The sequence below is a fragment of the Myotis lucifugus genome, unplaced genomic scaffold (assembly GCF_000147115.1).
Source record: "Myotis lucifugus unplaced genomic scaffold, Myoluc2.0 scaffold_9, whole genome shotgun sequence".
NCBI classification, from domain to species: domain Eukaryota; kingdom Metazoa; phylum Chordata; class Mammalia; order Chiroptera; family Vespertilionidae; genus Myotis; species Myotis lucifugus.
Genome location: NW_005871057.1, coordinates 11,359,878 through 11,431,966, shown reverse-complemented (window position 1 = coordinate 11,431,966; position 72,089 = coordinate 11,359,878). Strand labels below are relative to the sequence as shown.

Here is a 72,089-nt window from a genome sequence, read left to right as displayed (position 1 = left end):
GATCCGCCCTGCTCTGTGCATGACAGGGGGCGGCGCCCCAACTCCCCAATTGGCCCTGCTCTGAGCCCGACCAGGGGCTGCACCTAGGGGATTGGGCCTGCCCTCTGCCACCCGGGAGCGGGCCTAAGCCAGCAGGTCGTTATCTCCCGAGGGGTCCCAGACTGCGAGAGGGCACAGGCCGGGCTGGGGGACCCCCCCACCCCAAGTGCACAAATTTTTGTGCACCGGGCCTCTAGTCCTATATAATAAAAGCCTAATATGCTAAGTGTCCAACTATTTGTTTGACTGTTCGACCAGTCGCTATGATGTGCACTAACCACCAGGGGGCAGATGCTCTGACTGGTAGGTTAGCTTGCTGCTGTGTTTTGACCCATCGGGACTGGGCAAGATGGGCTGGACATGCCCTGGATGAATCTCTGCACCAGGCCAGTTTCAGCCTGATCCCGGCAGGCCAGGTGGAAGGACCCCACTGGTGCATGAATCCGTGCACCAGGCCTCTAGTATCAACCTATGGTGCCTATTTATTGTTAAACAGTTTTCCCAAAGTATGATTACACCACAGGTTCTTTGTTGGTTTGTTTATTTATTTATTTTTAATCCACTCACCAGTTGTTGGGCATTTTAAATTGTTTCCAATTTTCAGCTGACATAAATACAAATATTTATGTGGACTTATGTTTCCATTTCTCTTAGATAAATATATAGGAATAAGATTGCTTTTTACAAAGTGACTATACTATTTTGCATTTCCACCACAAATCTATAGACATTCCAGTTGTTTCATATCCTTGCCAACATTTGGTATTGCTAGTCTTCTTAATTTTAGTCATTCTAGTGAATAAAATCAAGTAATATGAGTATTTCAATTTTGTTCGTTTCATGAAAAATCTTTTCATCAATGAAAGCCATTTCGTTGTGGTTTTAATTTTCCTGATAACTAATAATGTTGAATATTTTTTCTGTGCTTATTTGTCATTTACATGTCTCTCTTTGTGCTAAACCTTTATGCACTTTTATTAGACTTTTGTCTTCTGAGCTATACTGAGCTATTACTGAGCTATAATAGTTATTTATTATAATCTAGATACAAATGTCTTCCAGATACATATTTTGCATATATTTTCTCCTAGCCTTCCACTTACTTTATTATTTTTAACAATGTCTTTGAAAATGAAGTTTTAATGTTAATGAAATTCATTTTAACCATATTTTGATTTCATAGTTCATGCACTATGTGGCATATCTAGTTAACTCTGCTTAAATTAAGTTCACAAAGATTTTCTCCTTTACTTCCAGAATTTTTATGGTTTTAAATGCTATATTTAGGCCTACATTTCTTTTAGGAAAATTTGTGTATTCAAGGGCCAAAATTCCTTTTATTTGTACAGAAATATTCAATTATTACAACACTATTTGTTAAAAATTCTATCCTTTGCCCATTAAATTATTCTGGCTTTTTTGTTGAAATTCTTGCTTTCTGTTCTATTCCATTGATCAGTATGTTGATCCCAATGCTAGTACCACAGTGCTTTATGGTATGCCATGAAATCAGGTAGTGCCTTTCAATTTTGTTATTTTCATGAAAAATCATTTTTTTTTCAACAGGAATCATCTCTGCTATTCTAGGTACTTAGCATATCCATAAGGATTTAAGAATAACCTTGTCAAATTTTTTTTTAAAAAAAAAGCCTGGGATTTTACTTGAATATCTTTGATTAAATAGATAATATTGAAAAAAGTCTTAATACGATTAGCCCTTTTATAAAACTCAATATCTCTCATTTATTTAGACCTTTTAAAATTAATTTCAGCAATGTTACCTAGTTTTTAGTTTATATAATTTGAATGTATTTTGTTAAATATGTCCCTAAGCATTTTATATTTTTATTATAATTGGTATTGTTTTTTAAATGTCTTTTTTTTTTTTTTGCCCTGGCCAGTGGCTTCTTTGGTTGGAGTGTCATGCCATACACCAAAAGGTGGTGGGTGTGATTCCAGGTCAGGGCACACACCCAGGCTGTGGGCTTCAATCCCTGGTCAGGGCACATTCCAGAAGCCACTGATTGATGTTTCTCTCTCACATCAATATTTCTCTCTCTCTCTCTCTCTCTCTCTCTCTCTCTCTCTCTCTCTCTCTCTTTCTCAAGTCAATAATAGTCCAGTCAGCATGGTTCAGTGGTTGAGCATCGACCTATGAACCTGGAAGTCATAGGTTCAATTTCCCTTCAGGGCACATGCATGGGTTGTCAGCTCAATCCCCAGTGTGGGGCGTGCAGAAATCAGATAATCAATGGTTCCCTCTCATCACTGATGTTTCTATCTCTCTCTTCCTCTCCCTTCCTCTCTAAAAAAATCAATAAAAATATATTAAAATAAATAAAAATAAAATCAAATATATATATATAATTGATTCTATTATATATCCCTAGCCAGTGGGACTCAGTGGATAGAGCATCATAAATGTGGTGGTTTTGATTCCAGGTCAAGGGCACATACCTGGTTTGCAGGTTTGATCTCTGGCCCCAGTTGGGGCATGTGAGGGAGGCAACCTGGTTTGCAGGTTTGATCTCTGGCCCCAGTTGGAGCATGTGAGGGAGGCAACCAATTGATGTGTCTTTCTCACATCTCTCTCTCTCTCTCTCTCTCTCTCTCTCTCTCTCTCTTTCTCTCCTCACTCCTTTCCACTCTCTCTAAAAATGAAAGGAGGATAACAAAAAAAATTTTAGTTATATGAAAAGAAATATTTTTAAAAAGTCATTTTTCTGATTATGGCTTGCTAACATATAGAACTACAACTGTTTTTGTCTATTAACTTGAATATGCAATCTTGATAAATTTACTTATACATTTTTGTTGCTTTTATGCAGAATCCTTAGGATTTCCTACATAATCAAACATGCCTTCAGCAAATAAAGACAGTTTTATTCTTATTCTTCTAGCTTTCTTCTTCTTTTTTGCCTTATTCCAGTGGCTTGGTCTTCTGGTACAATATAGAAAAGAAGAGGAAAGAGGGGACATATTTGGCTCTTACACAATCTACAGAGAAAATATTTGGTGTTTAAATATTAAGTATGATGCAAGTAATAGGTTTCTCATAAATGTCCTTTGTTATATTGAGAAATTTCTAGTCTATTTTTTACACATAAGGAATATCAGGAATTAATGTTGAATTTTGTCAAATGATTTTTCTGTATTTATATAGATGACTATATAATTTTTCTTTATAACTTGTTAATAGGTGAATTACATTGAATTTTCAAATGTTGAGCCAAGATTACATTGCTGGGATAAATCCCACTTGATTGTGTATGTCCTCTTCATATACTGCTAGATTATGTTACATTTGCAAAACTTTAAAGGTTATAAGTATATTCATTTTATCCATTTCTCCTTGCCTATTGCTTGCATTATTCTGACAATGCTATCAGGTTTATTTTTGTTCTTCTGCATGTAACCTGTCTCTTGTTTTCCAGCTGCTTTTAAGGTTTTTATCTTAAGCACTGTTTTGAGATATTTGATTATTATGCACCTTGGTGAAATTTTTTTCATGTTTGTTGTGCTTTGGGTATGTTGAGCTACTTTGTACTATCCTATCTAATAATAGACAAACATGGTAATTGACCGTACCTTCGCTATGCCTCCCATAAGCTAATCAGCATGATATGCAAATTAACCACCAACAAAGATGGCGGCTAATTTGCATACTGAAGGCAGGGAGGGACAGCGCAAGCCGCCAGTGCACCGCCATCCAGGGAAGGCCAGCCCCAGAAGCCCCAGCAGCCAGCCTGCCTTGCCACCCGGGACCCGATCAGCAGGTCCCGGGCGTCAAGGCAGGCCAGCCCCAGAAACCCCAGAAGCCACCTGATATGGAAGTAACTCTATCAGTAAGCACTCTGAAAGTCAGTGGCATAAATGCACCAATTAAAAGACAGATTATGAGGGTGAATCAAAAACAAAACCCACTTTAAATATAAAGACACATATAGATTAAAAGTAAATGAATTAAGCTGCAGCCTGTTGTGCTCAGTGGATAGAGCATTAGCCCGTGTACTGAAGGGTCCCAGGTTCGATTCCAGTCAAGGTCATGTACCTCATTTGCTGGCTTGATCCCCAGTCCCTATGAAAGCATGTGCAGGAGGCAACCAATCAATGTGTCTCTCCCTTTTCCTTCACTCTCTCTAAAATTCAATGAAAAAATATCTTTGGGTGAAGATTAACAAAAACAAAGTAAATGGATTAAGTAACATTAAAGAGATTATAAGAAAAATATATTCCAAATTTTGTTAGCTGTATAATGGTTATGTTTAAATTATTAACACCTAAGAAATTGGGTGAAGGGTACATATAATATGCTGTAGTATTTTATAGTTTTTTTTACATGTATGAGATTATTTCAAATTAAAATATTAAAAAATTAAAAATTAATAAAATATTAATTGAAATGTATCTGCATTACATGAAAAATCTCCTAATTGCTTCTAGCCTAATTTATTAAATTGTGCTAAAGTTTACAAGGGTTCAATTAAAAAATATCTTAATTCTAAATGATATAATAGAAAATATATAATAGTGCAGTTATAAGCACTTATCTGAAAATAAAAATTTAAAGAAGTGAATTTAAAGAAGGGATTAGCCAAAGAAAATATATGCACAACCCATGGACACAGACAACAGTATGGTGATGGCCAGAGAGAAGTCAGGGGCAAGAGCTGGGTAGAGGGGGCAAAAGGGGGGAAATAGGGACATCCTATATAATAATAATAAAAGGCTAATATGCACATTGACTGAACGGCAGAATGACCGGTTGCTACCATGTGCACGGCCACCAGGGGGCAGACATTCAATGCAGGAGCTGCCCCCTGGTGGTCAGTGCACTTCCATATGGGGAGTGCCACTCAGCCAGAAGCTGGCTCATGGCTGGCCAGCGCAATGGTGGTGGCAGAAGCCTCTCCCACCTCCGTGGCAGCACTAAGAATGTCCAACTAACAGTTTAGACCTGATCCCTTGGGGGCCTAAGCCTTTAATCGGACATCCCCCAAGGGCTCCCTGGCTGCCAGAAGGATGTCTGACTGCAAGCTTAGACCTTATCCCCTGGGGAGTGGGCCTAAGTCGACAGGTGGACATCCCCCAGGGGTCCTGGACTGTGAATGGGTGCAGGCCGGGCAGAGGGACCCCCCCCCCCCAAGTGCACAAATTTTTGTGCACCGGGCCTCTAGTGGGTTTATAATTTCCATCAAATTAAAAAAAAATTGCCTATTATTGCCCTAACGGGTTTGGCTCAGTGGATAGAGTGTCAGTCTGTGGACTAAAGAGTCTGGGTTCGATTCCTGTCAGCACATGCCTGGATTGTGGGCTGGATCCCCAGTGTGGAGCATGCAGGAGGCAGCCAATCAATGATTCTCTCTCATCATTGATGTTTCTATCTCTCTCCCCCTCTCTCTTCCTCTCTGAAATCAATAAAAAATGTACATTAAAAACAATTTTGGCCATTGTTTTTTCAAATAATTTTTCTCTCCATCCTTCTCTCTCCTCTCCTTCAGGGACTTCAAATACAAGTAGATTAGGTTGTTTAAAGTCCCACAACTAATGATGCTTTGTTTATTGCTTTTGTATATAATACTCTCACAATAACCCTGAGAGGTAAATACTGTCATTCATTCTCTAAAGGAGAAAACCAAGACTTCAAAGGTTGACTTTCTTGAAGTTTTTTATTCTTCAAATATTTTTAAGCATCTATGATCATGCTGCACATTGAAGATACACAAATAAATATGACATAGACCCAGCTTCTGTTTTTTAACTTTTCATTATGAAGAATTACCAATATACACAGAGTCAGACAGAAGAGTATAATAAACTTCCTCATGTCCATCACTCTGAATTAATAATTATTAACTTCTGACCAGTCTTATTTCATCTGTTCTCATACAATCCTTTACCCAGCTATTATATATTACTTTTAAATTTTATTTTGAAATAATTATAGATTCACAGGAAATTACAAAGAGAGTATACAGAGGACCTATGTACCCCTTCACCCAGTTTTTCATAATAGTTACATCATCCATAACCATGGGTCAATATCAAAATCATTGACATTGGTACAACATATGTATAGTGTTTTATTTGTTTGTTGTAATCACATATTGGATTTATTTAACCACCACTAAAATCAAAGGACAGAACTATTTTATCCCACAAAGATTTCACTTGTATTACACATTTACCATCAAACTCACACCATCCCTAACACCTGGAAACCACTAATTTAACCACCATCTCTAGAATTACATTACTTCAAAAATATTATAGAAGTGGAATCATATAGTACGTGATTTTTTTTTATTGGCTTCAATCATTCTATATAAAAAAAAGGCTAATATGCAAATCGTCCAAACAGTGGAATGACCGGTCACTATGACATGTACTGACCACCAGGGGTCAGACGCTCAACGCAGGAGCTGCCCCTTGGTGGTCAGTGCTCTTCCACAGGGGGAGCATTGCTCAGCCAGAAGCCCTGAGCTGGGCTCACAGCTGGCGAGCACAGTGGCCTTAGCAGCAGCCTCTTCCACCTCCGCGGCAGCGCTAAGGATGTCTAACTGCTGGCTGCACACCCCTGAGGGCTCCCAGAATACGAGAGGGCACAGTTGGGCTGAGGCAAACCTGCACCCCCAAGTGCATGAATTTCGTGCACTGGGACTTTAGTCCAGTATAATGTTCTTAAACTCCATCCAAGTCATGCCATATATCAAGTGTTTATTTCTGTTTATTGTTGAGTAGTATTTCCATGGTATAAATGTACCACAGTTTGTTTTGCCATTTGTTAATTGTAGGACATGTTGGCTGTTTCCAGTGTTTGGCTATTGCCACTAAAGCTACTACTAACAATTGTGTAAAATTTTTTGTGTGAACATAAGCTTTAATTTTTCTGGGATTAAATGCTCAGCAGTATGATTGCTGAGCTGTATCATTAGGTTATGTTTAATTTTTTAAATGGAAACTGGCAAACCAAGTTTCAGAATGACTGTCTTATTTTGTATTACTAGCTGCAATGTGTGAGAGATTAGATTTTTCTGCATATGATATTCTCACTCCTTTTAATTTTAGCTGTTTGTTAAATATGTAGTGGTATCTCATTGTGTTCTTAATTTGCATTACTATGATTGCCAGTGATGTTGTACTTTTTTATGTGCTTACTTGCTATTTGTATATCCTCTTTGACAAAATGTTTCTTAATGTATTTAGTCACTTAAAAAATGTTATTATAGCTTTTAGAGATAGGAAGGGGGAGGGAAAGAGGGATAGAAACATCAATGATGAGAAAGAATCATTGACCAGCTGCTTTCTGCACACTCCCTGACCAGGAATGGAACCGCAACCTCCTGGTCATGGGTCAATGCTCAACCACTAAGCCACACTAGCTGATTGATGATGTCTAGCCTCCAGAACTATCTATAATAATAAAAGGGTAATATGCTAATTAGACCAGACGTCCTTCTGGATGTCATTCTGGATGTCCTCCCAGACGAAGCTGGAGCCAGAGGGAAGCCCAGGTCCTGGGTGCTTGCAGGCGGCCAGAGGGAAGCTAGCCCGGGCCCTGGCTGCTAGAGGAAAGCTGGTGCCAGCAGCCGAGGGAAGGAAGGCCTACTCTTGCACAACTTTTGTGCATCGGGCCTCTAGTTAGACAATAAATGTTTGTAGGTTAAGCCACTCAGTTTGTGATATGTACTTAGTATGCTAGTACATATACCCACTATGCTAGTTTTCTGAAAGTTTATTTTTGTTGGTGGTGTTTGTTTGTTTTTGTTGTTGTTTTAATGCACTGGTGTTGAATTTCACGGGAAGTTTTTTTTGGCATCAATTTATATAGTCATGTGAATTTTTCCCTTGAGCCTGTTGTCATAGTGAGTTACAGTGATTGATGTTTGAATGTTAAAGTAGCCCTGTATGTTCAAATAAATCCTATTGAAAATGGTGTATAATTTCTTCACAAATAGTTGGCTAACATTTTATTCAGAATTTTTAGTTTATAATTATGAGGAATATTGGTCTCTAGTTTCTTTTATTTTTACTATTTTTCTCTGATTTTTTTATCAGAATGATAGTGGCTTCATTAAATAAAATGGAAGTGTTTCCACTTTTTCTATTTTCTAGAACAGTGTGTAGAGTTGGTGTTATTTCTTCTTTAATGTTTGATACAATTCTCCATTAACGCATTTGAGCCTGGAGGTTTCTTTTTCAGGAGTTTTTAAGTGACAAATATAATTTACTTAACAGCTATATGTATATTCAAATGATCTAATTCATTTTGGAAGAATTGTGATAATTTGTGCTTTTTTGAGTGACATTTTCAAATATATGTGGGTTGAGTTGTCAGTAGGATTTCCTTATTATCCTTTTGGTGTCAACAGGGTTTGTAATAACTCTTATTTTATTCCTGATATTGGTAATTTGTGTCTTCTCTCTTTTTCTCTTTTTTAGTCTCGCTAGAGTTTTATCAATTTTATTGATCTTTTCAAAGAACCATCTATTTGTTTTATTGGTATATCCTATTGTTTATGTTTTCAATTTCATTGATTTTTGATGATGTTTATTATGTCCTTCCATCTGTTTCAATTTGGATTCATCTTGCTTTCATTTTATAGTTTCCTGAGATGGGAACTTAGAATGTTAATTTTCAATATTTAGTGCTATAAATTTCCCTCTTAGCATTTTTTTAATAGCATCCCACAAAATATAATATGTTATACTTTAATTTTCATTCAATGTAATGTATTTCTTATTTACCTATAGATTGCCTCTTTTACTCATTGATTATTTATAAGTACGCTGTTTAGTTTTCAAGTGGTTTGGACATGATGTTGCCAAGCATAGTCTGATATGGACAAACAATGATGGTTCTGTGAATAACATCACTTAGAGGAAAATTCTAGAAATAACTGTGAGATTGACCTTCTTTGCCTTTTTGGAATTCAGATATTTAAAATAGAATTTGGCATGCCCAGAATTAAGTAAATTTATTGGTATAAGTCTAATAAGAATTGTGTAAAAAATCAAGTTACAATTGGGTGAAGGTGATTAGAAGGTATAAACCTCTGGTTATAAAATAAATAAGTCATAGGGCTGTAATGTACAGCATGGTGACTATAGTTAATGAAATGTATATTGGAAAGTTGCTTAGAGAGTAGATCTTAAAAGTTCTTATCACAAGGGAAAAAATTTTAAACTGTGTGTGGTGATGGATGTTAATTAGACTCATTGCAATGATCATTTTGTAATGTATTCAAATATAAAAATCTTTATGTTGTACACCTGAAACTAATATAATGTTATATGTCAACTATGTCTCAATAAAAATTAAATTACAAAGTTCTGATTAAATATGGTTGATTGATTATAAACTCCTATAATCTCTCTTAAAACCATACTAAAATAATTATAAAAATATTTTAAAAATGGTAAAAAACAACAAGGACTATGTACATAGGACAAAAGTGATAACTAAGTTTTAGAAGCTGAGAGTCAAATGGACAAGTTATGACTGATTTAACAGAGCAGAGAAAGCTAAATCTTAGTCCAGAAGGGTGAGAACCTCTGAAACAAGCTAGTCACAATGCAGAAACACAGCAAAGCTTGGGAACAGGAAACACCAGTTACACTGAAGCAGGGTAGGGCACAGGTGAGTCTTGAAAGGAGATGACTACTCAAAAATCTATATAAATAGTAACTCAAACCCAAGATCTGCTCCCATGCTTCTCACAGTAGGAAAGTACCCCCTACACCCCAACAGAGGATTAGAGTTCATTTTCTAGAAAGGTTGAAAATGAGGCAAAACACCATATACTGATGAAGACAATGGCATCACATTAATATAGAGGAGCAAAGTAAAAGTCTTCTTATAAAAGTCTTCAGATAAAGTGAGTCAACAGTGGGCCCTGTTGACTCTCTTAGTTATGAATGGGTAGCCAGTCTCTTATTTTCTCCAGACAGGACATGTAGGATTCCTTTCTGGAAAATTGACTATTTTAAGACAAGGAATCTGCAGATGTTGACCATCTTCAATATTGGTTCTTCAGTGAAACTGCTCAGCAAGAACACACTCTGTGTTGAATCCCAGAAGTGGACAAGCCTACCTTCATATACTGAACATCCAATCAGCTTTTCAGTGTCCCTTAAAGATGAATGGGCAGCCAACAATAACCAAACATGAGAGGAAATCCTCTAGCAAGGAAGACAGAGATCAAAATAAACAACTAAAAATTTGAAACAGAGATAACGAAAGGAACAGAAGAAAACTTTTTTGTAAAAATTAATAGTTGAGAAATGAAATTGCATTACATGAGAATAGAAGGCAATAAGAAAGATTCAGGGGGTGGGAGAGGCTGGGGAGAGGTCAAGGGAGGGAAAAGGAGACATATGTAATACTTTAAACAAAAAATTAAAAAAACACACACACTTCAAATTTCCAATACAATCTGGTTTGTCTTCTCCCTCAAGAGGTGTAAAACTCTATTAAGGTGGTGTTCTCTTTTGTCATGGGGTAAGCGGTGAACTTTGTGTTATTAATAGGCTCTGTTGGTGATATTTGGGAGCCCTTGACAGAAGGTAATATAATATTGCTATGTATCCATTAAAAGCCCATAGAACTTACAGAAGAAAAAAAAATTCATAGAATGAAAGCTAGTCTTGAAAATTAAAATATGAAGAGGAGAAATTGGAAGATAAATTTGAAGAAAAACTCCTAGAAATATATAAAGAGCTAGGCTAAAGAAAGTAACAGATAAATCTGTTTTGTTTTGTTTTGTTTTGTTTTGTTTTGTTTTGTTTTTCATAAACTTATATAACTACTAGAAGCCCGGGCCATGAAATTTGTGCACAGGGTTGGGGAGGGTGGGATCCCTCAGCCTGGCCTGCACCCTCTCACAATCCAGGACCTTTCAGGGGATGTTCAACTGCCAGTTCAGGCCCGATCCTACAGGGATCCCTGCAGGACTGGGCCTAAACCTGCAGTTGGACATCCCTCTTACAATCTGGGACTGATAGCTTTTAGCCACTCACCTGCCTGCCTGCCTGATCACCCCTAACTGCTCTCCTGCCTGCTTCATCAACCCTAACCACTTTGCCTGCCTACCTGATAGCCCCTAACCCCTCTTCCTGCCTGATTGATCGCCCCTAACCACTTGCCTGCCTGCCTCATCACCCCTAACTACTCTGCCTGCCTGCCTGATTGCCCCTAACTGCTCACCTGCCTGCCTGATTGCCTTAACCACTCGCCTGCCTGCCTGATCACCCTAACCACTCACCTGCCTGCCTGATCACCCCTAACCTCCTCTGCTTGCCTAATCACCCCTAACTGCTTGCAGGGTGGAAGGGGGGCAGGGCCAGCCAGGGCAAGGGGCTGTGGTCGTTCTGGTCTCTGGTTGTTCTGGTTGTTCTGCCATTTCAGTCGCTGGGCTTTTATTATATAGGGTTTCACTTTTTAAATTATGTAAGTAGTTTTTTAAAGTTAATAGTATAAGAATCAGGCTGAAAATTTGGGAATTAACCAAAGCAGATATGCAACTTCTTAAGAAATTTGACTCCTTCCTGAAAATGAAAAAGGTGTGTAGCTTCAGGAGGGAGCTGATCAAGGAAGGAGCTATTTATTTGACCTACCTGCAGAGACAAAATTTTCTCTAGACTAATCTGGTGAGATTTGAAACTTTTGTTTGAGATGACATATTATCAGAAACAGGAGATATTGCAGAGAACAACAGGGCAGGAAATATGCAGTAATATTCTGAATTGTGGCTATAAAAATGCCAACACATGATAAGAGAATTGGCACACCTCTAAGATGGGCTAAGTGACCACAATTATAGAAGGTTTTCAACATCCATGATTAGTAATTATACATGGTCTCAAAGTTATCAGTGGATGCATTTTTATAGCAAAAGAATATTTATTAACAGGGATGAAAGCTGGTTAAAGATATCCCATATATGTACTAAAATTTAAGTAACTATTTTGGTGAGCCATGAGACAAGATGTTGTGGAGCACAGTTTAAGAAATTAGCCCTAAAAAGAAATTAGTCCTAATTAGAGATGGTTCCTGCCATAGCAATTTAAAAACAAAGCCTTATGGGACATCTTTAGTTGATATGTGAACTACATACATGTTGAATCCCTCTCCCACTAATTATACCCTCATTAATTCAATAAATATCGATGAAACTCCAACAGTTGTTAGACAGTCCTATGTAACAGAGCTGCAAATGAAATGATTGAATACAGTCTTTGTCTTCATGGAATTTATAATATAACTAGGGTCCCAGTGCATGAATTCGTGTACCTTGAAAGGAACTGTGGGCTGCAAGGCTACAGTAGGCACAGGGGTGGGTCTTGGCCCATCCTCTTCACCCCTGTCTGGCCCCTCCCGCTGTGGCCCCTGGTCCCCTTCTTCTGGCAGCTCCGCTCCTGCCGCTGCTCCCACGCGCTGGCAGCCCTGGCCCTACTCGCACCAGCTGACAGAGTGGAGCGATTGAGGCCAGTGCCAGCAGCAGGTGCAAGTGGTGGCTGTTGCCCCGATCACCCCTCTGGAGCAGGGGGAGGAGGAGAAGCCCTCAGGGGCAATAGGGCCAGCAGCCACCGCTCGCACCCGCTGATGGTGCTGAGTGATCAGGACCGCTGCCAGGCACTGGCAGCTGGTGCAAGAGGTGGCTCCAGCACCGGCTGTGGGTGCAAGTGGGGCTGGCACTGGCAGTGGGTGTGAGTGGCGGTTCGGGCGCCAGCAGCAGGTGCAAGCGCCAGGTGGGACCATGGAATGCTGGAGCAAAGAATTTTCAGTAACCACCAGAGGCTTGCCCCGAACACAGTGACTGGTGCCCCACCTTGGTCTGGCACCCCCGCTCACCTGCTCCACCATCCTGCTGCAGCCAGCGCCCACCATGTTCCACACACACCCGCTGGTGGTCAGCACACGTCATAGCGACCGGTTGTTCGATGTTTGGGTTGTTCCAGTTGTTCCGCTGTTCAGTCTATTTGCATATTAGCCTTTTATTATATAGGATAGAAAATTTTATAAAGGTTATAAGCAATCCTAAAAATGGTCAAGACCATTGGAAGGGGGTGGCAAAAGTGAGAGTGACTTAACCCCCTCTGACAACTTAGAGAAAACTTGAGAAAGTGAGATTCAAGCTGAGATCTAATGGGTGGGTAAGATTTCATTAAGGAAATACAGGAGTAGGTGTCAAAGTGTTTTATGCAGAAGGAACAGAATGTGCAAAGTCTGTGGAATAGGAAATAGCATGATGCCTTCAAAGATGTGAAAAGACATCTATATTGATTGCATGTGGTGATAAAGAGGAAAGGGCACCCACTGGAGACAAAATGGCAGGTCAAATTTGGGTTTTTCAGGACTAATAGGTGGACTAGGGCTTTATCCCAAAGGCAATAGGAAGATGTGGAAGCGTTTGAAACAGAATCTGATGTTTTGGATTCTTGAAATATTTCTCTGACTTCTTTGTGATGATCAGATTGGAGGAGAGAAAAAGTAGATTGAAGGATGCAAAATGGGAAATTTTGTTGCTGGCTAATTTTTTATTGAATTTTCTGTTCCTTATGTTTGATGCTTTATTTTCCTCATTAGGAAATTAGGCATAGGAAATTTCCTTGTTTATTTTTATTTTGTATTAATCTTTATTATTGATATTATTACAGATGTCCCTCTTTTTCCCCCCCATAGCTCCCCTCCACCTGGTCTCCATCCCATCCCAGGCCCTCACCACCCTATTGTCTGTTTCCATAGGTAATGCATACAGGCATATAAAATCTGTGCCTAATCTCTTCCCACACCCCCACACCCGCTTCCCTCTGAGAATCACTAGTCTGTTCCATTTCCATGGCCCTGATTCTATTCCATTCAGCAGTTTATTCTGTGTGAGGCTGGGACCCCTAGCTCCTCCAGGTGGCCTCTGCAGCGGTGATCTCCCTCCTGATTAAAACAACACACACCTGGGTGCTGGATCAGCCAGTTCTGTGCCTCTGTACCTCCACACTTCTGTATTTCCACACCTCCTACCAGTCTCAGTGTGCTTTCTTCTTTACTTCTCTAGTTGTATTATTTCCATTCAGCCAGCTTTTCGGTGGTTCTGGATGATAGTTTTCTGTATTTTATTTGTAATTTTGATGTGGTTGTGGGAGGCATCAAGTATAGGTGTTTACCTATGCCGTCATCTTGGTTTAGGAGTCTCCTTGATTGGTTTTTAAGGTTTAAATGGTGGTTTCATTAGTGGTCAAGGAACCCAAATCCCTGAAATCTAAAATTATACTTGATAACCAACAAGTAGTAGGTTAGGAATAGGCTGTGTGTGTGTGTGTGTGTGTGTGTGTGTGTGTGTGTGTGTGTAGTGAAGAGAGATCATGAAGTACAAGAAGCATGGAAGCTTTTCTCTAGAGTGTTCTTCTCTCTCTTGCTTTGTGTTCTCTCACCCTCAGTGATATCTTGCTGGAGGCACCTGGGCTTGTCAGGGAAGCCTCTTAGCTGTGATGTTTTGTGTAAAGCACTCAGCCAGTTACCTCAGAGCAGAATAATTAATTTCCTTCATGAACTATCAACCTACCTCTTGTGTAATTGTATTATTTTAAGCTTAAAAAATGAATATGTAAACGGGGGTCAAAAGGTCTATGTTTTGATATGAAATGGATTTGCAAAGTTAAGGGCATGCCCTCCTTTTCCCTGATACAAACCTTTGCCTAACTTTAACATCAATCAAATGAGCTGGGGAAGTAAAAAAGTTTCAAGTAAGATCTTAAATTCCTCTATCAGAAAATTCTTTTTTTTTTTACTTTTATTTGATCCTGAGTGTCTTAGAATGTATTGGATGAGGCTTATACATTTGTATAAGCAAAAAACTCAATCTACGTTGATTCTGTGTCATGGATTGTTCAATCACTGTTCATTCATTCATTTACACAAGTAGTTATGGGGTGACACTGAGACCCTTGCTCTCAACTAGTTTTCTTTCAGGTTGTGTGATATACAAATTATCAATGTTAACACAAATAGACAATTACAGTTATAGTGGGTAAATATTGTTCAGAAGCTAAAAAAGTACAAGTAAGGGCATTTAACCCAGACTTTGAAGTTATCTTAAAAGAGTATGAAGAGTGTCCAAGAAAGTTTTCTTCTGCATGCATAGAATTCTACCAGGCACAGTGGTGGAGGAAAGTACTCCACAGATAGAGAGAGCATGGCCCACTGGGGGATTATGGAAAAATCCAGATGTATACTTAAGGCTTCAAACCCATCTGGATCCAGGAACTTAAAAAAATAATCAGGACTCAGTTTTTATCTGCTTTCCAGAGTGATGGCCTCATTTTTCTGACCTCCAACAACACTGTGCTTACATCATTCTCACAATCAGCAATTCAGCAGAAAGAACATAATTCTTTCTTAATGGCTTCAATATAAGTCCCAGAAAAGAATCTCCTTAGCTCTATTTGACCTAATTTAAGTCATGTGGCCAGATGGAAGGAATGAAAATGTCCACTGCAGCGATGTAACCCACACTTTTATAAAATGAACATGGGAAAAAAGGCCAGGAAGGTGATAGGAAATTAGAGTGCTAGGAAACCAACAGAGGAATATATTCAAGAGGGAGGAAGTGATCAGTTAATGATGGTCCTAAGTGAACTGAGAAATGAATGTAAAATATTCACTTGATTTAGCAACAAAATGATGATTTATGACCTCAGCAAAGAAGTTCATGTGATGGGTCAGAAGAGAGAAGGAAGTGCCACAAATGAAAAGTTAGTAAAGTGGTGGAGACTGGGAGGACAGATAACTCTTTTGACTATTAAGAAGACTGAGCACCAGGATGGTGGTTAAGTTCACAATTGCTGTTGCATTATTCTGAGGGCAAGTAAACTTGAATATTGATGGAGTCCAAATAAATAGTGCTGGACTGCCATCTCCACCTTCTGTCCCTCCTGGCATTGCCTCCACATTCTTGCAGTATAAGCCTGGTGTCTTATTATGAGTTAGAAGAGACTGACACTCACCATTCCTAATGATATCAAAAACAGAAGATGAAGTCAAGACCAAAACAATTGTCATATTAATTTCTAAGGCAAAAGGGAAGAGGAATATGAGACAATTTAAAATTATGAAATAATGAGAAGAATATATGACAAAGTAATGATTTACAAAGATTTTTAATGAGGCATATTCATTTCTAATTTGATGATAATCCATCATTACATTTTTATAAATGGGTCTAATGCCCTTGTGTGTGTAAGGATAGTATAGAAATTAATTAAATGGGTTTGGGGATTAAAGAGGTTAAAAACTGGCTTTAATACTTTCTACGTGTGGTTGTTGGAAAAATTATCAAAGTTCTTTATGCCTCATTTTCTCATTGGTAGAGTAGTAATAATAATAATAGCCACACATAAACATGCTCTGAAGATTACGTTGCCTAGTGTAAGTAAGTCACCTATAAAGTATTACATCAATGCTTACTACTACTGCTATTATTATTTTTTAAACAATTTAACCCTGCCTCTTTGTACATTAACTAGCATATTTAGAAATTTAAAAACAGTAAGTTTTTTCAACAAAAATGATAATGGGCTATCCTATATAATAAAGAGGTAATATGCAAATTGACGGTCACACCCTCACACAAGATGGCCACCCCCATGTGGTCACAAGATGGCCACCACAAGATGGCTGGAAAGGGAGGGCAGCTGTGGGTGACCAGGTCTGAAGGGGAGGGCAGTTAGGAGTGACCAGGCCTGCAGGGGAGAGCAGGAGAACAGTTAAGCATCAATCAAGCTGGTAGGGGAGTGGTTAGGGGGTGATCAGGCTGGCAGGCAGAAATGGTTAGGGGCAATCAGGCAGGCAGGCAGGCAGGCAGGCAGGCGAGTGGTTGGGATCCAGCAGTCCCTGTTGGATTGGGCCTAAACTGGCAGTCGGACATCCCCGGAGGGGGTCCCAGATTGGAGAGGGTGCAGGCTGGGCTGAGGGACAACCCCCCCACCCCCAGTGCAGGAATTTTGTGTACCGGGCCTCTAGTGTTAAATAAAATGTTAGTATTTTTTTTCTCAATTTGTGGCATGCAAACTACTTTATACTTGTGTTTCAATATATCATTTAGTCATTGTAAATTAAAATAGCAAAATACAAAAGAAAAGAAGAGAAGAGAAAAGAAGATGCTTATTTATTTTGTTCATATTAGATTGTGTATATTAATTTAAAACGTAATTTCTACAAGTAGCCATAACATGTATTAAGGGTTCACTCAATTTTACCACTTTTACTACACATACATCCATGGCATCCTTGATTAAGGTCCCAGTGAATTCTAGATTTGCACTGGAGCCTGGTCTCACTTTAGTAAATGCCTTCGAGAAAAGCAATTGATCTTTCTTTCTTTCCTTGCCCTCTGTGCATGCATAATTGAATTTATTTAAATTACATTAACATACCATGTTACTTCATTGTAATATTTATCAGATGACATCAGTATACTAGATCTTTTACCATCTATGAATAATCTTTTCACAAACATATATGAGATTTAAACTTAATATTACTATGAAGTTTTTTAATCGATTAAAACAAACAAACAAACCCCAAATAATTTGACAGAGCTATTGCCCACATTACATTAGGAGCATAACAATGACAAATTATGGGGTCAAAATACCCAGACTAGTTATTTGCTGGGCCCTCCCAATATAGCTGTGATGAACAACAAGAATCTGGAACGTCTACCTCTTTCTGATATGGGGGTAGAAGAGCAGGTGTTCCAAAACTTTATGACCACATGACTACACTGATTGGTGCTACATACCCCAAAATTAAATTTTCTTATTCTATGAGTAGACACACAACACAGCTTCAGAAGATAACCTAACATAAATTTTACCAACACAGCTTCAGAAGATAATCTAACATAAATTTGACATAGTAAACCAGTAAAAAAAATTTCAGCTTGAAAAACTTTTACTTAATCTATAAAGCTATGCCACAGATTAATAAATGGTGTTTTGGCCTCTATAGATCAATAATTAAAATTGAAAAGTGAGCATTTTTATTTCCTTGCTGAGGATGGACACATTCTATAATCATACATGGATAAACTCACTTATTTTGATGTAAATAAAATAAAAATGAAATGTGTATTTGAGGCAAAATACATTTTTCTCCCTAGGTTTATACTGATTTTTGTTATCTTTATTGGTCCACTATTAATTTTTTGCTATTATTTCAAATATTTAACTCACAGTTGCAAAAATTTGCTTGAAAAATATGTGTAGACTAAGAATTTTTTTAAAAGGCTGGAGAGAAGGAAGGGAGGAAGAGAGGGAGAAAGATTCAATTAAAGTACACTATTTAACTCATGAAAGTTGTTAAACTGGTAGTCTATTAGTAAACTCATATGGTTAAATTTTTAAAATATTTTTTTTATTTTTCAATTTTAGTTGACATACAATATTATGTTAGTTTCCAATATATAATATAGAGATTAGACATTTATATAACTTACTAAGTGATTACCCCAATAAATCTAGTACCCATCTGACATTATACATAGTATTACAATATTATTGACTATATTCCCTAGGCTGTACTTTATATCTCTGTGATGGTTTTTACAACTGACAATTTGCACATCTCAATCCCTTCCCCTTTTTCACTCATCCCCCCAAACCCTCTTCCATCTGGCAACCATCAAAATGTTCTCTGTATCTATGAGCATGTTTCAAGGGTAGTTTTTTGTTTTGTTCATTTATTTGTTTTTTAGACTCCACATATAAGTGAAACCATATGGCATTTGTCTTTCTTTGTCTGACTTATTTCGCTTAGCATGATACCCTCTAGGTCTGTCCACACTTGTTGCAGATGGCAGATTTCATTCTTTTGTATGGCTAAGTAATAGTCCATTGTATATATGCACCATCTTTTCTATATTCATTTATCTATTAATGGACACTAAGGTTGTTTCCATTAAGTCTAAAAAAATAACAAGCACTCAATTTTGTCTGTGTGTGTGTTTAGAAAGTTTGACGCTTACTGAACAGAGTAATTATCTGACAACCTCAAAGTTGAGTTTATTTTACTTTATAAAATATACTCCTGCCTTACAGTGATAGCTGGAGTGTAAGAAGTCAGTCAGTGTTATTTGTAGTTTAGGTAAGTTTTAAATGGCAAGTACCTGGATTACCCATGCATTTCTAATTTTGATATTAAGGCTGAATTATGATGAATACAGTTTTAACATTTTGTATAGAAAGCATTAAAGTCTTTCTACATAAATAGATGATACAATAATCCTACTCCCACCCAGCCAGTGTTGCTCAGTTGTTGAGTGTCAACCTATGAACCAAGAGGTTCTATTCCAAGTCAGGGCATGTGCCTGGGTGGCAGGCTCGAACTCCAGGTTGTGGCATGCAAGAGTCAGTCAATCAATGATTCTCTGTCATCATTGATGTTTCTAAATCTCTCTCCCTCTCCCTTCCTCTCTGAAATCAATAATATATACATATATTTTAAAAAAGAATCCTACCCCCAAGGCTCTCAAAGTAGTTTTAGAATATACCATCACTTAATACAGAAGAGCATACTCTCTGGACCATCCCACCCACCCCCAAAAGGAAGGAAACAAGGGATGAAGAAAGGAAGAAAGTGAGAAAGGGAGGAAGGAATAAATTTAGGAATAGCTTTAAGAAGTAGTCATCCCTAAAAACTTTATTGAAAATTCTGAAAACTGAATTAAGTGCATTCTGTATAATGTCAATGACAGTTATACCTCTTACCTACCTTCAAATAAAACTATAATCAAACGAGAAATAACTAAATATTTATTAGAATATTAATTTATTTAATGACTACTTATAATATGTTTTCTCATTTGATTTTTACATTTTAAATTGAGTTCATATTACTTTAACCACCTCCACCCCAATTATATAGATTAAACTTTCAGAAAGTTAAGTAACTTAGCAAAGTCTATAGAAGTTTGAGGAGTGTGTTTGAGGAGGGTCTCTGATAACAAAGCTGTATCACTTTGAGACCTTGTTATTTTTAAAAGTAAATCATCACTTGGATTGGTTTCAGAGAAGTCTCTGGAAGTCTAGATTCCATATTAATATGACAATTTTTTAAAGCGAGAGTTGGATATGGGGAGGATAGGAGAGAAGATGAGGTTCTTGAAGAGCTTCCTGTGTATTCCATCCCTTCTCGTGTCTGCCACAACAGAAGGAAACAGCAAAGGTAACAAAGAGGAGAAACTATTTATTACTGGACCCTGATTGTAAGCCCTATACAATTTGGAAAGAGAAAATGTGTTCTCCCTTTCCCCACTTCTTTCCTAGTCCTTCCTCTCATCTTCCACTAATGTCTTCCCATAGGAGGAGGAGTGAGAGAAAGGGAGGAGGAGGAGGAAGAAGAAAAGAAGGAGGGAGATGAGAGAAGCTAATCATTAGTGAGAGTAGAAAAAGGATCAAAGGGCTCATTTGGCTTTTTTTTTAATTTTATTGGGGTGACATTAGTCTACATGCACCGATAGGTTACACGTGCGCATTACTAATTTACAAAATCTGTATATAGGACCATGTGCCCACCACCCAAAGTCACTTGGCTTTTGAGGATCGGCCTACCCTCAGGCCTTCCTCATTCTGTTTCTGTTCATCAGGTCAGAGCTTCTTGCACTACAAAGGCCAGCAGGGATCTTCCCATGGTCAGTTGGGTCATAGTGATGCTCTGAAAGTCTATAGGTGGTTTCTAGGTTTAGATTTGAGACATGAAGTAGCAGAGGCTCATTTTAACCCACCAGTTTGTATTGTGCTTCCCAGTCTACATTATAGGGCTGCTCTTTTATCTGTGGTTTCTGGCTCAGAATTCAGAAAGAGGGTTGATTAGACATTTCTAGAATCTCAAAATACTCATTTTATTGTTATTGCTACTTAAAAAAGCAGAATATTTGGTGCCTCCAAAAGAATATATTAATAAGGTTTGTTCCCCATGAAAGATTCTACTATAATTTTAAGAAGGAAAAAATATGCTATGTTCTCAATTTTTTCCAGTGACTGCAATAACTAAAATGGGAAGATTTCCAAACCTTGCTTTTGAGGACATATAAATCAAAGGCAGTAATAAAAAAAAATTGGATAATTTTGTAAGTTCTGCAACATGACAGTATTGCTTTGAAAATTGCAAATCTTTGACACTTTATGATTTAAGAATATGCTTTCACATGTCTAATTGCTGATAGAAAGGCATGAATCTGCTTTGAATCCAAAGTTTCCATCTGTCTAGCTGATTGCTTCAGTGTGAGTTTGCTAATAACAAATTTTATTTTTTAAAATGAAAATCTAAAATTAAGATGTGAAAATGTGCTTTTCCTTTTCCCTGAAGGTGGTAATGTAGTTATATCTGCAAATCACCTAATCCCAGACTCCTCAGCCTTGATCAGTTCCTCTGGTCTGGCACTCTCACAGCATCCTCTGCCTTTCCTTTACAGCGGTATTACAGTAGCAATTAGGAAGTTATTGGTACACTTATGGTTGATAAACTGTATCCCTCAGTAGACTGTAAGTTCCATGAATGGAAATATTATATTTGCTTTATTCATCATCATGTTTCTTTCTGCTGTTCATCATAGAGCCAGATATACGACAAGTGGATAAACTTCAACTAAAAACAATATATCACATTTATAATGCAGATATTAGAATCAGCTATATCTAAGCTAGATATTAAAGAAAATTGCAAGACTGAAAGATTTAATCCATTCACATTTAAAGTAATTATGGACCCTTAAGGATTTACTATTGCCATTTTGTTAATTGTTTACTGACTATTATAGATCCTTTGTTCTTTGCTTCCTTTCATGCTGTCGTCCCTTGAGATTTAATGACTTTCTGTGAGGATATGCTTTGATTTCTTTACTAGAGGCCTGGTGCCCAAAACTCGTGCATTTGGGAGGGGGTCCCCTCAGCCCAGCCTGCACCCTTTCCAATCCAAGACCCCTTGAGGGATGTCCAGGGGATTGGGCCTAAGCCAGCAGTCGGACATCCCTCTCACAATCCTGGACCGCTGGCTCCTAATTGCTCACCTGCCTGCCTGCTTGGTCACCCCTAACTGCCCCCCCCCTGCCAGCCTGATCACCCCTCACTTCCTCTGCATGCCGGCCTGATTTCCCCTAACTGCCCCTCTGCCGGCCTGGTTACCTCCAACTGCCCCCACCTCCCTGCGCTGGTCACCCCCAACTGCACCCCACCCACTGGCCTGGTTGCCCCACACAGCCTGCTTGTTCAGTTGTTTGGTCATCCCTCACTAACCCCCCTGCCAACCTGGTCATAGGCAGCCAACTTGTGAGGGCATGAGGGTTAATTTGATTTGCATATTACCTCTTTATTATATAGGATTATAACCTTTTGTGTATCTACTACAGGTTTTCTTTTGTGGTAAGGTTGGCATATGGCATTTTTTGGGTTTGACCTATTTGGGATCCTTTGAACCTCATGAATCTGGATATCAATTTCTCTCCCCAAATTTGGGAAGTTTTCATCCATTATTTCTTTAAATAGGTTTTCTGTCTCTTTCTCTTTTCTTGACAGGACCTCCATAATGCATACATTGTTTCTTTTAATATGCTATTCTTTTTTGGTTTTGCTCCTCTAAATGGGTAATTTCAAATGATCTGTCTTTGAATTCACTGATTTTCTCCTGGGTGGTACTATAGGCTAGATTCTAAGGCTACTCAGTATCATTTTTCAGGCTCCCTGGTTATCTGGAGCCAGAGCTTATGCTCAACAGGTGGGCAGGGTTGCTGGCTTGGCTCCTTGCCCAAGTGGGCCATAGGATGGTCTCCATGGTTAATATCTGTGGCCACACTTCCTGGAGGGGCAGAATTTCAAGCACCGGGCCACTAGTGTGTGTGTGTGTGTGGATAAATGTATATATATATATATATATATATATATATATATATAATATATATTTCCGCGGACCCTCTCCCTATAGAGAGTCATATAAAAAATTTACTGAGTTATTCTAAGTGTGTGACACTGATATCCACAGAGATGCTAACTTGTTAAAATAGTAACTTTAGGAAAGGGTATATTTGCTAAGCTTCCTATGATGGATATTCTAATTCGCTGTGTGGTAGCATCCAGTCAAAATTTATATAGTGGAGGGGCCAAGGGTACCAGTTAAGCAATGCTTACAGTCAAAAATACCATTACCAACTATCCCAGTTTATCTAGAACTGAAGGATTTCCTGGGATGTGGGATTGTCAATGCTAAAACCAGGAAAGTACTGGGCAATTTGGGCAGGGCTTGTCTTGCTAGTGATTTGTTTATGTCATACTTGTGGAACTTCAGTAGTCAGGAGACCACTATTTTACTCATCCTAATACCTCCTGAGTTTTATCATTGGAATAGACAAAATGAGGAGCTATTGTTTTGAGCTGGGTTTTGGTGAACAATATATACATTTACTTGTACTTTGCTTCTGGGGAGATGGTACCATATAATGCTTAGTGGGGAGCCATGTGCCTGGGTCCAAACCCCAGCTCCACCATTTATTTGCTGAGTATCTTTTGGAAATTTATTTAACCTTCCTGTGTCTCAGTTTCCTCATGTGCAAAATTTGAAATTTACAGAACATATTTTATTGTTTTGTTATTGAAGATTAAATTGGGTAATATTTGTAAGTTTCTTAGAATAGTGTTTATTATTTTTATTGCTGTTGTCAGTTGTCATAAATACATGGTAATACTATTAATTAGCTATTAATTAGATGTTCAATTCTTCAGTTTCTTTATTTGTAAGATAGAGATAATATCTTACATGGTTGTCCTGAGGATTAAAAGAGAAGAGAAAATATGAAAGCATTTAGCATGGTGACTGACAAAAACTTAGCTTTCAAGATTTTACTCTACATCATTATCATAATTATTACTAGAGGCCTGGTGCACGAAATCCATGCACTGGGGGGAGGGTGTCCCTCAGCCCAGCCTACACCCTCTCCAATCTGGGACTGCTGGCTCCCAACTGCTTGCATGCCTGCCTGCCTGATTTCCCCTAACCGCTTCTGCCTACAGCCTGATCAACCCCTAACCACTCCCCTGTCATCCTGATTGATGCCTAACTGCTCCCCTGATGGCCTGATTGCCCCCAACTGCCCTCCCCTGCCGGCCTTATCTCCCCTAACTGCCCTCCCCTGCCAGCCATCTTGTGGTGGCCATCTTGTGTGAGTGCATGATGGTCAATTTGCATATTATCTCTGTATTATATAGGATTGCCCTGGCTGGTGTTTATCAGTGGCTAGAGCTTGCCAGGTACCAAAGGGTCTCAGGTTAAATTTTCAGTCAAGGGCATGTACCTGAGTTACAGGTTTAATCCCCTCACCCCTGTTGGAAAGCAACCTATCAATGTGTCTCTCTCACATTGATATTTCTCTCTCTCTCTCTCTCTCTCTCTCTCTCTCTCTCCCCCCCCCCCACTCCTTTCCACTCTTCCTAAAAAGCAATGGAAAAAATATTCTTGGGTAAGTATTAACAAAAAATACCTTTTTATTTTTATTATTATTAATGTGTCTTATGCTAATTCCAAAGGTAAAAAACAGGTTACAAGCAAATGCTTTGGATTCTTGGAAAGTTTTCAATTTTGATATGCAATATTTCCTGTGATTTTCCTTTATGTTATGGCTCCAGCCCCCAGTACACTATCTCATAATGATATCTTTCTCAGATGCTGATAAAATTGGGATCAGTTACTTGGCTTTTTCATGGATGTCTTGCCATCAAGTCATTGGAACCAACAGCAGTGACAACAGACTGCTGCATAATTTAGTGTGTGGTTGTCAGGGTCCTGAAGAAATTTCAGGCAAGTGGCTGCCTGGGGTAGATGATGCTTCTGTTTTTGCCACCCTACCCCAAATTCGTAGTTCTTACAATTCAGGGGCTGCTTAACCTTAATTTTTTCATAAGCCTCAAAAGACATATTAGAGCAGAACTGCACATACATAAAATGTTTGTTGGAAAAGGAAATGAAAAACTGGAAACTTCTTTTTAAAATCAAACAATTCTGATATTAACCAATGCAAGTGTCATGTCTGAGTTGAGGAAGGAAGAAAGGGAGGAGAAAGGAGATGGAAATTGTAAACCAATTGGTAGAGCTCAGTTAAACCTTTGAGGTTCCCAGGAACACATTATTAAACATACATTCCAAGCCTGTAATGTGACTATCAATTTTTTTTTCATGCCTCAGTATGGCATAACAGGTCATAGGCTTTGTAGCCTAGGAGAAAACACACACAAAAGATTGGTTTAAGTATTTAAGTTATCATACCAGTGCTTACATAAATACAAATAAATGTTAGAGCAACATTTGATACCATCAATCCTATGAACAAGGTAAGCATAATCAGCCTTTAAAGTCTCCGCAAAGGAGTGGTATTGAGTAAGGAATGTCTGTCCTCACATGAACTCATTGTATAGTAGAAGGATTTAAAAGTAGCTCTATTTGTAAGAAAATGTGCAAACTCTCCAAAGAGAGATATCAGATACGTTCAGGTGGCCTAAGCCCTGGCTCCTACAAATATGCTCGGATGCTCAGTTCATTGACATCCGATGGTGGGATTTGGAGGGCTCCTGTACAAAACCAAAGGACTGCAGCCAATATGTGCAATAGGATCCGTTTTCTTCCCTTTCTGTAATCCCTTTCTGTTCAGAATGGAAAAAAATATATAACAAGAAATAAAAGAGTCCTGAAGGTTTAGGTTTTCAGTTAAAGACGGGGTTTTAAACTCAGTTGTTCTATAGCTTGTGATATGATAGGAAAGTCACAGTGAGCACAGGCAGCCTGCCAACTGGAAACCAAGGCGCCCAAGTGGAAGGGACGCTGGGCAAACCATCATGGGCAGGCACACTTTTGTACAGGACAGCATCAGTCTTTTTTTAAATTTGTTTTATAAAATATATTTTTATTGATTTCAGTGAGGAAGGAAGAGGAAAGAATCATTGATCGGCTGCCTCCAGCACACACCACCACCCTACCACCCCCAACCATCGGGGACCAAGCCTGCAACCAGGACATGTTCCTTGACTGAGGAATCAAACCATGACCTCCTGGTTCATAGGTCAATGCCAAACCACTGAACAACACTGGCCAGGCAGCATCAGTTTCTTTCTCTCTTTCTTTCTTTTTTTCTTTCTTTCTTTCTTTCTTTCTTTCTTTCTTTCTTTCTTTCTTTCTTTCTTTCTTTCTTTCTTTCTCTCTCTCTCTCTCTCTCTCTCTCTCTCTCTCTCTCTTTCTTTCTTTCATCTAATATATTTTTATTGATTTCAGAGAGGAGGGAGAGGGAGAGAGAGATGGAAACATCAATGATGAGAGAAAATCATTGATCAGCTGCCTCCTGCATGCCCCCTACTGAGGATCAAGCCCACAACCCTGGCATGTGCCCTTTACTGAAACCAAACCCGGGACCCTTTAGTCCACAGGCTGATGCTCTATCCACTGAGCCAAACCAGCTAGGGCATCAGTCTTTCTTAATGCTATGGAAGACAAGGAAGATTTTCAACATTTTAGAAACTGGGTGGACCCATTGTCTGAGTGAAAAGTGAATATGCTATAGGAGTCCGTTGAAGTGTTGTTATGAAAGAAATTTTATGAATAAAAGATGATTTCTAGAATTAATTATGCGTTCAGAGAGTCACTAATTTTCAGGGTGCGGTCAGGTAGTCATAGTGAAATGAGTACACACACAAACCAGGCAAACAGAAAGCATGGGTTTCTTTTTCTGGGAACCTGGGGGTATTTTTTATGAGAAAAGCTACTTTTAGCCCATTTAGCTTACACAGAATTCATGTGAGCATAGACTGAACACTGCTGCCTTAAACCTCATCCCTTATGTCACTTCACGCTTGTGGTTACTTTTATTTCAGTTTCCCCCAGTCTTTACAATGTTTTGCATTATAGATCTTACGCTATTTTACAATAACTCTACCAGATCTACAAAACAGCCATTCTCAAGAATGTTCTCTTGTTGTTATTCATTAGGTTTGGCTGCTTGTAGTATTTTTTCTATGTTCTTCAGACTAGTTTTTGTTTGTTTGTTTTTAACAGTATGATTGGCTGTGTTTAATATGATGGTGCATCATGGTTGTACTCCCTCCACCAGTGGAATGAATCAGATGTGAATATCTGGCCAAGAGGAATATCCCCCATCAAATAATAATTATTAATCATTTCATGTGTTTTGGAAATGCATTCAATATCCATTCAATTTGGTAATGCATTCAATTGATTGATCAATACGTATTATGTCCTTACTACATTCTCAGGCATTGCTCATAGCCAAGTATATATCTATATTTAAATTGCTAAGGGATTTATTATCTATAATACCTATAAAATTCAATTGACAAAAACTCATGCATGTTGTATATTTTTTTATTTCCTTCTATGAGCCAGGTATTATGCTGTTTTATGTACATTATTTCTATTATTCCCTCAAATCTCTTCAGAGTAGAAATTATTACTCTCTTTTTATAAACGAGACATTGAGGCTCACAAGCACTGAGTAATACAGCTAACGCCACAGATCCAGTAGTTGGAGAGGGATTTTCCAAGCCCAGACCCTGGTGCTGCAGCTCACCTCTTTTTCCTAGACCACAAGTGTAGGGGACATCTAGCAAACCTTACGGAAAAGTCTTCATAGTCAGGGGAACATATCTTGAAATTTCACTGACTGTATAGTTCTTTCCACTATTTACTCACTCAATGTTTTATTTTTTACTTGGCTTTTGATTAAATAAAGGTTGTAGTCATTGACTTTGAGTAATAAGTCACTAAGGCCATAGACAAAGAATGTAGAAAAAAGCCAAAGAATAAATCTATGTGCAAGGAAAGAGGAAGAGCTCTAAACATATGAACATTATGACTCTAAAATTGAAAATTCTCTTCAGTTGAGAAAATTCTCCAGGGGGAATAAATCAAACATTACCAAAAGTGACCTAGATTCTTTCTTCCCGTATCTCTTCCTCCGTCTCTGCCTCCCTTTTCTCCTCTCTCTCTCTCTCTCTCTCTCTCTCTCTCTCTCTCTCTCTCTCTCTATTCCTCTCTTTCTCCCTCCCTTCCTTTTTGTTGTCCTTTCTTCCACATTAATTAGTTACTTACATGCAAGGTTCAACATTGGATGCTTGAACTAAATGATGAATCCTAGAAGACATATGGGTAAGGAGAAAATTATAAAATAAAATCAAGCCAGTTGAACATTGTCAATGTAGAGATTTAAGTAAAGACAATGAAGCAGATTAAATATATAAAAATAACATATATATGTATGTATATGCATATATTCAAATTTTTAGTTATATATAATGAGGATATACATGCACAGTAAATGCCTTAAAAGAAAAGTTTCTTGAGAGCAAGGATCATGTATTATATTTGCCTTTTTAAAAATCATCCTCTGAACCTACCTTATCCCTAATAACTGATCCTCAACAAATACCTAAATTACTTTCTTTAGTGAATGCCTAAGCTGACAAATTCTTATTTTCTTCAGACTCGTTTTATCTATGAATCTTAAACTTTTGTGTGTTGAAATTGTACTCAAAACCTCTATGACAACCACAATACTTATAAAATATCTGTTGCTTTTCAGTTTTCAGTGTTGTCACATAATTATCTCATTTTTATTTTTTTAAACAGCCTGGGTTCTCCTTTTTCAGGTGAGTCAATAGAGGTTACAGAGGCCTCTGTGATTTCCTGTGGTCACTCAGCTGGGAAAGGGACATCCAAATCCTGGGCTTCCAAGCCCCAGCCCATCACATTATACTGACTCTGTGAGAAAGAGTTTATAGTGAGACCTTCAGCCACAAGCTTCCCTATGCCTCAGACAGAGGACAACTGGCCTCATGAGGCCAGACCTGGCCTGTTGGTTTTCCTGACAATTGTTGAGCGTCGGGCATGTGTTGGAACTGACCAAACTGGGCTCCAATGAAAGCAGGATTTTGTCAGTGGGGCGGTCCATCAGTCAGTGTGACCTTGTCAGTCAATGTGTCATGAGGTCAGTTAGGTGCCAGTACAGCTCTCTGGCCTAACAGCCTCCTGGTGAGACAAAGACCAATTATGGGTCAGTTAGATGGTGAAGCTTCTTGAGAGTCCATCGGCCAACCAGTCAGTTCACCAGGAGCCTGTCTCTATAGTCGTCAGCTTGCCACCAAATGAGTCCCAGGTCAACCTGAAGGGTAGCCAAGCAACCTGTCAATTAATGATCAGGTTAGTTGGTCCTCTTGTAAACCAGTTAAACTATTCCCTCCATCAGTTAATCCATTAACTAGACTTCCTCTGAGGCAAGTCCTTAATAAATTAATCCCCCATAAAGCACTCAGTGGTCAGTCACAGTTATCCCCCCTGTAATCCAGTTAATCAGTTTCACTGTGAGACCTTGGTTTCCCTAGAAAATCAGTCTTTCAGACAGCCCAAAAGTAGGTCAGTCATCCCAAAGGCTGGAAAGCCCTTTGTACCACCTGCACTCTGCCCAAGAAATAGAAAGAAGTGTGCTGAGGACAAAGATTATCCTGAAGGCCCTGGAACAAGAGACAAAGGTAAAATTGAGAAGGGTAGTGATGGATAAAAGGAAATTCGAGGGGCAGGAAAAAAGAGGGTGTATGGGGTGTCCTCCCATGTGCCTCTAAAGCTTGGCAGGGAAGAGCAAGAAGAAATCAGACCCTGAGAGCTAGGCTGATCTTTACATCTCCAACACGAGAATCCACTCATGGCACAGATGAGGAAATAAGAGGAAACCACAGAGGGAGAAATGCTGGCCAGGGTTACACAGTGATTTACTGGCAAAACTGAGGCCAGGACCCCGAAGGGGCTCATTCCCACATCCAACATGTGGTCATAAATCAGAGAAGAGGAAAGAAAGAGATTGGCAGTGCCAAAAGGGAGCAAGTGTGGGGTATGATGAAAAATAAATAAACAATAAAGTGAGACCTTCACATTTCATAAGCCTAAATTAAAAATAAAAATCCTTCCACTACAACATAGGAAAGTTGCAGTGTGGGCCTTGTAGAGAGTCAGACCTGGAGCCGCTATTTACCAACTGTGAGTCTGTTGAAATTAAACCTTCAAAGTTTTAGGGTCTTCATGTTTTAAAAAGTGTTTAAAACTACCTCAGAAGGACTGCTGTATACATGAAATAAGATCACATGAGGGGCTTTCCCTCACTAGGCACCCCAAAAGAGAAAGGATTATTATTATCAGAGCAACAGTCCATATGAGTTAAAGCAATGTAAGGAAGGGTACAGGCATCAAGGAAGTCATGGAAATTAAATTGGCCTTTTGCGGGAGATAAGTTTAAGGTTGGCCAAAAAAGGGAATTCTAGACAGAGGGACAGAACAAGTGAAGACAAGAAAAGAATGGTGAATATGTCAGGAAAGCCAACAAGCCACATCTGGCCTCGTGAGATCACCGATCTAACCAGGGAATATATATCTCAAGGAACTAGTCAAAATATAAAAATAAGATTAATTTAAGGGGACTTGGATTCCCTTTTTTTTTTTCTTTAAATCCTCACCCAAGGATTTGTTTATTGATTTGAGAGAGAGAGAGAGAGAGAGAGAGAGAGAGAGAGAGAGGGAAACAGAGAGATGTGAGAGAGAAACATCAGTCAGTTGCCTCCATATGCACTCTGAATGGGAATCAAATCCACAACATAGTTAGGTGCCCTGACTGTAACAGAACCAGTGAACTTTTGCTACTCCAACAAACTAAGCCACTAGGCCAGGCTTTGTATTCCTTTTGGTTTGCCTTCTACCAACTTCTAAAGCTGGGGATAACATAATAGAAGCGATGTTCTAGGGAAAGAACTCTAGATCTTAGCGTGTGTTGGATGGGAAGAATTCAAAACAGGAACCAAAGCATAGGTTACTGAAATCACTAGTACAGAGGTAAAATGATCGCATTAACCCAGTGGGAAGCAGAAAAAAAGTCTCTTCGTGCCCTGGCTGGTCTGCTCAGTGGTTAGAGTGGCGGCTCTGGGACCAAAGGGTCTTGGGTTCAATTCCTGGCCAAGGGCACATGCCTCAGTTGCAGGTTCCTCCTGTGCCCCAACTTTCAACTTTTGGGAGACAACCAATTGATGTGTTCTCTCAAATTGATATTTCTCTCTCTCTTCCCCTCTTCTCCCTCCCTTCCCTTCTCTCTAAAAAAAAGAAAAAAAAGGGGAGGGGAATATCTTTGGGTGAAGATTTAAAAAAAAGTCTCTTAGTATTTCTCTTTAGATATTCCACTTCAAAATCAACATTTCCACAACTGCCTCAAATATGACTTTCATCCTCTATTCTCTCCTTATTCTACCAACAATTTCATCACCCAAATCTAGAAATTATCTTTAACCCTATATTATCCCATGTAAATCATTCAGTCATAAAATCTTGTCAATTCTGCTTGGTAGATGTCCTCTCTTCCAACCTCATGGCCACTGCAAGTATTCACGAAGCTTCTACTGAAGTAGGTACAGGGATAGAGTAGAGGACAAGTAGCTTACAATCTAGCACAGAAGGCAAACATTGCTACAGAGAAGTACAAGGTCCTATTTTTGTGCATCACTAGGCTGTGAATCCTGATGTGAAGGGTTAATGAAGGCTTTTCTGGGGAAGTGACATTAAAACTGAAACCTAAAAGGTAAAAATGAATTAAATAATGTAAATAATATCCAGAAAGAAGGAATATCATCTGCAGTGGTCCTAAGCCAATAAAGGACATGGTGTGGGGATTGGGGGACAAAGAATTAGATGAAACTAATAGATGATCAGTTCTGTGTGTCTTTTGCTGAGCTACCAAAATTGCTTTCGCATTTTCTTTCCTTCTCTCTTAGACTATTCTCATAAGTTTTTCAACTTGCTGTTAGTGTGACCTTTCTAAAATGCAAACCTCATTATGCCACAAATTCCATAATGGTTCCCCACTGCCTACTCAGTAAAGGACAAATTCCCAATATGACACATGGGATCCTTCAGTTTCCTTCCCTGTGTCTTTCACCCCCTCCAACGCTAAGAGCCATTTATGGCTCTTCAAAGGACTCATGTCTGGTCACCTAATGTCCTTGCCAAGTGCTATTTCCCCAACCTAGAATGCATTTGCTTGCTTGGAAAATGCCTGCTCATTCTTTAGTGGAACTCAAATGCCACATTCTCTAAAACAGATGTCAGTAAGCTATAGTCCATGAGCCAAATCCAACCCCTGACTGTCAAAATGCAAGCTATAAGCTAAAAATGCTTTTTACATTTTGTAATATATAAAAATTTCATTAAGTTAGAATTTCAATGGCTATAAATGCAGCTTAATTGGAAGACAATCATACTCCTTTGCTTACATATTGTCTGTGGCTACTCAATAAATATTTATTGAATAAACAAATGAATTAATGGGAAATGGAGTTACGGCCATGAAAGGTGAGAATGAATATGGGATGTGCTGAGCACTAAAATGATAGTTTATATTCACATCACAAATATGTGCTACTTTTCTTTATTGCTTTTAGCTGAATTTTAAAAATGTAATAAAGCCAGAAATCATTTTCATTCAAATGCCAGAAAATAAGAGAAGTTTGACTAAAGCAGAGGGACTATACTGCATATCAAGGCCTTACAAGCTCCAGTAACTAACTCTGAACTTTTATTACCTTGCATTTCATTTCCTGATTTTTATAGGAATCATTCTGGGCAGGATACTTATAGTTGCTGATGCCTTTGTGTGCTCTTGGGCCAACTGCTGTTTTCATATTTTCTTGCCACTGATTTATTTGTCTTCTGCAAGATTATAAGAAATTAAAAACTATCCCTGTACACATACATACATATACACATACAGAGAAACAGACACACACTGATAATCCACAGAATAGGTGGGAGGGATTTTTTCTCAATTATTAATACAATGCACATTCCAGCTTTCACCCAGGGTATGTCTACTACTGAGATTTAGACAAGATAGTTATTTTCATTGAAATGCTGAGATGGAATCTCCAGATATTCATTTAGAAGGATTTGTAAAGCTCCTGGGAATTAATTCATTCTGAGCAAAAAGATTGTCTAGAGAACAAGGCAGTAGCAGAGGTTTGGTGGTCACAAGGAGAGGTGACTGAAGTACAGTATTTGTCCTTTCTAATTATCTGCCAGACCAGACCCCATGGATTCCTCTCTAGTCCCTATATATAAATGTTAAATCTGCAAATACACTTTTCTTTCTTTTTAAATTAAATCTTTATTGTTCAGATTATTACAGTTGTTCCTCCTTTTTCCCCCCGTAACTCCCCTCTTCCCGGTTCCCACCCCACCCTCTGCCCTTACCCCCGCCACCCACTGTTCTCATCCATAGGTGTACAATTTTTGTCCAGTCTCTTCCCACACCCCCCACACCCCCCACACCCCTTTCTCCTCCGAGAATAGTCAGTCCACTCCCTTTCTATGCCCCTGATTCTATTATATTCACCAGTTTATTCTGTTCATCAGATTATTTATTCACTTGATTTTTAGATTAACTTGTGTATTTGTTGTTCATAATTTGTATCTTGACCTTTTTCTTCTTTTTCCTCTTCTTTTTTTATTTTATTTTTTTTTTTTTTTTAGGAGAAAGAGCAGGTGAAGGGCTTCTTCCTCTTCTTAAAGGATACCTTTCAACATTTCATATAATACTGGTTTGGTGGTGATGAACTCCTTTAGCTTTTTCTTATCTGTGAAGCTCTTTATCTGACCTTCAATTCTGAATGATAGCTTTGTTGGGTAAAGTAATCTAGGTTGTAGGTTCTTGCTATTCATCACTTTGAATATTTCTTGCCACTCCCTTCTGGCCTGCATGGTTTCTGTTGAGAAATCAGCTGACAGTCATATGGTACTCCCTTGTAGGTAACTGATTGTTTTTCTCTTGCTGTTTTTAAGATTCTCTCTTTGTCTTTTGCTCTTGGCATTTTAATTATGATGTGTCTTGGTGTGGTCCTCTTTGGGTTCCTTTTGTTTGGGGTTCTCTGTACTTCCTGGACTTGTAATCTATTTCTTTCACCAGGTAGGGGAAGTTTTCTGTCATTATTTCTTCAAATAGGTTTTCAATATCTTGCTCTCTCTCTTCTTCTGGCACCCCCATAATTTGGATGTTGGTACGCTTGAAGTTGTCCCAGAGGCTCCTTACACTATCTTCATATTTTTGGATTCTTTTTTCTTTTTGTTTTTCCGGTTGGGTGATTTTTGCTTCTTCGTATTTCAAACCTTTGACTTATTCTTGTGATCCTCTGGTCTGCTGTTGGAACTCTCATAATATCCTTTATTTCAGTCAGTGTATGCTTAATTTCTAGTTGGTCCTTTTTCATAACCTCGAGGGTCTCACTAGATTTCTTGAGGGTCTCACTAAATTTATCGGCGGTTTCTAGAAAATTCTTGAAAAACCTTATAAGTGTGGTTTTGAACTCTATATCCAGTAGTTTGTTTTCCTCCATTTCTGTCATTTGTGACCTGTTTCTTTGTCTCCACATTTTTTATGCTTCCCTGTGTTGATAGAGTGGCTTTCTGTGTTAGGTGTCCTATAGGGCCCAGTGGCTCAGCCTCCCCAGTTACCTGAGGTGGACACTCTTGGTGCACCCCTTTGTGGGCTTTGTGCACAGACTTGTTGTAGTTAAGTCTTGACTGTTATAGGTATCTCTGGGAGGAATTGACCTCCAGGCCAATTGGCTATAAGAATCAGCTGTGTCTGCAGTGGGAGAACTTCTGTGCTGGAGACACACTTCTGGGGCAAGACTTGCTTCAGTGGGGGTTTGGTGCTCACTGAGTCTGCCCCCTGAGTGTGTCCCTTATGGATCTTGAGGAGTTGTAATCTAGATGGTCCCACTCTGACCACTGGGTACACTGGCTCTTGGATCTCTAAGGAGGTGCTAATTTAGCCTCTGCCTGAGGCTACCCAGAAGGAGCTATGGAGAGATTCCTCTTCTTTGTTTGGGGTTTGGAGGTGCCCAGATGAGGCCCAGCTGTGAAGCAATGCAAGCTGCTGTGGGGCCTTGGGCCTTCTTTTGGAAGTTCTGGGTCTCTCTGACCCAGCTGCAGTTTGTTAGGTAATTTTCAGTTTACAAAGGGCCAGGCCTTTCATATGCAAAAGCCTCTGTGCACAGCTTGGGTGGGGCGGGTTCTCAGGGGATCAACAGGGCGGAGCAAGCAGCTATGGCTGCTCCCCAGTCCTACCCTAAGAGGCCCTGTGTCTCAATGTCCCTGTAATCACTGCAAGCACCTCTGAGAGAAAGCCGCCCTCGAGTTCTGCCCAATGCCAGACAGTCTAGTTTCTCCCTATATGAGTCTGGGTCCCCAGAGACTCGCCTGGAACTGGAGTTCAGAGCAGTTGGGAGCTTGAGACTCTCTCCCAATTGAAACAGACAACCACATCCTCAGCCGCCAGCCCTTTCCATATGTGCCGCGTCCTCAGTTGCCAGCCCTTTCAGCGTGCGCCTCCGTACCTCTGCACTTTACTTCCGCTCCTCCTCTGAGTCTCAGTGCTTTTCTCTTTCCTTCTAGTTATAGAATCTCCACTCAGCCAGCCTTCCTGTGGTTCTGGAAGATGTCCGTTTTGTCTTTTAGTTGTATTTTTGAAGTGGTTGTGTGAGGCAGCAATTTCCGGTGTCTACCTATGCCGCCATCTTGGTTTCTCTTGCAAATACACTTTTCACAGTCTTAGTATGATGCTGAGTCACAACAGCATCGCTCTAGGTCCCCTTTAAGACAGTGCTTTAAAAAAATGGGATCAAAGAAAGAAGAAAGGCCTTTTTCTCACTTGGCAACCTTAAGATTAGAACAGATTCGTGCTTCAGTGGCAATGACAGAGGCATAGGCTGTGGTCCTGACCACCTATGAAGGTACCCACAGAAGAGTTCTGTGCAAAGAAAGCTGTACCCAGTACCAGTGTCAACAATGAATCAGCACACAGGTCTCTGGGAACAACAAGACGGCCACCTCAACCTGAAAGGTCAGAAGTTTCCTCAAGGATGAACTCACTAACTTGAGATCTATAAGAAGGAGTGAGGAGGAGGAGCAACAACTACTACAAAGTCTTGGCTATGATGAAGATCATGGCCCATTGGGGAACTGCGACTCATTTAATTTTTACAACAACCCAATGCAGTGAGTACAGTGATCAACTTCCTTTACAAATGAGAAGCTGAAACAGAGAGGTGATGTAACTTACCTAAGTTACATAGCTAATAAGAGGAAAATATAAGATCTAAACTCAGGCAAACTGACTCCCAGGTCTGTCATCCTAATGTTTATTGTACAACATTACTAGTTAATAGATATCTTTAATTAAACATGTATTATATGATGTTATTCATTTCAGATGCTCAAAGTCACTAATCATCTGAGAGATGCAAATCAAAATGATGATGCAGTACCATCTCACACCTGGCAGAATGGCTATCATCAGCAAATCAACAAATGACAAGTGCTGGAGAGGATGTGGAGAAAAGGGAACCCTCCTGCACTGCTGGTGGGAATGCAGACTGGTGCAGCCACTGTGGAGAACAGTATCGAGTTTCCTCAAAAAACTAAAAAATGGAACTCCCATTTGACCCTGTGATCCCACTTCTAGGAATATATCCCAAGAAACCAGAAACACCAATCAGAAAGGATATATGCACCCCTATGTTCATAGCAGTACAATTCACCATAGCTAAGATTTGGAAACAGCCTAAGTGCTCATCAGCAGATGAGTGGATTAGAAAACTGTGGTACATCTACACAATGGAATATAACACTGTGGTAAAAAAGAAGGAGTTCTTACCATTTGCAGCAGCATGGATGGAACTGAGAGCATTATGCTAAGTGAAATAAACCAGTCAGAACAAGATAAATATCACGTGATCTCACTCATTTATGGAATATAATGAACAACATAAACTGATGAACAAAAACAGATCCAGAGACAGAGAAGTATTGATCAGACCATCAAACCTCAGAGGGAAGTAAGGGGAGGGTAGGAGTAGGGGGAGAGATCAACCAAAGGACTTGTATGCATGCATATAAGCCTAACCAATGGACACAGACAACAGGGGGGTGAGGGCATGAGTGAGGGGGATGGAGGGTAATGGGGGGATAAGGACATATATGTAATACCTTAATCAATAAAGAAATTTAAAAAATGTATTATAAATCATATACCATATTAAGTACTTTATATGTATTATCTGATTTAAATATGTTCCAGTAATCTCTTGCTTCATACCACAACTTAGTGTCTTACATCTATAACAGTCATTTATTTTGCTCATGAATCTGTAATTTGGTCTAGGTCAGTGGTCGGCAAATCATGGCTCAGGAGCCACATGTGGCTCTTTGGCCCCTTGAGTGTGGCTCTTCCACAAAATACCATGTGCAGGCACACATGTACAGTGTGATTGAAACTTCGTGGCCCATGCGCAGAAGTCGGTTTTCTGAAAGGAGATAGACGAAACAAGTATACAAGACGAGTGTGGATGGGAGAGTTGGAAGGGGTCGACCTCAGCTAACGTACCTCAATCAGATTGAGGATGTTTTTAGCAAAGGCCAGCTTAGGAGTACCCTAATTAAGTTAATAACAATGTACCTACCTATATAGTTTAAGTTTAAAAAATTTGGCTCTCAAAAGAAATTTCAATCTTTGCACTGTTGATATTTGGCTCTGTTGACTAATGAGTTTGCCGATCACTGGTCTAGGCTCTGTGAGGAAGGTTCATCTCTGCTTCATCCAGTGTCAGTTCAGTTGAGGTCTGAATAATTTGTTTTCCAGATGGCTCACTGACATGCTGGGAAGTTAGAGCAAGCCAGGGCTGAGGATCAGGAGCCTTAGTGACTCGTCATTGAGTGTCTCTGTGTGTCCTGGGCTTCCTCACAGTTCATGGCTGGGTTTCTAGGTCAATCATCCCATGAGAGAGCCAGGTGAAAGCTGTATTACTTTTAATAACCTGCCTCAAAAGTCATAAAGAAGCCAGAAAAGGTAATAAAGGCCTGTCCAGGTTAAAGGGCAGAAACATAGACTTCACTTTTAGATGACAGGTTCTGAAATTACATGTGAAGTCAAGAATATGGTTGCAGGCACTTAGGAGAAATACATTAATACACATTTCTGACTTAACCTTTATGATAAAACTATGATGTAGCCTGGCCAGCGTGGTTCAGTGGTTGAGTGTTAACCTATGAGCCAGGAGGTAACAGTTTGATTCCTGGTCAGGACACATGCCTAGGTTGTGGGCTTGATCCCCAGTAGGAGGCATGCAGGAGGCGGCCAATCGATGATTCTCATTATTGATATTTCTATCTCTCTCTTCCTTTCCCTTCCTCTTTTAAATCAGTAAAAATATATTAAAACATTATGATGTAGGTTTTATTGCCATGATTTTGAAGATGAAAACACAGGCTGGGGGAGACTTAAGCAACTGGACCACAGCAATGTAGTTGGTACATGATGGGACAGACAGCAGGTTCCTGTTTCAGTACTCCATGCATTATACCATCTTTAGCTTTAGGTGGTTTTTCCTTACTTAGCCTTTCCTAACCACTACATTCTGAACATTACTCTTTGTGATATTTTATGATCTTATATTGCATGTATCTATTATTTTGGGTATCACACTGATTGAAAAGGTAGGGTTTTAGAATGATAATTAAACACAGAAATTTAGAGCTAGACCTCTTGGGTTCAAACTTCAGTTCTACCACTTCCTGCTAGTTGTTTGACTATAGATGGTCACTTGGCCACTCTCAGTTTTATGATCTTCAAAATAAGGATAATAATATCAATTTCTTATGCCAATTGTGAAAAAAAGGTGAGATTATAATAAACTGCTTAGAACAGTGCCTGGCATATAGTAATTGCTATACAAATGTTAGCTGTTTGTCTTGGATTTAATTACAGTTGGTCTCCATATCCACGAAATTTGCACCTGTAGATTTAGTAGGTAGTTAGGTCTACAGTGGCTGCATCTGTACTGAACAGGTAGACTTTTTCTTGCCATTATTCCTTAAACTATACAGTATTTCAACTATTTACATATCCCTTACATTGTATTAGGTATTACAAGTAATCCAGAGATGATTTAAAGTATATAGAAGTGCCAGAGTCCATTTATTGTCTTCACTAGCTGAGTATAGACAGAGACCCCCAAAAGTTAGTAACCTTTGAAGCCCTAATAAAGGTCAGGGCTGTGAATCACCCACTTAATCTAGAAATCACCCAGTTAATTTAGCTAATGGTAGCTGAAGCATCATCCCCACCTTAGTTCACTTAATTCCTTAGATACTTATGTAAATCCTTGTTGATTATTGTTGATTAGATATTCTGCCTATTTCTGAAAATTGTCTGCTGATGAGCTAATCCCTGTGTCATTGAAATCTCCTTACCTAAGGGTTATTCCAGATCAATAAAAGGTTGGAGGGGCCTGAGCATCAGTGGAAGTCCCTCTCCTTGAGTTGGACTTGCCCGCCTGGCTCCCCAACATTTCAAAATTGTCAATTGTCTTTTTTCTCTCATTTGTGTGCGGCTCCTCTTTTCAGATCCCAAACCCTAATCCACGCAGGACCTGGAAGGAAACACACACGACATAGAAGGGTGTATGAAGGTTATAAGCAAATAATATACAATTTTATATAAGGGACTTGAACATCATAAATTTTGGTATCTATGGGGGCCCTGGAACCAATCCCCCAGACATATGAAGAGATGATTGTATCTGAATGTCTGCTTCTCCTGTAAGAAGGGTAAGGCTTCATCTTATTCTTCTTTTTACTCTAAAGTTTAGTCCAGGACCTCAATATATATTAATTGTACTAAACAGAGAGAGCTCTGTCATCTGACTTGTTTTGTTCAATGAATCTCCATATTTCAAATAATCAGATTTCCCCCAAATTCTCTTTTAGGAGAAAAGGCATATTTTAAAATAAACCAAATGTTATCAAAGTTTAGTCACAAAAGTTGATGCATGTCATATAAGTAGTCCTTCACCTTTATGTTCTACACCTTTTACATTTACTACTTTAATTACACATTTAACAGGTAAAAGAGATGTTTAGAAGTCATCATTGGCATCTTCTTTATTTTATACAAAAGAAAGCTAAATATCAGAGTTGTTAACTCTTTTTCCATTTGTCATTTAGTGATAAAGCTCAGACTAGATCCAGGATACCCAGTATCCTTGTTTGCTTCACTTCATCCACTTCATGTATTCAAAAAGAAATAAACTTTAATGTGATAATTGGGAAATGCAATAACCCATTCATTCATGAGTAGAAATAGTTTTTGAGCACTCACTGTATGGAGGTGTCATGTCAGGTTCTGGCAATGTAAAATGAATGAGTCATAGTCACAGTTCTCAAAGACAGACATGTTGAAAGAAACAGACATGAGCACATATAACCTCCACACTACATGAGAAGCCTATCCAAGCACATGATAACCTACATAGTGTGCTTCTGGGGAACAAGTAAACTCAAATCTAAGGTAAGAACCCATTATCATTCTCTAGAGGTAACACTTGAGTTGTGTCTTGAAGAATGAACAGCATTTCATCCAAGGATAGAATTCTAGACAACAGAAACAACTTGGATCAATCACCAAATGCTCATTTAATAACCATTGTGGACCAAGCCATATGCTGTAGACCAAAGTATAAGGCTCAGCAAGATAATAAGGTCCCTGACCATGTGCATTTTTTATTGTTGTGGGAAATTTAAAGGGTTAACTATGAGTGATTTGTCTTCTAAAAGTTCCAAGAAAATGTCTGAAGAAGATTTAACTTGCAGGTAGAGAAGAAAAGAGAAGTAAGTGTCATTGAGGTTAAAACTTAGGCAGCGGTTCTCCACCTGTGGGTCTCGACCCTTTTGGCGGTCGAACGACCCTTTCACAGGGGTTGCCTAAGACCATCCTGCATATCAGATATTTACATTACGATTCATAACAGTAGCAACATTGCAGTTATGAAGTAGCAACGAAAATAATTTTATGGTTGGGTCACAACATGAGGAACTGTATTTAAAGGGCAAGAAGGTTGAGAACCACTGACCTAGAAGGTTAACTACCCTAACCGGCATATGGAGAAGCATGAGACAATGATAATACCATTTCTAATGACCCTGTGGTAATCAGCTGTTTATGAAGATGAGCATGGTTTTCACATACACAATAGGGACAGGAGTGACCTGAGATGGCTCTAGAAAGGTAGGTGGGGTCAGGTCAAGAAACACCTGTGAGGAATATCAATAAAAACATTGCGACCTCTCCAAAAATTCATCTGGAATAAAAAAAAGACCCTGAATAGCTGCAGCGATCCTGAGAAAGAAGAACAAAGTAGGTGGAATCTCAATACCAGATATCAAGCTGTATTACAAAGCCACTGTTCTCAAAACTGCCTGGTACTGGCACAAGAACAGACATATAGATCAATGGAATAGAATAGAGAACCCAGAAATCGACCTGAACCAATATGCTCAATTAATATTTGACAAAGGAGGCAAGAACGTACAATGGAGTCAAGACAGTCTCTTCAATAAATGGTGTTGGGAAAATTGGACAGATACATGCAAAAAAAAAATAAAACTAGACCACCAATTTACACCATACACAAAAATAAACTCAAAATGGATAAAGGACTTAAATGTAAGACAGGAAACCATAAAAATACTAGAGGAATCCAAAGGCAACAAAATCTCAGACATATGCCGAAGAAATTTCTTCACTGATACAGCTCCTAGGGTATTGGAAATTAAAGAGAAAATAAATAAATGGGACTACATCAAAATAAAAAGCTTCTGCACAGCAAAAGAAACCATAAACAAAACAACAAGAAAGCCCACTGCATGGGAGAACATATTTGCCAAGGTTATTACCAGTAAGGGTTTAATCCCCAACAATTATAGGGAACTCATACAACTTAACAAAAGGAAGACAAACAATCCAATCAAAAAATGGGCAAAGGACCTAAATAGACACTTTTCAAAAGAGGACATTCAGAAAGCCAAGAGACATACAAAAACATGCTCAAAGTCACTAGTCATCCGAGAGATGCAAATCAAAACAACAATGAGGTACCATCTCACACCTGTCAGAATGGCTATCATCAACAAATCAACAAACGACAAGTGCTGGAGAAGATGTGGAGAAAAAGGAACACTCGTGCACTGCTGGTGGGAATGCAGATTGGTGCAGCCACTATGGAAGACAGTATGGAGTTTCCTCAAAGAACTAAAAATGGAACTCCCATTTGACCCAGTGATCCCACTTCTAGGAATATATCCCAAGAAGCCAGAAACACCAATCAGAAAGGATATATGCACCCCTATGTTCATAGCAGCACAATTCACCATAGCTAAGATTTGGAAACAGCCTAAGTGCCCATCAACAGATGAATGGATTAGAAAATAGTGGTACATCTACACAATGGAATACTATGCTGCTGTAAAAAAGAAGGAATTCTTACCATTTGCAACAGCATGGATGGAACTGGAGAGCATTATGCTAAGTGAAATAAGCCAACCAATGAAAGAAAAATACCACATGACCTCACTCATGTACGGATAATAAAGACCATTATAACATGATGAACAAAAATAGATACAGAGGCAGATCAGCATTGAACAGACTGTCAAACTACAGCAGAAAGGCCGGGGAGGGTTGGGTGGTGGTGGGGGGGCGGTAAGAGATCAACCAAAGGATTTGTATGCATGCATATAAATATAACCAATGGACACAAGACACTGGGAGGGGTGGGTAGGGGAGGCAAGGGAAGGTCAAGGGGGAAAATAAAAAGGAGACATATGTACTACTCTTTGTAATATTTTAAGAAATAAAACAAAATTAAAAAAATAAAATAAAGTAACTGTACAACGTAAAAAAAAAGAATGAAATACTTAGATATGCTACTATAAGGATGTACCTTAAAATATTATGCTAGATGAGAGAAGCTGGTCACATATTGTATGATTCTATATATATTTGACCCTTAACAACATGGGTTTGAACTGTGCAAGTCCACTTATATGTGGATTTTTTTCAATAAATATTTTGGGGAAAAAAACATTGCAAGATTTAAAAAGAGAGGTTAGTGAAATGATAAAATTTGTAATCTTAAAAATCACTCCAACTCTATGGGGAAAGCCACAAGGGTGTAAAGACAGGGTACTGAACTGAAGGCAATTTTATAAAGCTGGAATTTAGGGACTGACGGGAGTTTCAGGAAATGCAGGCTGGATTCAGATCTTTAAGGAAGTCCTTTTTGTCCAGGGTAAGACTTGTGCATTTTATTTAACTTGCAATAGGAGCATATTGATGATTTACATGCAGGAGAATAAAATGTTCTGACCACAAGAATCATGCCAAAAAGATTCATGTGCATTCAGATACATTGATAATAAATTTTAAAAATTTACAAATATTTTCTTAAAAGTTGGAAAGAAAGAAATAACTATGCATTTAAATTAACCAGAATGCTTGTTTCTGCTTTCTAGTTATTTGATGTTTGTTGAGGACCTCAAAAATAAAAATAAACAAACTCAGACATGGTAGAGAAGGGCAACTAATGCCAGGTGGGATGGGCTTTCTGGTAAACCTATGTGAACTCTCCAAGGAAATGCCTGGGCATATACCTGAATAGTGCCTGCCTATGTGATGCAACCTAATGCTGGCTCTACTTGCTACAATTTTACTTTGTGCCTCTGGGTGGTAATTACAGATTGTTTGATCTTAGTCAATAAAATACTCTTCAATTTCCCCTGAAGACATCAGAGATGTACTTACTATAGTAAAAATATTTTCCCATGACACTATTTGAATTTCAAACATTCATATGTCTAATCATTCATTTCCTAGCTATTTGTACGTTTTTGTTTTTTTAACATACAGACTCTAAGTGCAAATTAAAAGTATAAGACCATTACTCATATTTCTGGAGGAAAGATGGATGGATGTTCAACAAACTACACCTCATCTTAACAGAAATTGTGTTGATGAAGCTCATGACGATTAACTTTGTATCAATCTACACTGATTGTCTCCCATGACAAGTTTATATTCTGAAGTTCATATTAAACTGATGATGCAAGAAACACCTACGTTCAGAATTAGAGAGATACCTTTGAAAATTCAATGGAATCCTATGTAATAATTTTCTAAATCACTTGTCTCATACATATCCTGATCCAAATTATGCCCCTCAATTTATTATAACTACTCATCTTAGAGTTTACCTGTAAAAGTGGAAGCAATCCTTTTTCACACCTGTATTATAAAGAGGTGCCATTTTATTTAACAGCTTATGAGGTGCTACTTGTAAATGCACCTGTAGCAATGGTAGCCTCAGAAGAGAGACAAAGATCTTGAGTTTGTCCAATGACTAAGTAATTAAAACTCATCAATACATCCACAAGGAATAGGGGGGGAAATCACACCCTGAACTCTGCCATTGCCACCTTGGAAATGTGAAACAGTTTGTATCCTCATTAATTGGTAGAATATACAACTCTAATGTTAGAAGTAGAATGTTTTCTGTATACTACATTACACTGTATTATATCACACTAAATAGCAGACTAAATAAATATGATTTTTAAATGTAACTCATACTGTTATATGGACAGTGAAAAATGTCTTTGAAACAAGTGAAAGTATTCCTGTTTTACATCAACTGTCTTCAAAACATGAAGAATCTCTCAATATTATGATGATTCAAATAAATTTGGTAAGGGGTGTAATAGTTTGTAGTAAAAGTTGAAGTAATATTCTAAAAATTCATTAGAATAGTCTTAAAATTTGAACTCACTCATCAACATAACGAGCATGAAAAGGTTTTGTTTTATTGTGTTTCTGAAAAATATAGCATAACCCCAAATCAAGGGAAATATGGTAGCCCCACTTTAAAAGGGCACATAACCTTGAGGAGATTAGATATGTATATCATAAGTTAAATACTAGAGTGGTTGGATAGTTATAAAACATACAAGACCACAGAAAAAATGGGTGCCATGATGCAAATATGTGATTAAACAGGAATCAAATTAGTAGTAAAGACATTAAATGACATGAGGTCATATCTACAGAGTGCAGTGTGTTGGCATTGTAAAGAAAACTTCATAGGGAAGTTAGAAATTAATAGGCATTAAAGCACTAGTAGAAAATGGACAGTGGAGAAGCTCTCAGGAAAGGCTTGTGGGAAATGTGGGGGGAGGGCGTGAGGTAACAGGCACGAGGGCAAATAGGAGGGAGGAATCCAGCATTAATTTCAGGCAGTGACTAAATTAGTCTGCAGGCAATACTCTGGATTCAAATCTTTATGAAGGAGAATAGTGGGAAGTGGGCTGGAATGTTATGTTGGGGAACACGAGATCCCTTTAGTCAAACTCTTATTAAAACCTTCCACTGAATGGCAGTCTTTCACGTCTCCTGATCTTTGATATTGCATGGACTTCTGGTAGATTGGGCTGGATATTGCTAATTCCCTTGTTCAATTCATCTTCTCATATTTCAAATCAAAATGTGGGGCTTGGTACAAACTGGCTTTTTCAAAGAAAGAATGCAGATGATTGCAAAATCGGTTTCTGGAATGTGCATCTTCTCGGTTTAACTTTTATCTCAACTATTGGGTATTTACACTTCCAAATACTGCTACGCCTCCCTCTACTCGGGTCCAAAGTGAAATTCTTCCCCATTCTGGATGTCCATATTGCCTATATTTGCCAGAGACACAGAAAGGCAGTTTCATGATCACAGCTGCCTGGTTAGGAGCTGCTCCCCAATATATAAAATGATGCTGTAATTCATCTATGTGAAAGGAGTGCTGTCAATACATTGGGACAGCAGATATCGACTAAATGGTCCCGGGGAAACCAGGATTAACCATCAATTTTTTAACTCTAATTTCCTCCCTTCCTTTTTATTGCTTCTGCCCCATCTGTACAATGAATTCAATAGCACCCTCCTCACTTTCTTGCTAGTCTTCTACCCCTCTACCTGGTCATAAATATGCCTGAATCTCTATTCCTGGTGCGACTCCCTTGCTCAAGAACCTACAGCGAATCTTCAGTGTTTCTCACCCAAAAGAATAAATGACTCTTTCTGGCTTTTAAAAGCCAGTTTGTTCTGCATCTACCTACCTGCTAATACCTCTTACCCCTCCTAACCACAGCACTGGATGGGATTCTCCAGAAGTATCTGTTTCCTCTTTTATTTTTTATCTTTTTGCTTTTGCAAATATTACTTGGACAGGCTAGCATGTCCACATCTATATCATCACACTTTTCTATATTTTTCTTCTAATCAAGCTGCTATGTAATCTTTAAGAATTGTATCAATCCTACTTCCTCTCTTAGAGCCTTCTCTGATACGGAACTCTCCTTCAAACTTCTCACCCCTTACATTTAATATTTGATAAACCATTTAAGCTTTTGTGTTCACACTCCCTTTTAGGGTTTGTGTTCTTAAACAAATTGTGTTAGCTAGATTGTTAACTACAGACTAAGGTGTTCTATATCGGTCACATAACGTGTTTTCAAATATGTGATAGATAGGTGTTTCCCACCAAAAATGCTTCTGTTCTTCTCTTCCCTGATCTCCCCTTTGCCACTTCTAGAAAGTAAAACAAAACAAACAAAAAACTGCTTTACATTTCATTATGATCTACATGACAAATCTAAAGTAATGGTGTCATCTCCTTACTAAGTGAAATAAATAAGTTTCAATCCATGGCAGTATTGATGTTCTGTGTCTTCAGTATCTATGCCAAATTCAGCCAAATCATTCTCAGAAAGACTAATAGCTTGCTTTTCTTTGAATAAATGACTCATATACAAAAATGTCCTGACTAGGATTATTCCTGGGGAACCTTAAATATGGCAAAGTTCCCTGTGCTTTTATATTTTCCCACCTTTCTATTTTAATACCTTCTGTAAACCTAAAGCTAGCAGCTGAGTCTCTGATGCCTGGTCCATGTGGCACACTGGCCTGGCAGTTTACCACTAGCTCTGCTGCCTCTGTGGCCTCTGCTGCTGATGGTTCTTGACTCAGTGTCTGTGATAAACAGAACTGAGGGTGGCTCAGACACGCTAAACCTCAGGAAAGTTGCAGCCACCATTTCAGGTTACATTGATGCCATCACTGAGGTGGCTCCTTCCCGGAGTTCCAAAAGAGGCTACAGGGAAGGCACCTGGCCTCGCTTATTCCCTAAACTTCTAGAACCTGCTTTTCTTCTTGTCCTATTCAGGAAGGAAGGGAGCACGGATACCCTATTTCTGATTTTCATTTTCTTTTTCCTCTTATCCCCTGGGCATGAAAAATGGGGAAATGGGTAAGCATTTTTTTCTTCAGCTACCCTCCTCCTTGATTTTAACAGTGGACTGAGCACTCTAAGAGCTGGAGTCCCCAGGTTTTGGTCCTGAATGTGTTAAAAGAGAGAGCATGTTGCCCTGGTTGGGTGTCTCAGTTGGTTGGAGCATTGTCCTGTACACCAAAAAGTTTCAGGTTTGATTCCTAGTCAGGACACATGCCTAGGTTATGCGTTCAATCCCTGGTCAGGGCGCATATGGAAGGTAACTGATGGATGTTTCTCTTTCGCATTGATATTTCTCTCTCTTGCTCTTCCTCTCTCTCTTGAAAAACAAACAAACAAACAACAAAACAAAAAACATATCCTTAGGTGAGGATTAAAAAAAGAGAGAGAAAGAGCATGTTTTCCCTACACATAAAGCCAAGCTTCCCTCACTTTTATCTTACAAAAAAGGTTACGTTTCAGCCTTCGGCTCTAACCCAGATTTAGCAGAGCAAATTAAGATCTAGCACTTTAATGTTTGCAAAATAAATATCTGGTTTATACATGAATTAGATAAAATTCTTTTTTATTGACAGAAAAAAAAATCCTCCCAAAATATACTCCTGTGTGAAGGCAATGATTTTCATAATTAGATCCTAGTAGTATGTAGTTATAAATTTATGTCTTACAATTCTAGAGTCATGGGGCATATGTGTGGTTATAAAAAATGTAAAGCTTAAGCTTGAATGCTCAATGCAGTTACCCCACATATCTTGAAAGGACTTTACAAAGACCAGCTTTCTATACAGTGTCATTTTGAGCAATAATTATTGTTACTGTTAATTACTAATCTATTGCACTCTAAAATTATTTACTCAGAACAATGACATTAATAATATACTGCTGGAATTTAAGAGATGAAAGCAGCCTGCTAACTCTTTCGTTATTCTCTTTTCCTTTTAATTCAATGTTCATTCATTCAGCATTTACTGAAAACCTACTTTGGACCAAGTCCTTCATGGGGTGAAGCATTAGAGATGAAGATGACAAACATGAAGAGCTAATATATGTATTGTGTGCCATTTTCTTTACTGCATTTCTCCTTTCTTTCATTTAATTTCATAATACAATAGTTTCCCAAACATATGGCAGGTATTTCTTTGAATGATGAGTAGAAGAAACAGAGTCTAGCAAAAATCACTATTTTACTCAATACATTAATACTCCACTCTTCATTCATAAGTTCAGTTGTTTAGTCAAGTTTTTTTTTTGTATATTCATTTGTTCAACAAACATTTATTAAGCTGTTACTGGAAGTCAACTGCTATAGTTGGCTTCTGGACAAAAACCATCTATCTTGGTCTTCAAAGTGATCCCCTAGCCCTGGCTGGTGTGGTTCAGTTGGTGGAGCATCCTCCTATGCACTGAAAGATCACCAGTTCTATTCCAGGTCAGGACACATGCCCAGGTTGTGGAGTTGGGGTGTGTAAGGTTGGCCACCAATCAATGTTCTCTAATATTTCTCTCTCTCTTTCCTCTTCTTCCCTCTCTATCAAGTCAATAAAAAATATTTATTTTTAAAAAGTGATCTTCATTTACTGAGTTAGTATACATGATAGAGCTATAATAGAGTGTTATGGATATGAAATGAGGAAGGAGAGGTTACCTGGGGTGGAATGGAAACCTTTCACAGAGGAAGGATAACTTGAACTGATGTTGAAGATATAGAAGAAAATGCAATAGTTAAGTGGGAAAGGGCAGTGTTGTTCAAGTAACCATATACACAGAGGCATGAAGACTTGAGAAAACATCATTTCTTTAAGCCTAAAATATAGAGTATGCCAACGGGCCTACTGCAATATTGTTGGGCATAAAAATGTGCCAAGTTCAAAGAGGACATTTCCTAGCCTTTTCTTCAAATAAGGGTTAAGAATGCAACTCACTCAGGCCTGCTTCTTGAGTCAAACGTGTTGTGGAGCGAGGTTTCCAGGCAAACTCCTTGAAAGCTCAGCTGGAGTAAGCCTTTTGCCCTTTCCCCTCCTGTTCTTCCCACCTGGAATGCAATCATGATGCCCAGAGAAAGAACAATGCCCTGTGACCACAGGTAACACGCGAGTGTTAAGGGTGGCTGAGCAGAAAGATACAAGGATCCTGCAGCCCGAAGACAGATAGAACAGCTCTGCTGACTGTCTATCATAGACTTCTCATGACCAGAGGGAAAATTCCTTAAGTAGTTAAGCCATTGATTTGCAGTGACAAACTGATGGACTAGAAGAAGCTGACTCTGATGAGGCCTGAGCAGTTAACGAGTTTGAACTGTGTCTGGTAACGGTTCTTAAACCTCAGCACGTTTGAGACTCTCCAGAAGTGCCTGTAATATATGCACATTTCTCAGCCACACCCGCATAGATTCTGATTCTGATTCCAATTGTCTAGGTGGCACATAGAAATTTCAACTTTCTCTTACGCTGGTTCTAAGACCACATTTAAGCAAGCAAACCAAACCCAACAAATGGCAAAAATTTAAAAACCCTCTCATATCTGTGGATGTGGAGCAATTGGTGCATTTGCATGGAAGGTGAGGCACATATTCTTTGTTTCTCTTTCTCTTCCTTCCTATTTTCCTACTTCACACGAGAACTGCTATCCACAGTTTACAAAATCCAAATCCGACATCTATATTCAGGCATAAGACTGGTAAAGAAAATGCTTTATGTCTAATTTAGCAACATTTAAATAGTGCTTACTATACTACAGGCACTGTTCTAAGAATTTTACAAGAATTTTATAAGAACTCTATGCAGTAGGAACCACTGCCATCCCAACTAATAGATATGGGAACTGAGGCACCGAGATGTTAAATAACCAGGTTACACAGCTATTAAGTAACTATACTGCACCTCTAACTGTTGGCAACATAAATTTATTATTTGCAGTTTCAACTATTTAGTGACCCTCAAAAATTTCAACATTTATTCAACCAATAAGAATAAAGACATACCAACACATGGTGGTTCTGAGACATAAAAATCTGGAGAAATTAAGATCTTTTAGTAAAAGCATCTAGCTTGAATTTGAATCTCATGGGCTATGATGGTGGTTTTGATAAGCAAGGTATTTAGCTAGCCTTGCACATCACCACACACTTATTTCTTAGTTCTTGAATTTCTGGGTTTTATGAATTTGGAAATCTCAAAGATTTGGAGCTGTAACCAGTGCAAATATTATCAGTCTCCACATTAGCATTTCTCCAAATATTTTTTTCCTTTAACAATTCAACGAGATGTTAAATTTTAAAAAGGCTTCATGTTGAAATAAATTTGGAAAATATTAGTTTATACAAAGTCTTCACTGTATGATCTGTCAGAACTTTAATATAAAAAAGCCCACTATAAATCTCCAAGAGAGAAATATCTGCAGCATTTCCCAAAAGTTTCACCAAGGAATTCTTTTTTTTTTTTTTGAGTTTTAAGTAATGTTCCACAAAACACAATTCTAAGAATCATGGCTTACTGTGTATTCAAATTTAAAACTTTTCTTTTGTATAACTTGAAGAAATATTTTTGGCAGAACTATTCATGCAAGACTTTTTGCAATTTGTGGTTACTCAGTAATCTCTGTAGTCATGTAGATCATAGAGCAAATGAGTAATAAAAAGAGAGAATGAAAAAATTACTAAATGCAAATTTCTCTTCTTAGCAGCACAAGAAAAGCAGTTTTAGGAATCATTTCAAAATATTTATATTTGTTTTTAAATTCATTATAATTTATTTTAGTATTTTATTCTCAATATCTTCCTGTGCTCATCTTGCAGAGTTCTGCTGTTTTCCCTTTGAGCTCTGCCAGATCAGTGTTTTGTGTAGTCTTCTGTTTCTTTTTCTTCCTCTAATCATAAACTGTAACTATAAAACATAAAACCGAAAGACTCATCAGCTTTATTCAGCCAGTAGACATCTTCTGAAGTGGGAGAAACAATCTCAATGTATGCAGGATAAAAAGAAAATCCAATTTTTCTTAATGAGCTAAATAGGCTGAGATATCTTTGTTATAGGAAAACTGAAAGGTAAATAGTAAATACTAGTAAATATGCCTGAACTTCTCTACTAAGGAAAATGCTCTCATTAATGTTGGTGCTTTATTGTTTTGGTTTCATCAAACATAAAACAACGTTTTAATAATCTGAATAGGTAAATTCAAGGCTCTGAAAGGATTGCTGGATTTAAGAAGAGGTACAATAAGCATTCATTTTGGATATTTTTCAATTAAATATTTTAGCTGATTAAAAAAACCTTGAAACTTGTTTAATGATAATAAAGGACTGATTAAGGCAACCAATTTAATCTAAATCATGTATGGACTTGATTGATACATAAGAACACTGACTTCTGACACAATCTGATAAAATATTTAAAATAACCCATATGTGTTAATTAGATATATTACTCTTAGTGTCTTGTTGCCTTTCTTAATATTTAACATAAATAATTTTAAATTAAAATTAGGGTCATACAATAAACAAGTAAAAAAATAAAAATGTTTCTAACTGAACTCAGGTTTTCTCTTCTCTCTGGAGCATAAGTGCTTTCAGGGAAAGAATCTTTTGGAGCATTAGTCTCATATTTTTACTCCTTGTGTGTGTGTATATAGTATGTGTCTCTTTCTCTTTGTTTTTATATTTTCATTATAAAAGTCAGGTCATATTTTAATATGTGAAATTTCTGTTTGTTATCTTCTTTTATAACAAAGGATATATCTACATATTAATTACTATTGTTATTCACTCATTCCCCAATATATTATGTAAAGAGAATACAATGATAAATTAAATGCACTCCAAGTTGCCCCAGGAAATGTCCTATCACTTGCATAGATGAACAGTAACAGAATTATAAATCCTATCAATGACATTATAAGATCTCCTCTAATAAATGAGAGTGTTCACTTCACCATTCCACTCCAACAAATTTCCTAGTCCTTTGTCTTTTTGTGATGGAATGAAATTAAGTGAAATCTGGATATTGGCATATCTCCAAGTTTTCTCTTCTATGTCTGCCTCATATTTTTATTATAGACACCACTAACCTGTGGTTTCCTAACAAAAAATGGTAATCTCATACAAATAATTAATCAGTCTACCAAAGTTTTTCAGTGTTCTGTCGGAAATTTATTCAAAACCAGGTGGGCAAATTAGAGAATTATGTTAAAAGACCAAAGTTTAGAATACCAATCAATCAAAGAACAAAATATAAAATATTATGATATATTTGTCATGATGTAATCAGTAAGTGATGATCCAGGTTAATTTTTTTTATTGAGACTAATTAGTTACCTTTCTGCTTGACCTTAACTTGGATTTCTAACTAAAGCCAATTTGCTCATACACACCTACAGAAATACAGAGAAAAACATTATATTAAACCTAGATTTTTTAAAAAGTTTAGATTAATAATCCTTACCTAAGCCCTAGCAGGTTTGGCTTAGTGTCATCAGCCTGTGGACTGAAGTGTCGCCGGTTCAATTCTGGTCAAGGGCACATGCCCAGGTTTCAGGCTCAGTCCCTAGTGGAGGGCATGCAGGAGGCAGCCAAATAATTATTCTCTCTCATCATTGATGTTTCTATCTCTCTCTCCTTCTCCTTTCCTCGCAGAAATCAATTAAAATATATAAAATAATAATCTGTACTTAAATCTTAAATCTGTAAGGCTAATTATTATCACCACAGTTGTTAATGTCTAGAGTTGTGCCTTTCAAACTAATAGACACTAGTTACATGTAGGTGCTTAGCTGCTGGGTACCTGAAATGTTAAGTTCAAAGTAAGATGTGCTGTAAATGTAAAATATACTATAAATTTAGAAGACATTACAAAAAAGAATGTAACATATCTCATTAATTTTCATTTGATTAAATATTAACATAATATCTTAATATATTGGGTTATAAATAAACTATGATATTAAGATTAATTATTTTCAACTGTTTTCTTTTACTGTGTTATTGAGAGTACCAGGACATTTAAAGTACATATGTGGCTTGCACTGAGGCTCATATTATATTTAACTTCCAAATTTACAAATGTGTATTTTATCAGCACTGTTCTAGAGCAATTCTTTGTTTATAAGATATTAATTAATACTATTAATAAATTTTAAGAGGCTTAAAAGTGTTATATGATGGAAAACTTTAAAGATAAAATAAAAATTAAAAATTTTAAGTTACACTAGGTTACAAGGTTTTACTTTTTTTAAAATATATTTTTGTTTTGCATTTATTTTTTAGTTTATCTGTATTTTCTAATTTTTCAGCAATAGGTAAGTGATAAATGCATGGATTTTTAAAAATTAACATGAATTGAAATGGGCTTTATAAGAAGAAAACTAGGAGACCATGTGGGAGGCCTGCAGGTGGGCCATGAGAGGGGAGCCAGGCTTCATTGAAAGGAATCTGGGTAAGAGAATGTTGTCACGGCAGCTAAGTGCATCCTTGATATTTGGAGCCAGGTAACTGTGTGCAAATACAAGCTCTAAACTATGATAATGGACAATTTTTTTAAACATTTCCAAGGCTATCTGATCATAAATCCTACCTTGAAGGCATGTTGTAGAAATTACATGACATGATCATGCAAAACAAGTAGCATCATGCTCCTTAGAGTTGATGGCAAACAAATGATGAGTAGGCAGATATATCCTCCAGGGTGATGGATACTTTACTCTTCATCAATGTCAGTGCCTTCGTGCACTTAGTCTTCCACCACTACACAGCCTGGGGAAGGAGTAATGAAGAATCCAGAGTCAGTACCAGAGAATACACCCTTCTCCCCAGATGCCCATCCAAATCCAAAACTCCAGCTAAGAGTCTAAAAAGAAGCCCTGTTTTCTACTATCAATTTACATGAACCATTTCCCCATGTATGTTAGGAAACAATTCCTCTAACTAGTGAGTAAATGTTGGTTTTATGTGTGCTACATTTACAGTGGGCCAGGAATGAACTGAAAATCAATGGGCACATTGATTTAGTAGGCAGAGAACAAACACTAAAGCAGCGGTTCTCAACCTGTGGGTCGCGTCAAACGACCCTTTCACAGGGGTCGCCTAAGACCATCCTGCATATCATATATTTACATTATAATTCATAACAGTAGCAACATTACAGTTATGAAGTAGCAACGAAAATAATTTTATGGTTGGGTCACAACATGAGAAACTGTATTTAAAGGGCCAGAAGGTTGAGAACCACTGCGTGACTAAAGGTTTTCAAAAATATCTTGGATGTTTCTGAAAAAGAATTATTGAGAAGAAGGTAGACTAGATGTCCCTGAAGTTCTCAAATCTAAACATTTATGATTCTATGACTTTTACTTTAGTACATGATTAAGGTTTTTAGACTTTATAATCATTGTGTTTATTAGCTAATTGTACACATGCTTAAGACATTTTTTTCATGTCATTACTTTTTGATGATTTTCTCTTTTATGGTATGGTGTGCCTTTGCAAACTTCTTTCCTTTAAATATGTTTTCACAGATGATTAACTCCTCTCTGACTGACAGTCTTTTCACTATATTAACATCTTTAGTCTGATTATAGTCAAATTTAGCAAGTTTAGAAGCTTTAGAAACGATACTCTTTAAAGTATCTTTTTGTTGTTGAAATGACAAAGCCAGGTTTATTGCTCCAGGTGAAACCAGTGCATACAAATTGAGGGGGGAGATGAGTAGAGAAAGTTGGAGAACATGTCCTCAGAGTCATTGCTGAGGCACCCTGGGGAGCTGCCCCATGCACTATGCATGTGCTGTTCATCTGCTCACAGGCCAGGCTACACAATACACCCCAAATTTCGAGCTGCAACCCAAGGCTCTGGGAAGCAGGGCTCATTCTGTCCACGGTGCTGCCCGTGGAGTAGCCTGCAGAGGTCTGAGGATGGAGGCAGGGGCTGTGTCCTTAGGAAGGTGTCTTGGTGGAGGAGGAAGAGGCTGCCTACTTTTTGGCAAAGGCTTTCAAGCAATGCCAGCTTCTTGGGCGGGCTGGTGCTGGCTTTCACCAACACATCATGTTTAATCTTCCGGAACCTGACTTCCAGGTCCTTCTTGAGCTTTGGCTGCTGCACAATGTGTGCCTTCTTAGGGGTAATACCACGACCTCCCTTCCTTGGCCTCCGCATGGTTCTGCTCCCAGGCCTCTGCAACCGCAGTGTCTTGCCCTTGGCCGGCCTCTGCACCTGGAACGTGCGCTGCCCCTGAGTCATGATTGGAAATCTTGTGCCCCAGGATGTGGGCCTAACTGCTTCATTCTGAGCAGGCAGTCTCATTTCCCTACTTCCAAGTGCTCAAGGGACTCAGCCTGCAATTCTGATTACTGATGAATTATTGATGAACAAACTATGGTCAGACACTCACAATGTTGCTGATTTTTAAGTTCAGATTCAAAGATGATCCATCTTTAAAATGTTCAAATTTATAAACTAAGTTATGATCTTTTCTTTCTTAGATATGAACAATGTAAACAACTGAAATTAATGTATTTAGTTTGATAAACTTGTTCACATTTGACACTTGGAGCTTTAAAAATTATTTTTAAAGGATAAGAGCTGCCTCTTTAGAGCTAGGGAAGAGAGGAGAGTTTTAGTAGCCAAAGGCCAAAATATTCTGTAAAAATCAAATTGGAAATAGAAGAGTTTTCTTGCCTCTCAACAGCTGGCAGAGCCTCACCCTGAGAAAACCTTGGCAGATTTTAATGCCAAGTTTACAATTAAGAAGGAAGAAATAATAAATGCTGCCCCAGCTCACACACACACTACACACACATTTCCCCATACGTCCTCTCTTTTCTAAGTGATTCAAATTTAAAAAAACAACAACCATGAATGAAATGATAGAGCACATCTTTTCAAAGGAATGAAGACATCTGATAACAACAAATTTAAGTTCTTCAACTCATAAAAGGACATAATTTTAAATGCAATTAAATTAGTAAATGCTAAAGTGATGCAGTCCAAAGAGATAGCCCTCTAACTTGATATAAGAAGAAATTATTATACCTTTATTTCTTATCCCCTACCCCTCTATGGACACTCTGAAGTCCCTAGTACACATCATCATTGGTACACACAAGCCCCCTCTCACTTTATATTATTTTATTTCCCCTTTTGCCCTTAACTTCAGTACTTTTCCCTTCATCTTACTGGCTTCCTATTGTGTCTGATGTATGGCACTAAAGATTTATGAGCTATTGATAAAATATAGGCTGTGAAAGTTTTTGTTACAGATCTTCTCTTTCTTCCCTAATTCACACTGTACAGGTCTATTCAGAGGTTGCATATTAAATATGGCTGCACATTCTTGGCTATTCCCTCCAATCAAGAGACAAATTAATATCCCTTACTTTGAATCTGGTACGCTCTGTGAATGCTTTCACTAACAGAATATGGCAAAATTGACACTGAGCTAGTTTCAAAACCCAGGCCTTCAGAAACAGACAGTTTCTACTTCCTACCCTTAGAATGCCTTCAGTGAGAGCCCTGAGATACCAGGTAAAAAGTCCACCTACCTGAGACCACCTTTCTGGAGAAGTCACACCACACATAGACACTCCAGTTGACAGTCCCAGTTGAGTCCAGTCTTTCAGCCTCTACCAAGGCACCAGGCATGAGAGTGAAGCCATCTGTGTGCTGCAGACCAGCCCTTCTACTAATAAATACCAGTTGGTCACACCAGTTACTGTCATGTGAAGTACAAGAATCATCCAGTCAAGTCTTGTCTGAATTCCTGACCCATAAAATTGTGAGGTGCTAAATGGTTGTTGTTTTAAGTCACTAAGTATGGGATAGTTTGTTGCTCATTAATAGATAATGAAAATAATGTGCTACTGCAAGTCCTGCTACTTTATGATTTCTGACTGCTATAGATTTAGTTTTCTTTGTCTACGGTGATCCATGAGTTCTTTTAAATTTATATCAATATAAGCATTGTATTGTTGACCTAGTTCTTTTTGCATTCTGCTCTTTTGAAGATCCATCCATGTGGCTCTTTGAAAATCTACTTGTTTTCTTCCAAGTGTCCAACTTCAACCACCACATATGTTTCCATATCTTTAGAACCAAATACAATACTGTAATACATATACTTACACATGCTTATCTGTCACCCAATGCAATAATTCCTTTGGGATATATTCCAAGGACTAGGATTGCCAGATGACAAGGAATATGCACATTAAGTTTTGCGTAATACTGCTACACAGCTCTTCATCATGGTATTGCACCATACCTTTATACTTATCATAAGTACTATTACATTAAGAGTTGTTGCATTTCTCCCACCTAATTCTGTGTTCTCTCTTTTTTATTTATGTTATAGCTTTCTGCCTCCTGTCGGATAGATTAACTTTTCTTCTGCTGATTTTAAAGCTACATATTATTTTGTATTCTACTGGCAATTAATATATTAGCCAGGATTCAGTTACAAAGAATAAAATCCTCTTTAGTTAGTTTTGCCGGGAAGTATTAATTACAGAGTTTTAAATGGTTTACGAACTCATTAGGAGAGCTGAAGAAACATACTCTAGGTCAGTGGTTGGCAAACCATGGCTTGCAAGCCACATGTGGCTCTTTGGCCCCTAGAGTGTGACTCTTCCACAAAATACCACGTGCGGGCGCGCACATACAGTGCGATTGAAACTTCGTGGCCCATGCGCAGAAGTCGGTTTTCGGCCTGGGTGAGTCTATTTTGAAGAAGTGGCGTTAGATGGAGTGGGGGGTGTCGGTCCATCGGGAGACGGGAGACAGAAGAGATGGGAGACGGAGACGCGGTGTAGGCGGGCCGCGGGATATGCAGCCTGGGGGAGGTACATTGTTTTGAGGTACATTCCCTGAGGTCAACCCCTTCCAACTCTCCTATCCACACTCGTCTATCTGAAACAAGTATACAAGACTAGTGTGGATGGGAGAGTTGGAAGGGGTCGACCTCAGCGAATGTACCTCAATCAGATTGAGGACGTTTTTTAGCAAAGGCCAGTTTAGGAGTACCCTAATTAAATAAGTTAATAACAATGTACCTACCTATATAGTTTAAGTTTAAAAAATTTGGCTCTCAAAAGAAATTCAATCGTTGTACTGTTGATATTTGGCTCTGTTGACTAATGAGTTTGCCAACCACTGCTTTAGGTTAAATTTTAGAAATAATTCAGGAAAATTCTTAGTCATTGTTGCTTTAAATATGCATTCCCTACTCTTTTTACTTTTTTATTTTATTTCTCTGACTCCTGCTATTCAAGTACGATTTTTTAAATCTCTTGGGTTTTTTTTTATATTTTTCATTTCTGTGATTTCTTAATGTTATTTGGATAGTTTCTTCCATCAATTCTTGTAGCCTACACATTCACTTTCACCTTTAACATTTTGATATACATCCTACATATGGAATTCTTTTGACTGTTATATTCTTTAAATACATAATTCCCAACTGGTCCTTTTTTTTTTTTATCAATATTTGTTTCCTTCTTTATATTACCGGTGTCTGCCCTTACTACTCCTTTGAGGATATTAAGCTTATTTTAAACCCTGTTCTCACTTTTCTCATTCCTTTTCTTTAGATATAATCATCTAGCCCTTGGAGTATGGGAAGAAAAGGGGCAGCAGGAAATACTCAGGCATTCACTGTTATTCATCCCTATCTCTGCCTTTTGTGGTTTTCCTGCTCACATGGAAGTAGGGTAGACACTGACCCACCCAAGGAAATGAGGGCAAGAAAAATTTGCTCTTACATTGGAATGAAAGTTTGGCTTTGTAAAGTATCTAAATAATTTTCCTTTAGTACCTTGGAGACATTGTTTTCTAGCAACCTACATCACAGCCAAGAAATCAGATGTTATTTTAGTTCTCTTTTTTTTGAGCAATTTCTTTTTTTCCTTTGTAATTATGAGGATATGTTTATTATATATTTTATTGCTTGTTCTCTTATATCTCCTCTATTTCTTCTTCAGAAACTCTAGGAGAGAAATTAGCTTTTCTAGATCTATTCTTTATGCCTCTTAAACCATATAGAATCTATCACTTATGTAAAAGGAATTCTATAATCTAGATGGGAATATTTAGGCAGTTACTAATAAAAATTAAAATAAGCTTACAATTAGGTCAAAGAATTAACCCCCAAAAACCTTTACCCAAATGAACTAGTATATAAGAATACATGTACAAATACTCAAGCTTTTATTTTTGCCTTAGCAAAACATATGAATGTTCACCAATACAAGGATAGTTGAAAAATATTAGGGCATATGTATTCTATGAAATAGTATGCAACTACTTATAAAATAAATTAGATTAAAAGTTTTACTTAAATTATTTTTCCTTTAATAACTGTGAATATATTCAGTGATAATGTTATTACTTTTAATTGTTTTTAAAGAAAAACATTAAAGGAAGAAAAAATTAGAAGGAAGAAAGACAAGAAAGAAGGAAGAATGTAGAAAAGCAGGATTAACTCACAAGCTCTATAAACCTTTGAATTTTGCTGATAAAGGTTTTTATCTCCGGCTTTTGTGTCCCACCCCTGGAGGGACCTAGCATTTACAAAGTTTCAGGCTGTTTTCATTGAATTACACAGTTGGCAGAAATAGACCCTTCCTGCATATTTATTGGAAATCCTAATTCTATAAACTCCCTCATCAATTGGGTAATTATTTTCCTAAATTGGCAGTCCTTATTTTTCTAATAAGAGAGAAACATTGATTGGTTGCCTCCCGGTACATGCCCCTAATCGGAATCAAACCCGGGACCCTTCAGTTTGTGGGCTGATGCTCTATCCACTGAGCCAAACCTGTGAGGGCCCAAGTAGCTTCCTTTTACTACCATTTTCTATAACTTGCTAAATTAGTCAGGATTGTTATTTTTTAAAGTTCTGGTAATCTTTAAGTTGGGGCTTAATGTGAGTCTAACAAAGGACAAACGAGACAAATTCGTAATGTAGCTTCAGGAACTTTTCAGAACATAAAGGAGAATTTTTAAATTGGCAGAATGTTTTGAAACAACTCAGTCATATTTAATTAACCTTTTAATTTCAGAGGATAAGACAAGAATAGATAATCAAGTCAAGGATTGTGCAAATGTAGGAGAGACACTAATTATTCGCAGGGCGGAAGAGGATCCTAAAGTTAACCTATGGGGGAAAATCAATTTGAACAGGAACATTCCACTTAAAAGAATGACCCATGGGGAAACAATCCTTCTACTTGAAAATGAGTTCAGGTAAGACTCTGGAAGCCCTACCATCTATTCTGGCATTCGAGTGCACAACAATATTTATTTCATCTGTCAGATAGTAGGATTAAATGGAATTCACAAGATTGTTGAATTGTAGCCATACATCCAAACAAACAACGGGTACCTTGGCAGGAGGATATAAACATTAAGAAATTTTACATTCATCTCATTTGGGTGTTCCATCAAGACAAGAAATTTTGTTTACATAAATACCAGAAGCTCAGTAAGAATCCCTTGATAGTAACTGAGATTCTAATAGCTAATACAGCCTTATTTCTACCTTTCTTGATCTTCAGTAGTGGGGGTGGGGGGCAAACTAAAATTATTTTTCTGGAGTCCAATTTGTATAAAGGCATAAACTGTTAAAATTCAAAAGAAAACCCCAATAGAATTGAAATACAAAAACCAGTTCCCTGTTCAGTTACATTTGTCCATGAGGCATCTTGGACATTGGAAGCAAATCATTAGAATCTAACCTAAGGGCAGATGTCTAATGAGGCGTAAAATTAATTGGGGCTTAACTGTCAGTTGAATGACTATCAAAACTGATTCTATCCTAGGTTGTTGGCACCTAAGTATAATTAATCATGGGGAAAAGTCTACAGATTGCTGGACTTAGCCCATCATTCTGAAGGGTAGTGTTCCAGCTGTGAAATACATCACAGGATAAATATAGCATGAAACGCTGGTGCTAGATTTTAGGAAGAAACAATTCTGGGATCTATGTTGACTGCAGGCTGAGGTTTTGAAGTGTGAATTTTTCCCCAAGGAAAAATTAGGGTGAGTATGAACAATTAGTGAAGAAGTCAATTGTACAGTTCCCATCAAATGGAGAGATGTCTTCACAAGATTTTTTGCCATGGATTGGAGAAAGCAACATTAATTTCTTTTTCTCATAGGGAAAAGAAAAATAAAACAACAACAACAACATAGTAATACAGGAAACCAGAGCATCCATGTCCTATACTCAGAGGTACTAGAGACTGATGGGAAAAAATGAAATAGATGTCAGATTCTCATGGAACTCTGGCATTTTAATCAGAACTGATCTGTTTTGTGAATAGGAACCTCACCCCTATCAATTTCCACCTGAAGGAAAATAAGTTCTTTTTACAAGAGGATTCTTCTATTATTCTATCTGAAATGTATGTGACTCCAAGTAGCTATAATCATAAATTAAGGCTACAATTTTGACTATCAGTAATATTTGCCCTTGAAAAAACAATATATCCATTGACTGTTGTAAAAAAAAAAAAAGGAGCAAACTTTCAAAGAGCGAGACTGTTCTCTGAAATGATCAGACCAGTCAATCATTTGTTAAACAAATATTTATTAAATGCCCACCATTTGTCAGGCATTATGTCTTCAGTGAAAACTGTCCTTAATGATGTCAGAAATATTATATTAGGGATGGAAAACTGGAGCAGGTTATTCAACTTTTGGGGAAATCACAGATTCTTTTGTGGTATGAGAAAATCTACTGGCCTACTTTTTAGAACAATACACATATGTTAGTAGTGTGTTTAATTGTGCCCCACCAAAAAAAAAAATGTTTTAAGTCCTAACTTCTCATACCTGTGAATATGACCTTATTTGGAAATAGAGTACTTGACAGATGTAATTAATAAACTAAATGAAGATGAGGTAATCCTGGATTTAGAGATAAAACCGAAGAAGACACAGAGACACAGCGAAGAACATCATGTAAAGATGCAGGCAGAGATTGGAAGTATGTTACCACAAGCCAAGAAATACCAAAGGTGTTGGAAGCCACCACAAGTTATAAGATAAGCACAAAATGGAGTCTATGGAAGGAGCCAACTCTGCTGACCCTTTGAGTTCAGACTTCTGGCCTTCTGCAAGAGAATATACTTCTGTTGTTTTTAGCTACCTAGTTTGTGGTAATATGTTACAGCAACACTAAGAAATGCACATGATACTCTTATATGCAGTATTTCACATAGAATTTCAAATGCTATGCATGGACTCCCCAAGGGTCCATGAAGACTAAGTTAGGAACTTCTAAATTTGAAAATGTCCAGGGAACTGTGGCCATAAGGGGATTGAGGGAAATTTACAACTACATATTTGTAGTAAAAATCAACCAGAAATATTTAGCCTGCAGAGGAGATGAGTGATGAGAGAGTTGATGACTCATCTCAGATATTTGTGTGTGGCCTCATAGATGGTAGACATACAACTTGTTACCCAAAATGGAGCATTTCTTAGAGTTAAATGAGACACTATGAATAATTATGCTGGGACAATAAATTTATATAAGTCAAGACTGTCCTGCGCAAAGTAGGACATATGATCACCCTAGTCATAGGAGATCACCAGGATCAAAGAATGGGATAGAGAAAAAGAGAAAGACATAATTTGGCTCAAAACAAGAATTAATTTCTCAAGAAAATAATCCTCCTCTTACTAGATTTTCCAACCTCTTACTAAATTTGTCCTAGTAGAGATTAGGCAATCACCTTGCAGATAATTTTAGAGGCTCAGCAGTTTGCATTAAGAAGACATCTGAAGTCACTTTCTAGTCTGAGGTTATAGGTTGTATGATTCTGATCCAAATTTAAATTTTATCATTTTCAATTTATCATTTTCATACTCCTGTAATGACAAGGTGTTGACTTTGGAGGCCCTGAAGAACAGATTTAGAATTCTGCCTCTGTCATTTTTCAATTATAAGGTCTTAGCAAATTTGTTTAATTACTTTGAGCTACACCAATATCTATTTCAAAGGATGGTTGTGAGGTTTAAATAACAATACATATGTAAAATTCAGCAGTGTCTGACACATAATAGGTGCTCAATCAATAACATTTTCTTTCACCTTAGTAAATCATAATATAATTATATATACTATATATAACTATGTATTTGATTGAGTTAATAGCAACCTTTGTGTTCTTGCAAAATCATTATTGCTCAGGTTTTTTAAAACTTTGAGAGTAGCCCTAACTGGTTTGGCTCAGTGGATAGAGCGTTGGCCTGTGGAGTGAAGGGTCCCAGGTTCGATTCCGGTCAAGGGCATGTACCTTGGTTGCGGGCACAGCCCCAGTAGAGGGTGTGCAGGAGGCAGCTGATCGATGTTTCTCTCTCATCAATGTGTCTAACTCTCTATCCCTCTCCCTTCCTCTCTGTAAAAAATCAATAAAATATATTTTAAAACTTTTTAAAAAAACTTTGAGAGTAGAAATTGATGTTTTTCACATGTTTGAGGGGTGGGAGTTAAAGAGGAAGGAAGGGAAAGAGGTAAGAAGGAAAAAATAAAGGAAAGAACAAATGAATGAATGAAGAAGAGAAGAAAGAAGAGAGGGAGAGGGGGGAGTAGAAGAAAGAGAGAGAGAGAAAAGAAACAAAGAAAAAAGCTCTTACTGATTCTTTTGTTACACTGAGAACAACTTCATGAAGATTTTAACTGGTGTCAAAGGGATATAATCTGAATCAGAGTAAAGAGAATAACCAATGTCTTTCAAATCCCAGTGACAATTCCTGCAATGTTCTCGGATACTTTTTAGTGATTTGTCCTTAGCTGAAAGAAGACATAAGTGCCTTGAGTATGGTTCGTTCTGCTTATTTGGAATGTGTTTTCACAACTTAAATTTCTATCAACAATTCTTCACTCAACCTACTGCTTTTGAGGTCTGTAATCAAGACTATAGTTAGGGGGCATAGATGATAACATTTGTCCTAGTTTTCAGGATTCTCCTGAGAATCAAATGGGGTAATGAGTGAAAAAGCTTTAAAATCTTAATTGCTATAGAATGGAAAATTCTATTAATAATCATGAGAATCAATAATTACAAGAATTCTGCTGGAAAAAAGTCAGTTGTCCTTGGCAGTAGGGGCACAAGGTGTACACTTTGAACCCAGGGGCATTTGGAGAATCCAGCTCTGATTTGAAATTGTAGGGCATCACACCCTAACTGGTTTGGCTCAGTGAATAGAGTGTCAGCCTGCGGACTGAAGGGTCCAAGTTCGATTCCGGTCAAGGGCATGTACCTTGGTTGCAGGCACATCCCCAGTGTGGGGTGTGCAGGAGGAAGCTGGTTGATGTTTCTCTCTCATCGATGTTTCTAACTCTCTATCCCTCTCCCTTCCTCTCTGTAAAAAAATCAATAAAATATATTTTTTTAAAAAGAAAAGAAATTGTAAGGCATCTGGAGACCCATGGAATAACTTTGAGGAAGACTCCAAACTGGAAAACCAAAAGCCCTGTGACTGCCAATTTGAAAGAGACAAAAGTATTGAAAACTTGAAGTACATAAAACATGAAATCCCCCCAAAGACTATTTTCAACAAGCAGCAGACCAAGCTTTGATAACCTGCTAAGAGATGCAAGCAACATGACGGGCACTGTGTAGATGACCACAGTGTCCAGGGTACTGTGGCACTTTTCAGATGTAGCTAACTAAGACTAAACTCCTTCCCTTACTCCTTCCAAAGGACCATATACATAATGGAAGGGTAATTTACTTAACGGTTAAATTGTGCATGTTCTGCCTACATCTTCCCCAACCACCCTCATTTCTAGCAGGCCGCCAGCTTTCCAATTATGGCTACAAGGATTTGATCAGAGCCAAAGCAGAAGCAGCCAAATGATAAGAGGTCTTTCTGTTTTTATTTAAAACTAAAGGCCCATTGGGCAAAATCGGGCGAGACCCAGACCCGGTGCTGTGCAGGACCCAGCGTCAAGTTCCCGCCCACTCTTGCGCACCATGCATGCAGTCCCGCCCACCGGCGCATGCCCCGCTGTGCACACAGCCCAGCCCACCTTGAAGACAGTTGTGGACAGAGATATGAATAGTTTCCTGCCCTAACCTTTCCTTCTCAGGAGCACTTAGGTTGACCTTCCTTGGAAGATGAGAATTGAACAGAGCAACACTTGTTCCCATGAAGAAATCATATGAGGTTCAGTAGGTGCCTTTTGGCATTTGGTCGTGACTGCGTGATGGTGTGATGGGCGTCACAGCCACAGGGTTTTTATAATAGAGATAAGATCTCTATAAGGGCTATACCAGGAAGGGAGAATAAAGTGGAAAGGGCATTGGGGAAGCTATGAGAACTCTAGGATTGACTGGGGAAGGGAGAGAGGTCTGAGAAGCCAGTAAGAAATAGTCCCCAGCCAGGCTGTTGTGGCTCAGTAGTTGAGCATTGACCCATGAACCAGGAGGTCAGCAGTTCAATTACCAGTCAAGGCACATGCCTGAGTTTCTGGCTTGATCCCCAGTAGGGGCGTGCAGAAGGCAGCTGATTGATGTTTTTCTCTCATTGATGTTTCTACTAGTATCTCTCTATCCCTCTCCCTTTCTCTCTCTCTAAAGTCAATTTTAAAAGAGAGAGAGAGAGAGGAAGGAAGAAAGAGAGAAAGAAAGGAAGAAAGAAATAGGTCCTTCTTTACAACCTTATAGCATATCAAACAGGGGAAAGATTTCAAAGGGAATATGGTGCATTTAGAGAGATACGTACCAAGATTCTTAGTCTGTCCAAAGATGAATATGATTCAAGCAGCAGAGTTGCCCAACCTGTGGGGACCAGAAAACAGATATCTTCATGGTACATGACAGGGACCTGATATCCAATAACCAGAGGATTCTCCATAACCTTGGGTTATGTAAGATCTTTATGTACAGACTTTGTCCAACAAAGAATGAAGCACTTCAAAAAATGACTGATTTTCACCATTCTGATATATTAAGCTTTGGAGTTTTAATTCAGTAGGTTTAAATTTAAAAATTTACATGTAAAAGTTTTGCACAAGTATATAGATTGAGAGTTATAGCTCTTTATTTTGACCTCTGACCTCCAAAGTCATGACCTTGCTTGGATATTTCACCCAATCCCAGATTTCCCTGATCCATTCACCCTTCTCTTTACTCTGAATCAGAATGTAGGTGCCTCCATGTGGCAGATTCTAGCATAGAGATAATTGTCCAAGGGACTCTACAATGAGGTGGGAATGAATGCACATGAGGTTGAACTTGCTAAAATACTTGAATCCCTACTTACATAGATTTTAATGAAGAACTTTAATTAGTTTTTAAGGACACATCTCAGACATCCTCTCCCAATTTCCCTTGATTTCCTGGTGCTTACTCAGGAGTTCCCTGTTAGTTTTTCCATAGAACCTTGTGCCTATTCCCATCATGACATTTACCATTGCCTATTTGCTTCTCCAGTTCTCTGTCTCCCCACAGGACAGTGTATCCTGAGGGTGGGAACTGGGTCTAAACACTAAAACTTCAAAACGGTGTCTCAACATAATAAAGTCTTATATTGTGAATGAATGTAACATTGTGAATGGTACCTCTTGCCTGAAAAATCAATTGAACACTTCTGAGATGATATTGATTCCTCGGTTAGAATTATGAGAAAAAGAAGTTACTTTACCAAATAGCTCTAGATAGGAAGTTCTGTTATTAAAAACACGTCATTGTGGGGGAATGGTATCTGTCTTTTTGCCTCCCTTGAAAATCAAAGTTAAACTTGAGAAAGAAATATTTTTCTAGTTTAGTTCTTAAACATATACTGAGCTAGTAAATGTTCAAAAAAGAAGAGGTTGAAATAAAGTGAGAAGAAGGAGGAGGAAGAAAAATATGTAGAATATTTTTTTCTAAATTTTGAGTTTATTCTGAAACCAAAATTACAAATTGAACTACAAAGTACTTAATGAAACCATTTGTAGCACTTCAATTGTCATGCTACCACTTACATAATTAATCTAAAAAAAGTATATAAATTTAAAGTTAATTTCAAATTTTCAATGAAATTTAAAACAAGGAAAACACTTGAAGTTGGAAATAAGTAAGTAAATCAGAATGAAATGATTTTCTAGATCATAATGTGTAGTTTTCTAGTGCTTATTTTCATTGAGTTTTTAGTTCTCATTCAATATTATGGATATTTTAAAGCTCTTTTTTTTTTTGCTGGCATTCACAAGTTATATGGATATTTGTTCCTGTCAACAATAGTGAATTATAAAAGGAAATGTTAGGCTCTTCAGCAACTGATTATCACACCACATTTGTTGCCATTGTTAAGAATATTCATTTTCACAGCATTATTTTTTTTAATGTGATCCAGGATAAAAACTGGCTTTGCAAAGTCACAACTTACAAGTGGATTTTAAACATAGTCTGGAAGAATCTATTCATTCTTTTAAAACATGCAATTCTATAAATTAAATATAGACATGCTAAGTTTAGACGCCTTTTGCAATTGCATCACCAACAAATGGTTTGTTTAAAAATATAGCTGTAATTTAAAAAGCACATGTTCTTTCATAACATTTTAACACCCCTTGCCTTCTGAGATAAAGGGGAACAAAAAAAAAGAAAGAAAGAAAAAAGAAAAAAAAAAGCAGTCCTTTTTCTTTTCTTTCTTTCTTTCTTTTTTTTTTTCCTGAAAAATATATCCTCCATTTAAACTTTTCTGTTCTTGAACCTTAAACTTTTGCCTAAGCCACCGGTTTTCAATCTTTTTATGGCAATCAAACCCCTTTCAAATTAGGTTTTCTGCAGAACAGTAACCCACACAAAACTGAGGAAAGCAGAGCTGCTAGCTGCCCTGATGGAGACAGAGGATGGGAAGCCCTGCAGGCGGGACTGCCTCAGCCTCCGCTAGTCCCACACTCCACCCATGGCCTCTTAAGAGAGTGAACATACTGCCCAGACGCTTCAGGGCAGTCCTGGTTTAAACCAGTCGTTCCAGTGTAACTATTAGTAGCTTTGCCTTTCACTCTCATAAATTCTATAGTCGCCATGCCTCTGAGTCACTGCCATATAAGTGAAGAACTTTTATTTTTTAATTAAATTTATTGGGGGTGACATTGGTCAATACATTCTATAAGTTTCAAGTGTACAATTCTATGCTACAGCATCTATATATTTCATTGTGTGCTCATCACCCAAAGTCTAGTCTCCTTCCATCTTGATCTATTTGGTCTCCTTTACCCACTTTATTCTGCCCTTGAAACTGAAGAAGTCCACGTTTGTGATACTTGTCACTACCTGAACCAATCATTAGAGACAAGGATTAAATCCTATGGTCGATTTATTCAGATGGCTGGCAATCTGAGAAGAAGGCAGGTTATGTACTCTAAAAAGAGCGTCTGACATCTCATCTCAAGCCAACCATTTTTATAAGAAGAAAAGTGTAAGTACGGGGTTTGGAATTCAGAGAAAAGGTTAATCAGATAAAAGTTGCAGTCTGGTGATTTTCTGAGCATCCCTGCCTCTGCTGACCTGTGCCTTTTTTATTTGCATCCTGGGCAGCAGAAGTTCTCTCCCTGGAGCACAGTGGCTCCGATACCTCCTTTAAAAAATTGTTGACAGAATTACAGATGACCCCTTAACGCTAACTCCCCCATTAGCCTCCCTCCTCCAATCCCTGCAGATATCTTCTTGATCGCTTGCAGTCCTTCTGGGGCACAAAGGCTCCTGTAACAATAGCTTTCCACATGCATTAATTACCAAGCCTATTAAATATATAACTGAAGCTAAAATGTTTAATTTCTTGAGCTCCCCATCACCCCCACCCCCTTCCCCTTGATAAGCACCATACTGTGTCCTTGAGTTTGTATCTATGAGTTGTTTTGTTTTATTTGTTGCTTTCTGTTTTATATGTTCTTGTCCTTTTTCAGTCTAACTTATTTTGCTTAGCATAATACACTCAATATCCATCCTTGTCACAAATAGCAGTATTTCATCCTTCTTTATGGATGAGTAGTATTCCATTGTGTATATGTACCATATCTTTATTTAATTATTCATGGAAGGGCACTTAGGTTTTTTCCATGTTTTGGCTACTGGGAAGAATGCTGCAATGAACATAACTGTACATATATCTTTATAAATAAACTAAGGGCCCAGTGCATGAACTTGTGTACCTTGAAAGGAATTGTGGGCTGTGAGGTGGGCAGAGGGTTGAGTCTCGGCCCATCCTCCACACCCACTCCCGGCCCCTCCTGCCATGGCCCCCAGTCTCCTATCTGCCGGCAGCCTTGCTCCTGCTCTGCTGCCACCGCTACCACCATTGCTCCCACACACTGACAGCAGAGCAATTGAGGCTGGCACCAGCAGCAGATGCTAGCGGGGCTAATGCCCACCATGTTTTGCACGCACCCCCTGGTGGTCAGCACACATCATAGTGACTGGTTGTTCAGTTGTTTGGTTGTTCCACCATTCTATTTGCATATTAGGGTTTTATAAATATAGATGTTTTCAAGTTTTGGCTAGATACTCAGAAGAGGGATTGCTGGGTCATATGGTAGCTTTATACTTTCTTTTTTAAGGAACCTCCTTCACAGTAGCTGTACCAGTTTACATTTCCACCAGGAGTGTCTGAGGGTTCCTTTTTCTCTACCTCCTCTCCAATACTTGTCATCTCTTGTCTAATTGATAGTAGCCATTTTAATAGGTGTGAGGCCATATCTCATTGTGGTTTCGATTTGCATTTCCCTTATAACTAATGAAATTGATCATCTTTTCATATATCTGTTGGCCATTTGTATGTCTTTTTGGGAAAATTTTCTGTTTAGGTCCTCTACCCAATTTTTAATTGGATGTTTTATTTTATTTTTTGTTGTTGTTATTGTTGAGATGTATGAGGTCTTTGTATATTTTGGATATTAGCCCCTTATCAGAGGTACTGTTTGGGAATATATTCTTCCTTTCAGATGGTTGCCTTTTTGTTTTACTGTGCAAAAGCTTTTTAGTCTGATGTAGTCTTATTCATTTATTTTTGTTTTTACTTCCTTGCCTTTGGAGTCAGATTCATAAAAGCCTCCCTGAGACCAAGGTCTATAAGTTTAATACCTACATTTTCTTTTACATATTTCATTGTTTCAGATCTTATATTTAACTCTTTAGTCATTTCTAGTTAATGTTTGTGTATGGTGTCAAAAAACAGCCTAGTTTGATTCTTTTGCACGTGGCTTTCCAATTTTCCTAGCGCCATTTATTGAAGACCCTTTCCTTTCTCCATTGTATGTTTTGGCATCTTTGTAAAAAACTAGTTGTGCATATACACGTGGGTTTATTTCTGGGCTCTCAAATCTGTTCCATTGGTTTGTGTGTCTATTTTTCTGCCAATACCATACCATTTTGATTATATAGTATAATTTGAAGTCAGGAAGTGTATTCTTTTTTCTCAGGATTGCTTTGGCTATTCAGGGTCTTTTGTGTTCCATACAAATTTGATAATTTTTTGTTTTATTTCTTTGAAAAATGCCACTAGTATTTTGAGTCACACTGGCCAGGCTTCATTTGTGACTAAAACACTCAATAAAATGGGTATAGAAGGAAATTTGCATATTCATCCTGATTGGCTGGTGAGCGTGGAAAAGGGAGGGTCAATTTACATGTTTCTCTTTTATTATATAGGATATGACTAATGTTAGGCTCAGTATGTTTAAAGCTCTGAGAAGCAGAAACATGTAGTAGCTACAAGCATGGAGGCTGATGCCTCACTGCCTGTGTGTGAAGACCAGTTCTGCTACTTACTTGTCTCTCTGGCCTCCATTTCCATTCCCTAATGTAAAAGGAGGATATTTTCTGGTTTATGGAGACTATAGCAAAAATTAATGAATTATTATAGGAAAACTCTTAGAATAGTGCCTTGTATATAGTAAAAACTCAAAAACTATAAGCTATGAGAAAGGTCTGAGAGAAATGTGTGGTATAGACAACTATAAATTAGTTTTCACTGTCCTTTGTGTTATTTGCATCATTAAAAGTTGATGATACCAGGGAATAGGGATTGGCTAAATGATATAGGTAACAATATTGCTCAGTGGGGCTAGCTAATTAAGCTAGTGATGAGGAGAAACTTAATTTTGAAAACCTGGAGGGCATATCAGAGTGGCAGAAAGTAAGGGGGAAGATCTGCATGTAGGTTATTTGTGAAAAGAGTGATAGAATGCTTGGGAAAAATTAGGTAGACTTTCCTGTTTGGGGAAGATAGTGAATTATCATAATTCAGATCAGATTGTGAAAGATGAAGCAATGAATATATTGAAAGCAACTTACATCTTTGTATACATTTATTTATCCATTGATAAACATTCACAGAAGACCTCCAAAGTGTAAGGTGTTATAAAATATACTCCCTCTCATGAATTGATAAACTAATGAAGGGATTAAGATGTGAAAACTCTTACAATTTATAGTAAAAACTTTCATGAGTCACAAGTGAGTCATGGATGAAATTATAATAACATTTACAGGAGGGAAAGATTGCTTCAAACTGAGAGAAATTGGAAAAGGTTCATAGGGATGATGGCAAATTGAAAGAAGAGAAATTGATGAGGTGTTTGAAATAGGAATTAAAAGGTGGAAGGGGCACATGCCTTGGCCCTACAGATGTGAGAGTAAACATGGACCTTCATTAGAGAAACAACAGTGTCAAAGAGGAGAGAGATTTTTAGGGATAAAGTTAATAGATATTGACAACTAAATGGATTTTGGCATAATGAGGAAGGAGTATTAAAAATTTCCTAGTGTTTTGGTATCCTTAA

The 72,089-nt window shown here is 38.0% G+C and overlaps 1 long non-coding RNA gene and 1 pseudogene across 1 annotated transcript; both read right to left on the bottom strand.

Moving 5' to 3' along the window:
- Nucleotides 1-39,246: 39,246 nt before the first annotated feature.
- On the bottom strand, nucleotides 39,247-56,956 carry LOC111824948. Its single transcript, XR_002828030.1, has 3 exons — nucleotides 56,854-56,956; nucleotides 53,892-54,070; nucleotides 39,247-39,597 (listed from the first exon to the last, which is right to left on the bottom strand). It is a non-coding gene; the product is annotated as an uncharacterized LOC111824948 (long non-coding RNA).
- LOC111824947 lies at nucleotides 55,249-55,552 on the bottom strand (annotated as a pseudogene).
- Nucleotides 56,957-72,089: the final 15,133 nt, after the last annotated feature.